This window comes from Podarcis tiliguerta, assembly GCF_965153285.1.
Source record: "Podarcis tiliguerta genome assembly, chromosome: 2".
Classification (NCBI taxonomy): Eukaryota; Metazoa; Chordata; class Lepidosauria; order Squamata; family Lacertidae; genus Podarcis; species Podarcis tiliguerta.
Genome location: NC_139535.1, coordinates 29,270,409 through 29,337,252, shown reverse-complemented (window position 1 = coordinate 29,337,252; position 66,844 = coordinate 29,270,409). Strand labels below are relative to the sequence as shown.

Here is a 66,844-nt window from a genome sequence, read left to right as displayed (position 1 = left end):
GTTGCTGCTGCTGTCCACAGTCATCCGCCATCCGTGAGCATCCTGACAGATCGCTGGGCGAGCCACAACACCTGCGGTAGAGAAGCACGTAAAATTAAAAGACACCTGAGTTCTAGACTGGCTGTGTGACCATTGAACACCAGGGCTGGGCCCCACGATGATAGGAAGTTCTAGCCGCATCAGAATTCATAAAATCATAGAATTGCAAGAGTTGGAAGGGAACCTTGGGGTCCTCTAGTCCAACCCCTTGCAATGCAGGAATATGCAACTATCCCATATGGGGATTGAACCTGCAATCTTGGCATTACCTAGAACCCTTGGGAGGGGTTGGCTGTGTACCCACTGTGCGTTTAAAGTGTGTTTCCCGGCCCACAAGAATCCCGGAGACTACAATTCCCAGCACTTTTAAACTATAGTTCCCATGATTCTTTTCTTGAGGAGGGGGGAGGAGGTGCTTTAAATGTTTCCTAAAAGGATGGTGTGTATGCAGTGGCTTTGGCGTGAACGAATACTTCATGGGCCCCATTCCCCACATCTTCTCTGCAGAAATATCTCTTACCCAGGAACCTTCATCTCAACATTCCTCCCTATTGCCAGCAAACAAAATCTATGAAAGAGAATGGCCTAAGCATGCACACTCTACCTGGTTGGCAAATTTAGCACCTGGGTATGTGTTCCATCCATCATAATGTCAGAAACAGCCCTGTGAAGGCAGGCTCCAACATCAGAAGTCGGAAACTCCCCTGAAGGTCGGTAGACAAGGCAAACACCCAGGGAAGCAAGAACAGCTGGCTGCCTGTCTCTGTTTGTCACTCCTTGTTTATCTTGTCTCTCTCTTTTCAAGGTTTAATCATCCCTGTTTCTCTCCCTCTCAACCCCTAGGCATAATTAGCCCCTCTAGAAGAGATGATAAGCTGAGATAAATGGGTTGTTTGGGATCCCCTCCAGCCTTCTCTGCCTGTTTAGAGAAGGGCAGAGGCTTCAGAAATCTCAGCAGCCAGAGCCCATATCCATGTACGGAGCAGCTTTTGACATGATGAGCCTGACATTCAGCCAGGATCTCAAATTCCTGATGGTCACCGTAAATCCCCGCTTTAGCGTGTGAAAACGGAACCGCCAGAGCCCCATATTCTCATGCCTTGGCTTGCTCCTCTTGGCCCCTGTTTAAAAGGCAGGATTCATCACCCATGTTCTCAGGGACAGAGGTAAAAATGTTTCCTTTTGCAGCTAAAAGGGGGGGAAATGACCCCTCACCTAATGCTCACTAATCCCCAGATTAATGCCATGGCATTTTGACCAGTCCGCAGTCAGCGCAATTGAAGGCAGTGGCACACAGCTGGCGGCAGATTATAGGCCTCTCAGCATAATATGGAAAGGGGCTATATGCAAAGTAATTTACAGGGCCAGATTTTAACAGTTGCAGGTTATTTCTGTAGGACTGCACATTTATTTCACTAAGAAGAGCTGGCTGGTTTTGATCATTGACAGGCATTTACCAGTATGACCATATTGCACATATATTCAGTGAGCTACAGTGTTGGTTTCCAGGTACAATGGAAAGTGCTGGTTTTTACCTCCATGAGCGAGCACACGATGCTCTGGGACACGAAAGGTCCAAGGCTCAGAAAGATTCCTCAGATAGCAGTTGCCAGCCAGTGTACACAATACGGATGCACTTTGAGCAGTAGTTGCTTGCTTCCTATGTTCCAGAATGGTCTGGGATGAAGGTAGCCAAAGAGCCACCTGCTACTGTGCTGAGTGGTGATAAGACCGGTTTTGGAGACCCTCCGATGATCATTTCAGCTGCTTGACAGATTCAAACCATTATACAGTGGCTGATGTTTTAATACAGCCTTTCTCAACCTGTGGGTCCCCAGATGTTCTTGAACTACAACTCCCATCACCCCTAGCTAGCAAGGCCAGAGCTCAGGGGTGATGGGAGTCCAACAACATCTGGGGACCCACAGGTTGAGAACCACTGTTTTAATGGGATCTTGTTAAGGCTCCTTGGTTGCCATCAGCGATGTACTTTGGTCATCTGAGACTGTCTGCTTACAGGGGGCAGACAGCCTTGCCCAACCTGGTTCCCTCAAGATATTGGTGACTGCAGCTCCCATGCTGGCCAGGGCTGATGGGAGTTGTAGTCCAAAGCAGCTGGAAGTCAGTAGGTTAGTGAAGGCTGCTTTAAATGGCAATGTACATTACTTCAGTCATTTCAAAATGTGGTAAGCCATGCCTGCTGCTAATTCTGCTGGCTCTCTTTGGACCTCTGCCCAATAATTCAGCCCTGACAGCACTAGATACCATTAGGCACAAAAATGGCAAACAAATAACAAACAAGCTTTGTGGGACTTCCTTCCAGCTGAGGTCAGACAGCTCCCTACTGAACTTCCAGTATCTACTGAAGATTTTTATTCCAGCAGGCATTTTAATTGAAATTTGATTTTATATTTCTAACTGATTTATTTTTATACTGTATCTTTGTAAGCTGCTTAGAGACTTTTGTAGTGAAGGGTTATGAGATATATAATATTTTGTGTGTGTGTGTGTGTTTTCTCCAAATCAGAGTCTATTATTTCTCCAAGCCAGCTTCTGAAAAGGGTATTTGCGAGAGAACTTCTTTTTTAAAAAAATACTTTTTATTAGCTTTTTCAAGTAAACACAAAAGAGAAATAAAAGACAAATACAAAAACAGACAAAATAATAAAAAATTAAAAAATACAATAAAACCATCTTTACAATCATTTTTGGTATCATCAACTTATTTACACTGCGTTAAGTCACGCCTCGACTTCCTTGCTTCCCAGTTGCGGATTTCTTGGTATGCCTCTTCTCTTACAGATTCTTTCCCCTATGTATATGGAAGAGGACTTCTTGAATAGTAAATGAACAGTTCATATTTACTCAGTCCTGAACATGAGATAAAACAATTTTAAACAGATAAAAATTATTCAGATATTGTTATGAAAATAAAAAGGTACTAAAAGCTGTGCACAATTCAGTAGATCATTCTGCCTGTTCCTCAGTTCCAACACTGTTTTTTGTATGCCAGAAGGCCAAAGTCTCCTTCACTTTACACCACTGCAAATGTGATATGACGCCATGAAACGGTTATATTTTACATAACTGACTCAGACTGCAGCCTGAAGACTCATCCAGGGCAATTTAGGCTAATTTGTCATGTATCCTAAATAGGTTTCATTGACCCATGGCTTTGTTCCCTTTGCAGCTTTTGACATTGCCCTGGTAGCAAAATAAGAGATAATTGAATTTGGGGGTTTTGCTTACCACTAGCACATACAAGCTGGTTTGACTTGCTAGGTTTCTCATCTGCATGCAGTACATTGCCAATGGGTTGGTTAGTGTTTGTGCAGCTTTTGAGACATTTCACACATTTTTATAGAGAGTACATGGACACCATCTCTCTAGGCTGAAGAATTATTCACCCAAAGGCTCCCTGTGAAGTCAGCAGCAATATATTTGAGAAGGTAGCTAACAGCAGTGATATAAACAGTGTAGGAGAAACTATTGTGGTCCCATTGGATGGTCTGTTGTTAAGGCTGCAACTGGGAGGCCTGAGTTCAAAGCCCCAGTTTGCCGGCAGTAAAGCACCATTGCTTAGCCTTAAGTTCCCTATCTGGAAAACAGAGACAATAGCCTCCCAGATAAGGAATTTTGATGGCAAAGCAATGCTGCAGATCCTTTGAACAAGGTCTGTGCAAGCAGTGTTGTTCCTATTGCCTGTTAAGAAATCCAAATGTGTCACAAAGTGAGACCATGCTGTTTGCCAAGACGACTCAGATATTGGGCCCAGAATGAAATATATGTATCAAAATGCAAAATAGCCTGGCACTCACACTGACTGAGCTACAGTTCCACAGAGGAGTCTTTAAGTGCTGGGTTGTGTTACTGAGACGTGATGGATGGAGCTAGGAAGGCTGAGAGAATTAGGTATGCTATGGGCTAGGATGCTATTTATTTATTTATTTAGAATACTTGCACCTCACTTTATAGTCCCAAGAGGGTCTCAAATCAACCTCTCTCTCTCTCTCTCTCTCTCTCTCTCTCTCACACACACACACACACACACTGTGTGTGTGTGGTATCAGAAACAAACATGTGACAGGATGGCATTTCATAGAATCATAGAATCATAGAGTTGGAATAGACCACAAGGGCCATCGAGTCCAACCCCCTGCCAAGCAGGAAACACCATCAGAGCACTTCTGACATATGGTTGTCACGCCTCTGCTTAAAGACCTCCAAAGAAGGAGACTCCACCACGCTCCTTGGCAGCAAATTCCACTGTCGAACAGCTCTTACTGTCAGGAAGTTCTTCCTAATGTTTAGGTGGAATCTTCTTTCTTGTAGTTTGGATCCATTGCTCCGTGTCCGCTTCTCTGGAGCAGCAGAAAACAACCTTTCTACCTCCTCTATGTGACATCCTTTTATATATTTGAACATGGCTATCATATCACCCCTTAACCTCCTCTTCTCCAGGCTAAACATGCCCAGCTCCCTTAGCCATTTGCTGTCTATATTGTTGGCCTCCCCTTATGTTGACTTGCCTCCACCTTCTAAGCAGCAGAACCCAAGGAAAGGGGGCTGAGAAGCTAGAATTCACTCAGCCCACAATGGAGGCAAGTCTTTCCTTGCTGGTGGTTGCCAGGCAACAGCTCCCACAAAGGTTGTCTGAGGGAAAAGCAGCTAAGGTGGTGGTTCTGGTTCAGAATATGATGGAGCCAAATCACGAGGAAACTACAAATGCCCTATCATGAGCCACACTTTTGTCAGCTGTGGTGACTTTGCAAGAAGGCTGCTCAGATGTCAGTTAGGAATTGTTAAGGCACTGCACTCAATAGGAGTGGACATAGGGGGCACAATTCAAATAATGAGTCCTGTCAGCTGGAACCCTGCACGAGGGCTTTCATTTGTGCAACAATGCTTCCCACCCCCCAAATGGCTCAGGAGATCTCCCAAAATAGCATTCGGGGGGGAGGACCATCATTGCCCTGATGGAATGATCACCTTGGCACAATGTCCGATTCCTGCCAGCGGCAAAACATGCCACAAGATTAGTAGATACCAAGAGGTCAATTCATACTTAGCCAAGGCAAAGATCCATGAACAAACAGGCAACTGTTTTGGAGGACCATTCTAGGTTTGAAAAGACATAATTCAGGGTTCAAGTCTGAGAAAGTCAAGCATGGGTAGGTAATACAACCAGGGCCACAAGTATTCTGAAATCCAAAAAGCAAGCCATGTCAGGATAATGAAACCAGGTGGTTCTTCAGTCTGTTATGCTGAGGAGCTAGTTGCAAATGAGAGCCACTTTCAGGGCTTGTGATCTAAAAGGATGGTCCTTGTTTGTCACCCGAATTCCACTGCTTGGCATCACTTCAATACCAGGAAAACCAAGCCAGTTGCTCTGTGTGTAGATGTAATTCTGCAATAACTTTTTGTGAGCTCTTTACCCAGTGGAGGCTGGCATGCTTTCGAACTGCTAGGTTGGCAGGAGCTGGGACTCAGCAATGGGAGCTCACCCCATCATGTGGATTCAAACTGCTGACCCTCCAATCCCCAAGCCCAACTAGCCTAGGGGATAACCCTGGCTGCGTGGTTCCTGCTCAAGTCTCTGTGTTGCCCTTGAAGAACACAGCAGGAGCAAGGATGGGGGCAAAGCTTGAATGTGTCGATTCTGCTTGCCATTGGTTCTGGCTCCACCTACTGTTGGCCTTTTTGCCTTCTGCCCTTCCATTCTCAATGGGCACCAGTTACCACTGTATTTCTCTCTATGCCACAACAGTGGGCAGTGGCGTAGCGTGGGGGGTGCAGGGGGGGCCGGCCACACCGGGCGCAACATCGGGGGGGGGGGCGCTCGCAGTCGCAGCTCTCTGCCCCTACCTGGCTCACTCACTCTCTCTCACTGCAGTGCTGGCTGTGCGAATCCGATCCGAGCCACCGTGTCGCCGCCCACTGTGGAGGGGAGGGTGCCAGGCGTGCGGTGCGGTGCGGAGAGAGAGTGAGGGACTATCTGGGGGAGGGACAGTGCAGCGGGGGGGGGCGCAAATTACTTGCCTTGCCCCGGGTTAGGGGGCGCAAATTACTTGCCTTGCCCCGGGTGCTGACAACCCATGCTACTGACAGTGGGTAGCTGTTTTATGAACTGGTGACTGATATATGACCTATAGCTGATCAATCTAGTGAGCACCCCTGTCAAAGGATTCCATTTCATCCGGGATCCTGTTTTCCTAATGGGTGGCTTTGTTCCCAGTTACACTCTTAAAATAGTTGCTGAGTAAGTTCCACTCTGCCCGCAAACCACCTCTGCTACAAGAACATCTCCTCTTCGTTTTCTCCATCTGACTGTGAGTCAGGCAGGGTTGGCATCTCTATTCTTCTCCATAATTGAGTGGGAGATTATTTTGACTGGAAACAACCAGACGTGAGTAGCACGCCTATGAATACCTCTCCATCTATTCCATTTGCTTAGAGGGTTTTTTTTTATTTACCCATGTAGGATCCTAAAAAGGCTGGCTCAAAGGAGGGGGGGAGAGAGAATAAGTCGATATTCAGTTTCATCCCTGCCTTTTGTAAGTCGGATGCCTGTGTGCCACAGGCAACATACCGCTCTTTGGAGACCCAGCTTTTGTGGAACAGCTCCCCTGTGACAACGGGACACAACCAAAGCAGGAGCCATGAGGGAGGATGTATCATCCAGTAAGCATGCATTCACTTTGTTCAATATGAGTCTTTGATTGCTGCCGCTGCCAAATGCTGTGCAGGCTGAAATGTGTTGGATGGAGGTTTGCTTTCCAGACATTTGGTGTAGAGGGTTGGGTGCAACCCAGCCAGTAGGCTCTTTGATCCGGCAGTGGTTTCCTCCACCAGCAGAATCAGGAGGGAAAGCAGTTTTTCAAAGATTCCTCGTGCCCCTCTACAGATCCCCATGCATGCACACCCAAAATGTGCTAGAGAGAGCTGGAGGATAATTTTGGAATAGCAGGGGAAGTGGTGTGGGGCAGAGGCTGCAGGAGAAATGAGGGAATCAGAAAAGAATATCCTGCCCTCTTCTCTTGTTTTGCTGACCAAAATCTCTGTGGAGTTAAAAAGACTTCCATCAGCATGAGGGAATACAATCCAATGCTTTTAGCTACTAATTTAATTTTTTTAATAATAAAAAAATATGACATGCCTTCTTTATGAAAATATAAACTCAGAATTTCTTATAGCAAAAAATTCCTATCAAAACACATGAATTGTAAAAATACATTAAAACTACTAAAATCCATTACATGCCATAAAACTGAGAGTAGGGTAAAACAATTCTGGCATAAAACCAGGACAAACATTGATGTTTCCCACGAAGGGGGGCAATTCATGCTTCCCAGATTACTGCAAAGTAACAAATCTAGTGTTCTTAACTACACTGCACTTTAAAACAAAACAAAACAAAACCCTACAAAAATTCTGTGTTTTGCATAAAACCAATAAAAATAAAACAATGAACAACATTCAGTAAAGATTCCTAAGAACAAAGAGGAAAATGAGGCACATTCAAAACACTACCTTACATCACAAATTAAACTGAGTGATGTACAAAACAAGAATTAAGAATCAGAGTTCAGGAAAGCTTGGGTAGACGTAACTAACATCTTTTTTTTTTTTAAGGGGCCACTTAATGGTCATTATTGTCTCCACCTCACTAATTACTCAAGGGAGGGCATTCCAAAGGGTAGGAGCTGTCACAGTGAATGCCCTCTTCCACTCTGACATTAAGTGAAGATCCACTGGACATGAAATGGCCAGCCAGATATCTTCAGAAAATCTTGAAGGTCAGCTTGGTCTGTACTGGGGAGGCGGTCTGCTAGGTATGCTGGTCCCAAGTTGTTTGGGGCTTCAAATAACACAAAACGTGGACACTAATAGGCAGCTAGTGTTGATCTTTCAAACTGGTGTACCAGACCATGGCTGTAGGACAGATGGAAGAGGTCTCATGCCGATGCCAACTGAGCATGGGCTAGATCACATGACTGTACCCACCAGGTGGTAGTGGGTAGCGAGGACAGTAAAGAAAACATACCCTGCTGCCTCCATTGCATCCTCTCGCTGCCAGCTAGGGAAGCTCTTCTGCATGGTTCAGAGGTTGCCCAATAATAGCAGGTGACCCTCTGTTACTCCCAAAGAACCTCTGTAGTCTTTTGGCAAAGTACTTAGAGGATCAAGTCATTTGCTAATGGACCAAATTTGACAAGGTGAGGGGTATTAAATACCACTGGGGACAAAATAATGGCCTGCACTCAGGAATAGCTGGGGGGGGGGGCACTGGGTGCCACACCATGGGGAGCGGCACTTAACTGCAGGGCCTGCAGCACGCCCAAGCCATGAGTCTCTCCTGGGAGTGACGCGCGTGGCTTGGGCACTTGCAGATACTGATCCTGCAGTATCAAACCCTTCTGGGAGATTTGAGAGAATCGGCAGGGCCACACTCCCCATCCCTCTCATAAGAACAACTTGCTTGATCAGGCTGATGGCCCATCTAGTCCAGAGTCCTGTTCTCACTGTAGCCAACCAGATGCCTGTGGGAAGCCTGCAAACTGGACATGAGCGCAACAGCCCTCCCATCTCTTGTGGGTTTTCAGCATCTGGTATTCAGAAGTATTACTGCCTCCAACTGTGGAGAAAGAGCGTAGCCATCGATAGGCTTCTCCTCCATGAATTTGTCTAATCCTCTTTCAAAGCCACCTGAGTTTGTGTCTCCGACTTCCCCCTATGAGAGTGAGTTACATAGTTTAACTATGTGCTGCGTGAATAAGTGCTTTCTTTAATATCTCCCTAAGAAGGTCATCCACCAGGGCAACCAAGGCCAATTGTCATGGTCTGGTCTATGGGCAATCAAAGTCCCGGCTGAGGACGTTGGGGCCTGGGGCAAGATGGCAGGGTGGGAGCAGGAACAAGAGTCCAGAAGCCAGGAGTCAGCAAGTCAAGAGCCTGAGGGTCAGAGAGCCAGGAGTCAAGAAGCCAGGGGTCCAAGGGCAGGAAGCAAGCAGTCATGAAGTCAAGGGTCCGGGGATCAAGAAGCTGGAAGCCAAATGGCAAAGAGCTGAAGGGAAATGCTGACCTTATATCCCTTCCCGGCTCTTGCCACCAGGTGCTGTGAGTTACCAATCGGCCTCTCCTATGTGGCCACGCCTCGCCTCTTCAGAAAAAACTTAGGAATGCCCCAGTCCTGCAAAGTCCTACTGGTCAAGGGCCTGGCTCCTGCATGCACTCCTGATACCAATTGTGTTCCTAGAGGAGTCCTGAACCCCAACTGGAATAGGTCAAGATAGTCAGTTTCTCCCAAGAAGCTGAACCACCACTGCATGATAACGCAGACTGGCCAGGAGCCTGAGAAGTGTCCCCTTATCTCCATCGCTCTATTTCTTTTACTATCCACTAGTACTGAAATGGCAATTGTTAATCGTATCATGGCTCGCAAGTGAATGTTATGCCTCACCTCTATATCCCCCTGAAGCACTTTAGCTTGGCAAGTGGCTATCTTGACATGAGGTAGAAGTTCAGTGTCATTTTTTTGTGAGAAAGTGTAGGCAGCTCGGCTTGAAACCAGCCTGTGTTCCTGTCATCACACAGTGGGTGTTTTGTCAGTGTGAATTAAGGCAATCGTTTTTGAAGCTACACTTCATTCATATGCTTAAGTTGCAGAAGTTATGTCAGGTGGGCACAGGGAAGTCAGCGAGACCCTAGGTGTTGCAGTGGGGAAGAGACAAAGAGAGGAGTGGCATGATATAAAAAGGGGGGGGAAATTAAACCACACTAAAGAGTGTCCCTCAGCTACGTTCTGCAATGGGAACTGAGATGCATACGGTTATGGTTGGAGAAATTTGTAAAGTGTTTGTCCCACCCGGGGCTCCCAAACAGAATGCCAGCTGGCTTTAAGTGAAAAATTAGGCCTTTATTAGTACAAATGTACATAGGATCAGCCCCTAAAAAGTCATAGGGAGGCTTTTATACATGCCCAATTACTAGGTGATGACCGCTTAACCAGACAATTACCGCAATCCTTCCCATCACAAGAACACACTTACAAGACACTGTTGTTGCTCTTTGGCTCTTCAGACTAGCCCACCCCAACCTTCTTATTGAATACATGAAACCATCTTTCCGTGTCTTTTGTCTTTGTCTTCTGAGTAATTGCTCTGTGTATTAGTGGTCTATCAATGTCTGCTTTTGGTTATCTGTGCTGATATTTTTGTTTTCTTCCGTGCTCTAGGACTTATGGTGGATCTAGACACAGGAATAACATACACTATGACTAAGTCAGAAATTAGATCATTATAATGAAAGAAAGAAAAAATCGCCATTGAAAACAGCCTTTTAAAATTTCCTGCTCTCTGGTGCCATCTGGTGTTGCATGTTTATAGTGCATTCAAATTGCTTTTTCTTTACTAATGTAGCTGAGTCCTTAGTGTCATTACTATGCTTGGCCGATCTCCTAGTGTTTCGTTCTCCATACATCCCATTCCTTTCAATTGTACTAGGAACTGCAAGAGAACACAGGCTCGCACCCACTTCAAAACAGCTTGTTTGTTTTGATAGGAAAGCTCATGCGCAGATTTCAAACTGCAAAGCTCTAACTACACAAAATGGATTCAGGGATGAATTAAAATGGGGAGATTCTTCTACGTTACCGTTTTCCTGTTTCAACCTTGCTGCAATTCTTACTGCCACTATTTACAGGAACTCCATTGGGACACAGGAGACAGATCTCTGGAGATTTACTAAAGTATATGCTGTCCTTTAAATAAGAAAAGAAGGTTTTTCAAGTGAAATAAATAAATTAAGGTCTTATGTATATAATAAAGGTTCATAAATGTACCAAGCAAACACATACATAGCTATATAGGCCATATGTTTGAAGCTGCACAGGAGAGCAGCCATGGAGCCATTTTTACTCTCAGGCTGACCAGGTGTTTTCTCTGCAAGGTCAAATGGAGGAGCCTCCCCATTGTCTTCTCCTTCACAAATTCTGTCTTAAGGGTATGTCTGTGTATGAATAGGGTGAGCTTGTGACTTGGCTCAGCAACTAAGTACTTATCATTACAAAAGACTGGCCAGGCTCCCCAGGGTATCAATCCAGTAAACATTAATAGGTAACTTGCCAGACAGTAGGTAAACAACCCACTCAGATTTCTGCTTTAGCCCGCTCTTTCTCTGATGTAGGTATGATATATCTGGGGTGGTGGTCCTGAGCTACACCCCTTCTGTGATGTAGGTATGATGTTTCTGGGGGTGGTCTTAGACTCCAAGGTGGGCAATTTAAAATGTCTATACAGTGGTACCTCTGGTTACGTACTTACGGTAATTCGTTCCGGAGGTCTGTTCTTAACCTGAAACTGTTCTTAACCTGAAGCATCACTTTAGCTAATGGGGCCTCCTGCTGCCTCTGCGCTGCCGCTGCACGATTTCTGTTCTCATCCTGAAGCAAAGTTCTTAACCTGAGGTAATATTTCTGGGTTAGCGGAGTCTGTAACCTGAGGCATCTGTAACCTGAAGCGTCTGTAACCTGAGATACCACTATATAAGGGCGGACACACCTTGGTTCTGGGTCCTCATCCTTCTCCTGCCTGTGAAGGGGACACCCTGTTGCAACAGTTCAATAAAGATCAGGCTTACAAGTTGCTTTGCTTCTCAATATTCTCTGGTTGGCCTCTGTTTTTTCCTCCTACCGATGGAGAACCAACAAAGGACTCTATAAGGGCTCTTGTGTCCCCCATAAGGGAATAAGGGCAGATTTTCGTTTATTACACAAGAAAGCAATGGCTTGAAGCCTTGGTTTCAGATTCCACCATTATCCTAAGAGAGAGTTAGAAATGAATGATTATTGTGGATCCATAAATATCACAACACAAACCCATCATCTGAAACAACAACAACAACAATGTTGCAGGTTTGTAGGGGGAAAGGTGCCCCTTTAGCAGTGGCGTCCTGAGCAAATCAGATCCAGGAGGGCTTGCAGTGTTCCTAGGACAACATTTGTGTCCTAGATGACCAATGGAGATGACTTTATATTATTACATTTCTCCGCTGGCCTCCTTTGATCCTCACAACAACCCTGTGAGGTAGGTTGGTATGAAAGACAGACAACCCCAAGGTCACCTAGTGAGGCTGAGTGGGGATTTGAACCCTGTAACCCAGGAGTCCCAAAAGTTTTGGGCCTTGGGACACATTTAGAAATCTAAGAAATGGTTGTGGGTGACCTTGGGCCAGTCACTGCCTCTCAGCCTAACCTACCTCGCAGGGTTGTTGTGGGGATTAAATGAGGAAAGGGGAAACGATGTGTGTGGCCCCTGAAGCTCCTTGGATAAAAAGTGGGGCGTAAATGCAAGGTTGCCATATTTCAAAAAAGTAAAGTTCCTATCACCTGTAAAGTTGTTTTTTAGAAAACCTCCCCCCCCCCCAAACTGACGCACATATAGATATAGCTATACAGTGGTACCTCGGGTTACATATGCTTCAGGTTACATACGCTTCAGGTTACAGACTCTGCTAACCCAGAAATAGTGCTTCAGGTTAAGAACTTTCCTTCAGGATGAGAACAGAAATCGTGCTTCGGTGGCACGGCAGCAGCAGGAGGCCCCATTAGCTAAAGTGGTGCTTCAGGTTAAGAACAGTTTCAGGTTAAGTACGGACCTTCGGAACGAATTAAGTACTTAACCCGAGGTACCACTGTAGATCGATATATAGATATAAAATAGGTCTAAATGGTGATGGCCCCCACCAGCTGTTACCATTGGCTGCTAATGACCTATGATGTCATAAAGGAATGGAAGTTCAGTGGATATGAAGGGAGATGCTTTTTTCCAGCAAAAAAAAGCCAGGTCCATGGTTGAGATATCCCACTCACTCTCTGTTTGCCTTCCAAGAATATCTGAGAACTACTAGGTTTTCCAGACACCACCTGCAGAAGGTAATCTAAGCCTACTTTAATCTTTTGTAAATTTATTGTCTGCTCAAAGCTTTGTTATCATTGTTAGTTGATAGGTTACTGTCCCTTTAAGTAAAAGCTCAGTACAAACCTGGGGGAGAGCAAGGAAGTGCAGACTTCTGGGAATACTGAGTCATGTTTTAGGCCTCTCTCAAGCTGCAGGAATAATTCTGCATGGAAATAAAGTTAAGTTTTTCTTCCTTGGTTGGGGTGTAAAAAAGAAAGCAATGAAGAGAACTGTAGAGTTTCAGCAAGGTGAGGACATTTTTTTTATTTTGTTCATTTGAAAACCTTTCCAACCTACTTAATATTTAGAAACCTCTAAGAAGTATGCAGACAAGCAACATAAAGACAGAATAAAACTGCATCATAAAAACAGAGTTATAAAAACCAGGAAAGCAGAATTATAAAAACTGATAAAAATTATCTTATTAAGATATTCATAAATTAATAATCAAATGATACCTTGCACCTGCAGGAGTGAATAAAATCTATCCTAATGCAAGTTGCCATTGCACCGTAATGACTCTGCTGTTGTTTAAAACAGGTAACCGAATTGATCAGCAGCACAGTCTGAAACAAACAGCATTTTTGGTAGTACATTCATTTTCACTACTGAGATTCTACTCATCAGGTATAAGTTCACTCTTCTCCATCTCTGTAAGTCTACTATAACCACATTTCATATTTTCACAGTCATTTTGAAATAACATTGCATTTTTATTCATCAACCAAACCCCCAGATATTTAACCTTCTTTTCAACTTTCAACCCTGTGAGACAGATCCTGTAATGTACTTTTGGATTTTTGATCCATGTTTTCGATCCTGCCACCACTCTAGCAAGCAACTTACCCCCAAAAGGGGGAATTTGTGAGCAAGCAGTAGTTGTTCCTCCTTTCCCTCCCTGGTCCCCTTCCTATTTTCCTTTTGCTCTCACCCAACAGAACACAATGGGCAATAGTTGTGACAGTATCAAACTGAACATTTCCATGGTTTTGTACACGATGGAAACCTCTTTTCCTTGGGTATGCTGTCTGTCATTCAGTGGAGTTAGACCCGCCCCCGAGTTCTTTGATGAGCCACACTGAAATAACTGCTTCACCTTTTTCTCCCATGCAGACCACATGGATGCTACCATGTGAAGGAAGCAAATTGGCAGGTGGAAGGAGGTGATCATCTGGCATCAGGATGCTGTGGAGCAGAAGAGAAGGCAAGTTTGCTTGCAAAAGCCAGTGGATTTGCAGAGTGGGTGGCGAGTTTGTGGTCTGAAGGTGGCTGATATCCATGGCAGAAGCTGGCTGATGTCCAATGACTGACCAACCAGAAACGGGCGAGTAGCCGGAAGGTGGCTTATGTTTGATAGTGGACCAAGCAGAAGCTGGCAGATGTAGGTGGATGGATGCTGGTGGAATTCACATTCAGAAGCTTTTGGACCAGATGGCTTTGGTAGCACTTTTTGTATAGCTTTGCAGTAGCACCATATTTAACTTGTTTAATGTTTTTTGGAGGGGTGGAGCCCTCCCAAACATTTGGTCCCCATTGAAAATAATTGTTTTACCTAAACCAGGTAGAGATCCTAAGGAAGTGGGATCTTACAGATGGATCACGCTGTTCAACCAACTTTTTTTTTACATCAGTCATGGTTGCCAGCAGGGTGATCCATACAATTGTCAATTCAGACCAAACCAGATTTATCCCAGGCAGACACAATGCAGATCACACATGCAGGTTAGTCAATATAATATATGACAGTAATTAAGAAGAAGAATCCCAGCCCTTTGGCACTGGTGTCACTGGACATTTACAAGGCCTTTGACTTTTTAGAATGGAGGTAGTTTTTAAAGTCTTAGAACACTATCAGATGGGCAACGCATTCATGACTACTGTCAGAGTCCTTTGTGCCTCTCACCAGGACGCAGTTAGCACAAATGCTGTGAATTTGAACTCTGTTCATATTGGCAAGTGAGCAAAACAAGGTTGTCCCCTGTCCACATTGCTCTTTGCTGTTTCTCTGGAACCATTGGCAGTTTCATTACTCATGTATCAAGGGCCATCGGGGAAAGGTTGAATAGCATTTATTAAACTTTTATGCTGATGACATGATGTATATGTTACCTAACCCTCAGGAAGCCCTACCAATATTCAAATTAGAATTGGGGAAATTAAAAATAAAATACTGGGTCTTAGAACTAATCTTAAGAAGTTGCTGATAACTTGTTATAACATAGGTCTGATGGAAGAAATCAAGCTTAAACAAATGACTCGAGCTAAATTTTATTATTGTCAGATCCAATAAGAAATGGGTTGACGTGGAAGGTGAAATGATACCAGACACAAAAATATGGGTGCTTCATTTTATTAGGCTCTCCAAAACAACTTTAGATACAATCCATAGCCTATACACATTGAATATGCTACAGGTATGGAAAAGGTGGCAGCGCTGTCAGTCTCCGTTATACTGGCCTCTAATGCCACAGTTTTCACCCTCAAGTCCAGGATTCAGCTTTGCGTAGTACAATCCTTTCATGGGAGCGGGGGCAGGGAAACGCCGTTTACATTCCATGACTTCCATGTTAATGACAAACTGTTATCCAAAGAACAACTTAAAATAAATACAGGAGATCCAGGCCTATCCTGGTTACAAGAAAGATGTATTTACAGAAATTGCACAAATTTTAAAGTCTGAAAATCAGGCAACCCCACAACTTGCATTAAAAAATGTGTGGGATAACAATCTGAAACAGTTTTCTTTAATACAGTTATTAACTTCATGGCTGGCAGTTGCAATACTACCTATAGCACAAAAATGGAAGACTTAACATGATTTTCCTCCTGCATTGTGGTGCAAAATTATTTGGTCTCTTGCTGAAAAATTTAACTTTCAACATTTGGTGCAATCAGAGGCAAAGAACCTGTGGAACATGTACATGTGATTTGGTCGGACTTTATATCTTATGTTCCAACTGACAACTTACAAGACTTCTTACCTGCACCTAAAAAAGAAATATGTATTTCCTGATTAGCATGTATGTATAAATTGAACTATGGTTGTACTTACCCATTTTATGTATGCATCTCTTCAACAACTTTCTGGGTTGGACTTAACTGTTCTTTGTTCTTCTGTAAAGAAAAAGAAAATGTTAGTTTTGTGAAATGCAATAAAAATATATATATAAAAAGAAGCAGGTAGATGTTGCATGGCTGAAGTTGGGTGATTTTTGTAGATGTAAGCCAGCGGAGGTTCTCCCCTGAAGCTGTGAAGAGTGACTGATGGACTGGGTGTTTGCTCTTGCATGTTACTCTGCTGATGTCACCTTGAAGCTCTAAAAGGGGATTAAACAAATTCATGGTGTATATAGCTATCAGTGGCTACTACTCACAGGATCAAAGGTATTACGCCTTTGCATTGGGGAACAGCGTTGAGAGGGTGGTATTGTGATCACATCCTGCTTGTGAGCTTTCCAGAGGCATCTGGTTGCTCAATGAGAGCAGGATGTTCTTAGGACAATTTCTTACAGAAAGCTTAAATAAATGGTAGGCTGCTGGCTCTTCCTTACCATGTCTCCAGAGTTGTATAGAATAACTAGGAACTCCACCCCTGCTCATGTTGCTCACCAGCCCTGCCTACAGCTCCAGCTCCCGGGGGGGGGACAGCCCGGAGCCCCCTACACTTTGCCAACCTTCTCCTAACCCATTCGACGGGGGAACGGAACAAGATGACCTAATTGTGATGTCACATGACTGGCAGAAAGTTATGCGGGTGGAGAAAGTAGGCAGGAAGTTCTGTTTCCCCCCCTCTCGTAATCCTAGAACTTGGGGTTATTCAGTGAAGCTGAATGCTGGGAGCAGAAGGAAGTACCGTATTTTTTGCTCTATATGACTCACTTTTTCCCTCCTAAAAAGTAAGGGGAAATGTGTGTGTGTGTTATGGAGCGCATGCAGGCTGCACAGCTATCCCAGAAGCCAGAACAGCAAGAGGGATTGCTGCTTTCACTGTGCAGCGATCTCTCTTGCTGTTCTGGCTTTTGAGATTCAGAATATTTTTTTTCTTGTTTTCCTCCTCCAAAAACTAGGTGCATCTTGTGGTCTGGTGCGTCTTATAGAGCGAAAAATACGGTATTTATTCACACAGTGTGTAGTTTAACTATGGAATTTGTTATCAGAGAATGTGGCGATTGCAATTTGCCATCAACCTGGATGGCTTTGAAAGGGAATCAGATAAATTCATGGAAGATAAGGCTACTGTCCGTATGACAAACAACTTGTGGGCCCTGTGTGATTTAAGTAATAAGAAAATGCTTCCAAGGACATTTCCCTGGTGTACTTCAATATCGCTGAATCACATGGGTACTGCTTCATACAAGTGAGTTTTCATGTGAATCAAGAACCCACCTGGTTTGACTTTTAAGCAGCAGCGTACAAGTTGCCCATGAATTGCATCTCTATGGTTATGCCAGCTTTGGTTTGGATTTCATAAGACTTTACTCTTCATCCGATTTCTTAAAGGATTACCCAAATCTCTCTAGAATCTTGTTTTGTTTTTTTCATCCCAGCTACCTGATTCCTACAACTATTTCCTTATATATTTGAGCAGGGAGTGCCTGGGAACCTGCCTTAACTGCCTTAAACCACAGCACGGACTACTACAGCAACAAGCTAATGAGCTTGTGGAGATACAATGACTGAATAAGCTCCTTAGTCCATTTATAAGTAGCTTGCAGCATTTAAAAGCTCTGTTACTTCTTTGCTCTAAATCTATTATTCCTCTCAAGTTAAAAAAAGATCCCCTTCCGTGAGAGGCAAGCATTTTGTGGCTTGCAGTTAATTGCTGTTGGCATCTGTCTGTCTCGAGATAATGGAGTGTGCCTCTGGGGGTGAAGTCAAACTGCTGCGTTGTCAGCAGTGACCTTGCAAGGGTGAAAGCCTTGGCAGTCAGTGTGTATAGAGGTCCTGGGCTGTCCAGAAGACAGGGCCTCCCTCTCGACCTTGCTGATGTGCTCCAAAGGAAAGCAGAGCAATATGTTTGGCACCAGCTTGGCTGCAGGATTTGCTGGAAGGAGACGTACAAGGTGCCATCCAGCCGTCTTAGCAGCTCCTCTGGATTTGTGTAGGGTTTAGTCCTTGGCTTTTTATTTTCCTGAAGATACCCCACAAGGCAGCAGAGGTTTAGGATCAGCTTTCCTTCTAGATGGGCTACCTACCTGGGTTGCCAAGCCCCATCTGCCGCTCACCTCCCTCTACAGCACATTCAGAAACCGCCTTCTTGACCACTGGACCAACAATTGGTCTCATCTGTGTGATCCACCAGAGTCTGTCTTCACATGCAGAGGAGAGGCTGTCCCTAACTCACCAAGGGTTTGAGACTCATCGGTTACCCTTGCCTCTTTAGCCAGCCAATTGAAGCAGTTTCTTACTGTGTGGCTGCTGTCACATGCTGACAGCTTCTAGGAGCCACTGGGGAGAGCTGGGTAGTGGGCAAACTACCCCAGAAGGAGCATGAACTGTCCCCCACCAAAGGTACTATCCCTCCCGACACCCCAGCAATTAATTAGGTGCCCAATATAGTTACATGGATGCAGGTGGCGCTGTGGTTTAAACCACTGAGCCTCTTGGGCTTGCCAATCGGAAGGTCGGCGGTTCAAATCCCCGTGAGGGGGTGAGCTCCCATTGCTCTGTCCCAGCTCCTGCCAACCTGGCAGTTCGAAAGCAAGCCAAAAAGTGCAAGTAGATAAATAGGTACTGCTCCGGCAGGAAGGTAAACAGCGTTTCCGTGCACTGCTCTGGTTTCGCCAGAAGCGGCTTAGTCATGCTGGCCACAACTCAGCAAAACTGCAGACGAATGCCACCGCCCTTGGTCTGTAAAGTGAGATGAGCGTTGCAACCGCAGAGTCGTCTGCAACTGGACTTAACTGTCAGGGGTCGTTTACCTTTACCATTTTTAATATAGTTACAGGGGTCGTGGAAGTTGGATTCTAACAACATCCAAAGGGAAATGGGTTAGCTCCCCTAGACATACAGCTAAAATAAAAGATACTGTATTGTGTGGAGAGTTTTCAGGTAGTGAAATGACAGTCCACAATATTGGATTTAGATGTGTATAAACTTTATTTTGCATGTCTCTACAGAAGGGAATGCAGCCCTCAAGTGGAAGGTTCCCCACTTACCCTGGGGTTTAATGGAGGTGTTGTGTAGCCTGGAATAAGGGAGCTTTTTATGTTCCCAATGCTATTAATTGTCCCCTTTGAATGTCAGGGGTGAAGGGTGGGCACCTCAGTGCAGCACAAATAGTCAAGGGCCTCAACTGCGTGAGGTTAATTAGCACTGAGGGCCAATCGGTTGCCAGGCAACCATTTGATCTAACTGTATTGCATGGCTGGCAATAAAAAGGTAAAGGGACCCCTAACCATTAGGTCCAGTCGTGACCGACTCTGGGGTTGCGGCGCTCATCTCGCTTTATTGGCCAAGGGAGCCGGCGTACAGCTTCCGGGTCATGTGGCCAGCATGACTAAGCCGCTTCTGGTGAACCAGAGGAGCACACGGAAACGCCGTTTACCTTCCCTCCGGAGCGGTACCTATTTATCTACTTCCACTTTGACGTGCTTTCGAACTGCTAGGTTGGCAGGAGCAGGGACTGAGCAACGGGAGCTCACCCCGTCGCGGGGATTCAAACCGCCAACCTTCTGATCAGCAAGTCCTAGGCTCTGTGGTTTAACCCACAGCGCCACCCGTGTCCATGGCTGGCAATAGGGCTTGTAATTATGCAAATAGGTGTGAGAAGAGGAGGGAGTAGATTGATTGTTGCCAGTGTCACAAAGGTAAGTCTGCTTCCCCAGGTATTTTCTAAATTTCTCTTGGGAATATGGTCATAAACAGGACTAATGAAGAAACACTTGAAAAATTGGGATTGGATTTTCTAAATAAATAAAAAGGCAGGCCAAACCCAATTAAAGGAGCAGAATGTGGACAGAAAGACTAATTTACAAACACGGATTATAATAAATATTTATCCCCTTTGAATTTTTGCAAAAGATTTAACATTGCTCATATACTATAGAACTTACTGGGAGAATACAGTTTGCACACTTGAGATAGGCATCCATCGAAATAAAGTACTGGTTCTTTTGAGCCTGCTGATTTTTTTGGGAATGAGGTTTCGTGAAGTAAATGCCAGTGTCAGAGGTAGTTTAGTATTCTGAAATCTGATTTATCTACAATGGTCTGCATATGGTTGCTTCAATAAGTATGCAGCCTTGGTGGAAGCACAAGCAAACCAGAAAAGTTGTTTGGTTCCATTCATAAAAAACCATTGAAGCTCCCTCTAATGGCCAGATTATATAATAAATTTTTACAGTATAGTGTTCTGCATTCGCTTTGCTTAGTGGCTCACCAAGGGAGATCTTGTGCCTAGGTTTGTCCCTAGATTAAGCTTTGGGTTAGGCATACCAGAGCAGTTCATGTTAGACAGTGTTGTGGTGCCATGGATTGGAGTGGCCTGAACATTATTTGGGGCCCAGAGCTGCTGAAATCTTGAGGGGGTTTTTTATATACAGGCTACATCTAAATCCATTTCTGTCTGATTCTGGATGCCATGTAGAGTAAATCCTATTCATGTTGAAACAGAAATAAGTCTCAGTGTTCAAACTCCTGAGTATGATTGCAGCCCAAATAATTGATTTCATTGAGCGTAAGCATTGCTAATGTGTGTAGGATGGATCTTAAATAAGAAAGCAGAAACTATTCAGTAAGGAACTAGGAACCAAAAATAAGGTTTTAAGAACTAGGATCTACCGAAAGAGCCATATCCCCGACTAGCTGAAGCAGAAAATGGAGAAATAGCTTGACTTGGTTAAAAAAACCAAAGAGTTATCTGAGCTCCTAAACTTTATCTTTCTCCACAATGCCATAATAGATGTGCCTCAGTTTTATACCAGTTCGGTATAATCTAACCTCTTTCTCAGACTAAACATCTTTAGTCTACTAAAACGGACACACATTTTAGAATTTGAGTGTATATGGTAATAAAAATCAAGGAAGAAACCCAGAGGTTAGATGCTTAATAGGTCAAATTTAACAGGGAAAAAATATCTTGCAGCTCACTTCGGATGCAGCGTAGTTATCTGTTTACCTCTGAATACCTGGTGTCTAGGTCCAGTACAGAGCCTGGAATAGACTTTTTTTGGAACTAAATGGATTTTGCAAGTGGCCATGTGGGTTACTCATTAATATCTAAATCAAAGTCTCCAAATCTCTAAGCCAGGGTTCTGGAATATTAAGCTTGATGGGAAGGGGATCTAAGTCAATTCACTGCTGTAGGCATTTGGTTGCCATTGAAAAAGTCACTATGGATTTGGAAGCCTCACTGTACAGTACTGCTAAATAATTGCTTTGAGGTACATAAAACTCCATTACATAGTTATTGGAGCTAGAAAGGGCTTCAGATTAGCTCGCTCTTGAGAGTCCAATGCACCCTGCACATTACATAACTCTGTTCACCTTTTGTAATAATAGGTTGGGGATATTAGCAGGGCTAAGGTTATGTAAGAGATGTTATTATTAATGAACTCCTACAATTAGAATGCACAAAGAACCTATTTCATAGCACAGCAAGCACCCTACAGTAAAACTCATTCTGTTTCCATGACAACTAGTACTGGAAAAACTCAGGTATGTAATTTTTCCTGGATGGGAAGGCCCTCACCAAAACAAACACTGGCATGCACACACACATGCTCATGCACACACACATACAATACATATGTACGTACACACTCATGTACTTTTTCGTCTTCATCATAATAATGGTTGTAATCTTCAGCATAAGGCATATTGGTTTACAATATCACTCTTAGGCTCTTCTTTTGTTCTGGCTTTGCTTTTGACTGATCGCTTGTTTCCACAAGTCCATATGTACGAATGTCTTTCCACTACACTGCTGGTGCAGTCAATGAGCCATGCATCGTCTCTAGCAGTAATTAATGTTTCAGGTTCCTGCCCTCCCAAAACATGGAAAATGTTGTATTGGGTCAGCTGTACCCATTGATGCCACATGGGCAGGGCTTTGTAGCAGAGGTCCCCAGCCTCAACAGAATGAAGAGAAAGGCCCCCTAAACAGCAAGGCTGGGTTACCATACAGTGGTACCTCAGGTTAAGTATTTAATTCATCCCAGAGGTCCGTTCTTAACCTGAAACTGTTCTTAACCTGAAGCACCAACTTTAGCTAATGGGGCCTCCTGCTGCATGATTTCTGTTCTCATCCTGAAGCAAAGTTCTTAACCTGAAGCACTATTTCTGGGTGAGTGGAGTCTGTAACCTGAAGCGTATGTAACCTGAAGCGTATGTAACCTGAGGTACCACTGAATTCTGAAGTAAGTGAAATATTACGTTCTATCATCTAAAGCAGAGCTTTCCAAACTATGTGTTGTGACACATTAGTGTGTCAGCTGCAGTGTGTAGGTGCCTTATGTGAAAGGGGTTAGTTTAACTTCTGGTTTGCTAGTAAAACTGAATTACTGTGTCATGAAATGATGTGTATTTAAAAAGTGTGTCACTGGCATGAAAAGATTGGAAAGCTCTGGTCTAAGGATTGTGCAGGGTTGTAAGGCCATTCAGTCCAGAGTACAAAAAAGGGCGTATCTTCACCCACTGACTGTATTGGTTAAACAAGTCCTCCTCCCTCAACAGCTAATATCTCCCACAAGGTAGCCATGAAGCTCTCCATGCAGAAAGAAGCTCTGTTGGTGAATACCCTGTGATCCACTTCAGCCATTACTAATGTTAGCCAAACAACCAGCACTGTATGTCCCAGACGGCTATTCATTTTGACCTGTCTCAGAGGGTACATATACAATGATGGCATCAAGTGTTCTGTACATTGAAAGTACAACAGAAATCACAAATGAGAGTATTTCTTATTAGAGGTCACAACTAATTCTGGCCAGTCCAACCTTATAGCAAAAGAAAATGCCATAAATAGGACCACTATCCAAAACAAGCTTATAGTCTCCCTTATATACTACGGTCTATTGTAGGTTAATAGGAGAGAATAGATCACAGAATAGTACCCTAAAAGAGCCACATATTGGAGGGGAAGGCTAAAACAACAACAAAAAGCAGACCACTTTGGGACAGCCCTTCCTTTCTTTTTTGTCATTCAAGTCAATTCTTTCCTTTTGCCCTTTCCGGGAATACAAAACCAATCTAGTTATTTTGACAGAGCACAATATAAAAATTATACCTTTGCATGCCAGACAGCTATCATTGTCAAAGAACAAGGGTCTCACAGGCAGCACAGCAAAATGCAGAAATCAAGATTGTTCCTTGTGACCACAATCTTCTGCCTTCTATCTGAAAATGACTAATTTTTTTTTAAAAAACAGGCACGCGTAATGCCACTGCTGCTCAATATTTTATTCAATTGGGAAGCAATTAAAATTCTCCATTTAAATGATGAGATTATTATTTTGTTTGTTTCCTCTTTCGTAAAATGCTTTGTCTCTTTTATACGCAGTTTGTGACCTTTTGCATCGATTCCCAGATATTGCATAAGGAAACATAGTTTTGTTGATGACTATTTGGAGAAGCAGTGTGCAGAAAATCGTTCAGACCACTCAATATCCTTTCAGCATCTTACATTATTCTTTGTTCCATTACCCAAGAGAGTTTCAGGCACGTTGTGGCCTCACTGAAATGTGCATTCTCAGGTGCACAAGAGTTAGAACACGTGGGATCCTGTTGGCAGTACATATGTAAGGCCAAAATCCACAAACTATGTGCAAAGTATTTTCATGGATAAAGCTAAAGGGATTATTCAACCAGGTGTAGTAAAAGTGAACTCTTACACCTGGAGGAAAGAGAGGCATGCCTCTTCCTACATGCTAGAGCAGCAAATTCAGCTTTTGACTGGCCCAACATCACAGCCAGGAAGCCAACAGAGAGGGCCCTGCCACTGAAAGAAGGAATGAGCTCAGTCTGGATTTGCCTTCATAGCTGTCTCGAACCTGCCTCCACCCCATTCCAATCAGCAGTGTCCACCTTAATGAATAGACATGAGTAGCTATCTTCAAGACACTTTCTGAAGGCACTCAAACAGCAGTCTCTAACAGAACAAACACAAAAAAGATAAGACTGAACATTTTGTCTGGAAAACTGAGACACATCATTGCTAGGTACTGTACTGTTAGTGAAGTTAAAAGCTCTAGATAAATACTATTTGCAGTTATTAGTGATTATTCATACATTAAGTAGGTACTAGAGATTGTCGGATCTTTAAAAAGTCTTGCTGTATCTCCTCTGGAGTAATTGCTGCAAAATCTGAAGAACATACAGTATGCACAAACTGCCTGATATTACAATGGCCCTATGCCAAAAGTAATAATCACATTTATGAATCTACTCTTCCTCTGTGGAACACACTAGCATTTCAGCCATGATAGTCCTGTGAGAGGTTAGGCTGAGCGAAAGTAACAAGCCCATACTTCAAAGTGAACTCTGGTCATTGCTCCACACTGGCTCTGTGTGATTATGTCAGTATATACCTGATGGTCAGGGACGTTTACAGAACAGCCAGAGGACTACTGTAGTAGAAGTTCAAACTTCTCATGTGTTCAGAAGTCCATGCATCACACAGAAAGGATCACAGGAAGCATCCATGTGTAGCTTCTATCTTCAAAATGGAATCATATAACTTGGGGGGGGGGCAGTGGGAAGAGGCTTGTTTTTTCAATCCATGTGGCCATTTATTTTATTTTATTTTTTGCAGAAAGGGATCATGCTCCAACTGAAGTGATGAAAAGTAGCCAGTTAATACAAAATGACTGTGTGTGTGTGTGTGTGTGTACGTATGCAAAAAAACCCAACAAACTCGTGAGGATTCCCCCACACAGCTCATAGTGCGCTGTCCAACCATTTGTGCTTGTTGCTAACTAATGAGGCCACTTCACAATCTGCAAGTGCAATTCATGCACAAAAGAAGCAGAACATGACACTGATTAAAACAAACCACAAATTCTTTATTACATTATGTGTAGAACTTGAATGTGCATGTGGGGAAGCAGAATCACGTCCAATGATTCTGCCTGTGAAAGAGCTTACATGTTTGAACAGGCATATCATTCATAGACTGGTAAAAGAGCCAGTGGAAAGTGTTAAGATGTGTCCAAAGAGGCTTCAAATTCCACCTCAGCCGACTGTGGATGCTCAAAGTACACACTATAATTTTCGGTGCCTCTGCCCATCTAACAAAGCTGGTGTAAATGGGGCAAACCCAATGAAGGCAGATGAGTTTAGGCCGAGGTGGAATCTGAAGCCCAGCTTCTCGAACAAAACCAACACCCATCCAGATTCAATTTTTTAGTTTTAAACTCACTTATGGCCAGTTAAATAGCGGGCAGCGAAGAGAGAGTGTGTGACAAAAATCCACCCCGGGACCTGCTCAAAGGACCAGCTGCGCCTCCCTCCACTGTGACGAGATTGAATGGAGGAGACATGGGTGGGAGAGGAGACTGCAAGCCGCTCGGGGCAGGGGGCCGCCGCTCAGCCAAAGGCGCTATAAATAGGCGAGATCCCCCCAGCCAGCGACAGAGCGAGCGAGGCCTGCCCGCTCGGCGTGCCAGATTTGCAGCGGGCGGGCAGGGCCCCCTGCTGCCCGCCGGCTGTGTACGCAACAAGGCGGGCTTTCGCCGAGTGAGGCGGCGCTGACTCAGCCTGGGCCGAAGGAAGCGCAGGGCAATGGCGCTCAGCCCCCCCGAGAGGCAGCCGGGCCCGCCCGAGCCCCCGAGCCCGGCAGCGGCGGCGGCGGCGCCACAGCAGCACCAGGCGGACGACGAGGCCGACCTCGACCCCGACCCGCAGCAGCAGCTGAGCGGCCTGGAGCCCGACGCCGGCGAGGGGATCCCGCTGCACTCGCCGTGGACCTTCTGGCTCGACAAGTGAGTGCGGGGCCGCCGGCACACCGGATGGGGAAGGCGAGCGGCAGGAGGAGGAGGAGAAGGAGCTCGCGGCGAGAGCGCGCGGCCTGGAGCTCGCCTCTCCCGCGCCGGTAGGGTGGGAAAAGGCGCGCTCGAGGGGGCAGCGGCGGGGGTGGGCGGCGTAGGACCGGCCTTTGTTCGCCGCCGCCGCCTCCTCTCCTGCTCAGCTGGCTCCTTCCCCGTCCCCATGGTGAATTAATTCCCTTCTCCGCCGAGGGCAGCGAAAAGGGGGGGGGGGTCTCTTCTCCAGCCCCACCGATTGCTTCACTTCGCTTAACCCACCCAGAGCTGCTGTTTCTGCCCTTCCTTGGCTCCCCCACCCGCAACCAGCCCTGGGCGCCCTCAGGCTCGCTTTCTCCTCCTCGCTATTTCCAGGGCTCTCAACGCGAGGTTTTGAACTCTTGAGACCTCTTTTTCCAGAGCCCGGGGATCATCCCTTGTTAAGCGTGTTGAAGTGATAGGGGCTCTTAGAGGGAAGTAATAGAGGCTCATTTTTCCTGACTCGGTGGTATCCACACACAATGCAGGCGCGCATCTAGCTTGCAGGCAGAAAAGGCAACAAGTGCAGCTTTACCCCTCCTCAAGGTTTGAGACGCACAAGAGACTTGGCCGGGTGGGAAAAGGGCAACATTACTCGTTGGGTTGCCTTGGGAAAGGCTCGCCTCTTAGGTACCCTAGAAGAACTTGGGGCATGCTAGCTCTTGTGTTTTTATCCCATTGGGTGGCATTTCTGCTCTGCTTCCCTTTGTTGCCAGTTTCGGAACTTCTTTTTAATGCATCCAGCACTTAAGGTGGTTTGTTTATTGATTTAAGCAACCTTCTCTGGATAGTTTTCAGACCAGCTGCTGTCTGGAAATACATCCCCAAGGGCATGGATTCCCTAAGCTAAAGCAAAGCAAAACAAAGTATTTGTTTTGCCCTGGCCTCCTTTGGGAGGAAGGGTGAGATATAAATTTAACAATAATGTTTTTTAATTGCATGAACCATAAAACGGGCCTTGTTGAGAAACGTATTGTCATGTGCACCCGGTTTTCCCCACCAGTGGCAAGAAGTTAAAAGGGGTACTGCTACTTCTTTTGCATCAGTGGACACTGCAGTCCACATCTTTATTAAAAAATAATAATCATAAGGCATAAATTGAGGCAAAGACTTAGCCATTAAAAAGTTAGCCATAATCCTTTACCCAATATTAGAGAGGGGCCGTGCCACCCTCTTACCAGCTAAACAGTTTCTGTCTCCCTGCTTACTTTCGAGACTGCTTACTGTTGTTTTCCCCACTCATTCTTCCTAATCTTCCCCTCAGACCCAACCCCACAGGTAAATTTGACGGGGGCACATCCACACCCATTAAAGAACAGTGGGGCTGCTATCCTATACGCTTTTACCTGGGAGTAAGTCCTACTGAACAAACATGTAGGATTGTGCTGCAAGGTTCTTCTGTGCCACATTACGGAGTCACTTTAGAAGTCATCTTGGCGGGGGAAGCATAGTGGTAATATATGTAATATTCACAATTTAGAAATGACTCTTTTTTTGCCCTTTAAAGGTGTGTATTCCAGGTCACAGTGCAAACAGATGGCTCCTTAATAACCGTTAACCATCCTATTTGGCATTATCTTTCTGTGCATGCCTGTAAGAAACTATGGTGTTGGTGAAGTGGATTATAATGAAAGTTAGGGAACTAGTGGGTGGTAGTTATTCTGGATTAAATGCAGATTATTTACCGTATTTTTTGCTCTATAAGACTCACTTTTTCCCTCCTAAAAAGTAAGGGGAAATGTGTGTGCGTCTTATGGAGCGAATGCAAGCTGTGCAGCTATCCCAGAAGCCAGAACAGCAAGAGGGATCACTGCTTTCACTGCACAGCGATCCCTCTTGCTGTTCTGGCTTCTGAGATTCAGAATATTTTTTTTCTTGTTTTCCTCCTCCAAAAACTAGGTGCGTCTTGTGGTCTGGTGCGTCTTATAGAGCGAAAAATACGGTACTCTTAGGTTTCACACACACACAAAGACACTTACTGAACATATATCAATGGCAAACATTATTTCAACACAAACCTTACAATCCGTGCTTGATTGCCCCCTTCCTTTAAAGTCCTACGATGGGCAGACATTCAACAGGTGAAACTTTTTTACAATTTTGGCAATTTTTACAAAGGATTAACTCTTCCCTTCTCATTAAGTTTTGTGTTGCTATTTTATATCAACCCATATTCTTGAAATATCCTTCTATGGTTGAAACTTTGATCTGCTCTTAACTGTCCATAATTTGTTTTTCATTCACTGCTTTAACCTTGTTTTTCATTCACTGCTTTAAAATAGAGCTGTCTGAGAATCCATCCTTTCCTCCACTCATTATAAAAAACAAACAAACCTTGGTTCCCCTCTCTGTTTTGCTAACAAACCATAATCCTTTCTTAAAATCTCTATCCGGTGTTTATTTTCCACAAGATTCAAAGCCATATAAGACTTGTTCCCAGTGTCTCTCACTCCAGATCCACTCCTCCAGTCATTACAAAATCAGACTGACATGCTTGCTTTCTTATACTGCATCAGACTACAATTGGTTGCTTCTTTAGCCTTGCTTTTTATAACTCCATGGTATCCCAGTACTTGTCAAATGACACACACGCACGCTGTCCATTCGGAGCTTGTCATAGGTGGTTGGCTTGTTTTCCTGTACCAATCTGCTTTTGTAACTTGAGAAAGAAACATGTCCTTGAGGTATAAACAGCTTTCTCTGGCAAGCTACATAAATCCTGAAATGTTCTTATGACCAATTGCATTTTATTAGCACCTTTTACAACCACTGAAGGGTTTGCTGAAATGAAATACTAAGGGACAAGCTACAATGTGACCATGGTAGTTTTGTGTACTTAAAAATGGAACTTTGATATCGTGAAGATAGTGGGAAGTGCATCTGATTTTAACAGCAAAAGGAACACATGGGTGAGATGTGCTGCCCCTTTACCTCTCACAGCCAAAGTCACTTGATGTTTTGTAGCTCAGCAAAAGTACTTGGGAAAGAGGATGCAAGGAGGTAAGGAAGTAGCATTGTTCACTTCTCATCTGAGTCCCCATGTTTGCTGCTAAAATCACATCTCTGCCATCTCATTGTCCACTTAAACTCATCAGGAAATTATCCTTTTTAAATTTTCTCATAGCTTGTAGGCCAAGATTGCTCCTGCTGCCTTTGAATTATAGCCATCTTACATTAGGTGTTTTAACACATGGCAGGGCGTCTTGCTGTAGGATAAAGAACGATCTAAGCTACCTCACCTTACAAACCCCTTCGGTATAATCCACATATTGGTTGTAGAAGCAAGCAAGGTGCCCAAAATGCAATGTGTCTGCAGGCCAGGAATAGTTCAGCAAAACCATTCAAAAGGCCTTGGGTAAGCAAACCAAGCAACAAAAAAAGTGATGAGAAATCTCAAGGGTCGCTATAAGCCAATATTTATATTATTTAATACATTTATATCTCACCTTTCTCCCAAGTTGGGATTCAACAGATGTGGCACTGAAGATGATGTTAGGTGCTTTTCTGTTGTTGCTTTTTTTAAAAAAAGTTCCCCCTCCCCTGGGACTAATCCATAGAATCCAGTTTTCACCAGTTACATGAAGTACCCAAAAAGTTAATATCATTGATTAGATACATATTATTTAGGTGATATATATATACCGTGGTGGGGGTATCAGTGAGTTTTGTACTAGTTTCTTAAGGGCAGGAATTGTGAAGGAGAGATAATATTTAAGCGTGCAGAAGTAGAGGACAGGGAATCAAATCTCTGTCCAGATTGTAATTTACGTCCTAAGTCAGGGGTATAGCCAACATCAGGCATAGGCAAACTCCGGCCCTCCAGATGTTTGGGACTACAATTCCCATCATCTCTGACCACTGGTCCTGTTAGCTAGGGATGATGGGAATTGTAGTCCCAAACTTCTGGAGGGCTGGAGTTTGCCTATGCCTGGCCAACATAGTGACCGCCAGATGTTTGTTGTACTACAGCTCCCACCCCTGACAGTTGATCATTCTGAACGGCACTATGCTGGCAACTACTGCTCAAAGCCGTTAGCAAAAGCTGTTTTGTTCATTAAAACAACAACCCTTCATACTCTTGAGTTTCTATGATTGCTATCATATTATGTGTTGGTTTCATGCATAATTACACTCAGGGAGCCATCTAGATATTTACAACCTTTCATTTCAGTTGTCTGTATCTCATGTTTTTTGAAAAAAATAAAATATTGGGCCTTTGATGATACAAATCCTTCCAAGGTTGTTTAATTACTTGGATGCCAACAGTAAGACATTACAGAAAGGTAACAAACCCAATATCAGCTTGCAGAAATGGCACCAAAGTGAGTGAGGCTCACATAAATGGAATACTCTGAAATTTCTGTACATGCTGGTTAGACTGTTATGTAATATGCCGCACAAGCAGAGAATCCTCCTCTAAAGATATGCCTCCTAATTTGAGGGCTACTTTAGCAGGAAGTCAGCCCACTGCACGTTTTCCATCACAGCCTTGTTTTCAGTAAGGAAACATTTGTAAAAGACTTTTCTTCTGCGGTTACATCAGTGACCTTACCTGACCCCAACCTATTATTAGAAGCCATAGTCTTGAGGACAGAACAGGGCAGCTGGGCACTTGCTGAGGTTTATTATTATTTAGATGATTGGAAATTAGAGTACTGTAATTGGCAGGCTAAGTCTGGAACAGGACTCCTCTTCTGCCTTCAGTTCCACCCCAAGTTAATCTGGCCTTCTCACATGCAGAATAGAATCTTCTGAAATACTTTTTGCAGAGGTGGGGAGGCTGGGGCCCTATGGATGCTGTTGGATTCCAGCTTCCATCAGTCCCAGTCAGCCTCACCACTGGCCAGAGATGGTTATGTGAGTAGTAGTCCAACAATATATGGAAGGCCAGTGTTTCCCTAATCATGTTTTAATGACTGGACTAAAGTGAGGTGGTCACATTTTGCAGTGGTAGCAGTCCATCTGAGGCATGCATAAAAGCTAGGCCAGCTTAAAGGCCCATTTATTCTGCTTAAACAGTGGCCAGCCAGATTCAGGTAAATTGGTTCTCATAATAAATACCAAACACATGCAAATAAACACATGCCAATAGCAAGCACAATGCCTTCTTTGGTTGTACGAAAGAGCAGAAGTCATTGGTTCGTATCTTGGTCGCCCTCCTCTGCACATGTTCCAGCTTCACCTGGTAGGTAGTTTGGCTAGATTACTGGGACCTATGGTCCAGGAGGTAGGATGAATCCCCATTGGGTCAAAGCACATTTGGCGTCTTCCTGCTTGGCAGATTACGACTGCACAGCCTGCAATTGACACAACAGCTCTGTGGATTGAATGTGGTTAGCTTGGTAGCCAAAGTGACAACCTTCAACCTTACAGGCTATTCTACAAAAGTTACCAGTTTATTTACCCAGTCATATGTTAGCTATTCATGGCATTTCGATTTTGTGGAAGAGAAGAACCTGTTCTTCCAACCAAATTACCCCACCTGATTGCCAAGTGGTGAATCTTGCAAGCTGCTGTGTTTGGCTGCTTGAATCATAGAATCTTAAGAGTCGGAAGGGACACCAAGGGTCATCTAGTCCAACCCTCTGCACTGCAGGAATCTCAGCTAAAGCCTGTGGACTTTTAACAAATATTTGTATGCCACTTTTCCAGACAAAACCCATCCAAAGCAACTTAGCAACAATAAAATTACTAAGAGTAACTGACAAAATTGAAACAGACTCAGAACTCCTGCTCCTTAACCGTACTCTAGATTGCAGTCAGTGCTAGTGTAGGCCAAACAAAACAAATGATTATTTAAGGCCTTCTGAAAAGCCTTTGTAATCACATGCTGCCACTCTACTGGGGGTGTTAATAGTGTGGAGCCACCACAGAAAAAGCCCCCACTCTTGTGATCACCCACCTGATAGATCCAGGAGGCTTTCACAGTCCAGGGGATGCCCTCAGATGCTAGGGCCTCACTTACAGGAGGTATAAGCCTCTCACTTAAGTATTCATAAGCAAGGGTAGCATTGCAGATACAGCACAGTCCAAACCAGGGGTTGGCAAAAAAAATTAGCCGCGGGCCGGAGAAGCGGCGCTGGGGGGGGGGGGAGCTGGAAAAAGAGGCGAGGGGGGGCAAGTAGTCCTCCTCCCCAGCTCCAGCCCCAGCCCCACTTACCTTTCCAGGGGCTGCCGTCGCTGCTGCTTCTTGTGGGAAGGCAGAGCGAGCTCATCCGCTCCGCTCTCTGGCCCACAGGAGTACCAGAGCGGTGTGAAAGGGCTGGCTCCGGAGAGGGGCTGTTTAAAATGGCGCCCAGCCAGCTCAGCCCAGCCCCCTTCCTCCTCTAGGCAGGGCGGGGAGAAGCCAGGAGGAGGGAGGGAGGAGGCGCCACCGCCACGGTGTGTGTGTGCGTGTGTGGGGAATGTAAAGGCGCGGGGGGTGGGGAATGGTGCAGCCCGAACGAACAGAATCCCCATGCCGATCCATGGACAGTCCGCGGGCTGGATCCTGAAGGCAATTGGGCCTGATCTGGCCCCCGGTACTTAGTTTGCCAACCCCTGGTCCAAACAAACCAGGATCAAGCATCAAGAATCAGTGTAGGTTCAAATGTGATCTAGGGGGAAAGGCAACAGTCCAAGGGCAGATAGTTCAGGTAAGGCAGAAAAACTAGGAACTAGAGACCTGTGTTATTCCCAGCAAGTGGCAAGCTCGAGATGGAGGCCTTATACTAACTAGCCTTTTAAACCACACCCTGACCACCAGCTGCTAGCTAGTAAGGCCCAGAACAGTTTAGGGGTTGTGGGGTGGAGGGAATAGGGGGAAAGTATCATTGTGTGAGTGGACTTCCTTCCATGCACACATTCCCAACTTAGTGCTACACTGAATTTCATCCACAATCGTAGAAATAAACCTAATGAGAATCTGCATCACTCTGCATAGTACTGTTCTGTATGGTATTGTTATAGTGATCAAAGAGCCTCTGTTCCAGAAAGAGAGAGAAATAAAAGGGAAGAGGTAACTTGGAGAGCTTCGTTTGTACACATCACCACCTACAGGCACACCTGACATTTGCAGCACAGTCATTTGAAGTTTGTTCTGTCACTCCCCTCTGCAGAAGGGGAGAGGAGGGAGGTCATAAGACTTGCAAAACCTGATGCACATCTGGGATTAGCACATACTGGATCACCAGATTTAGAGGTTGTGGTTTCCAGGAGTCCCGGCACCTTTGTTACTGCTAGAAATGTTAGTAGCAACTTGAACCAGAATTTTGCAATCTGATTTTTATCTCTCTGTGCTATTGCACCACATTCTGCTAATTGTGAAACATTAGATTTTACTATGTATTTGTTTAATATTACCGTACACTTTTTGCACATTTTATGATTATAATTTTGCATGAAATGTAAAGTACATGTACGTTTTTAAAGAGCCTGACAAATATTCATGATGTAGACTATAAACATAGAAAATATTTGTTTCACCTAGAATACTTCTCTTACATTTCTCTGGGGTGTGTGGGGGGATTTATGGTGCTGTATGTGTTATGCATGGTTAAAAAGACAGGGTTGTAGTTAACTATCTTTTACTTGGAGTAGATCTATTGAAATTAATTGACCTAAGTGGTCACTAATTTCAGTGTGTGTTCTCTGCATAAAAGTTGACTACAGCCCACTATGAGTGAGTTAAAAGCACTGTAGCCAGATGTTATTTAACCAAAAAAGGTTTAGTTTAACATGTTAAGTAAAGGTTTCTCGTGTTCATTCAGTGACAGGAAATTTAATTGAATTTGTACAAATATTTATATACTGCTTATTCATAAATGATATTGGAGTGGTTTACAACAGTCATACTTAAAACTATACAATACAAATAAGAATATTTTTAAACCAGAGATCAACTGACTATTTCAGAAGTGTATAAATTGCAGCTGTTAAGGGACACATCCTTAACAGACATGCTGTTTAGGCATCATTTGTATATTATCCTCTGCTGTTGCTAGTTCCAGTTTCACTGGAATAGGTTAGTTCTTATTCCACCATGAAATAGGGTGACTGTCAGTGGCCATCTGACATTTGCCCTCTTAATTTCAGGGAAGTGAAAGTAATGAAAGCCTTGTGGAGTAAATTACTGGCCAAAAACAACTTGTTGTCATCACCATAACTATGTTGAGTGTCTTCTGAAAGAGACTGTGTAGGAACCGCTCAACAAAATTTGTTTCAGGCATGCACTGCTGTTTGATTACAGTTACTTAATTTGCACTGAAATACCATTCTCAGCCTGGCAGGCCAAGGTTACCCTTGGAGTGCTTACAGAATGTTTTCACATCAGTATTAAATTGTCCCCTTGGAACTCTTTCATGGACATTTTGATATTGCCAAACTTACTTTGTTGTGCCAAGTCTCTCCCTCTCTTCTTCCAAAACGTATTTTAGTTTGCTGGAGAAAATAGTTTAACGTTTAGGTGGGAATGTCAACCTGGGCCCAGTGCTGGCCTGTATGCCAATCCTCTATAAAGTTAATGATAAATCTTTCATTGACATAACCAGATGTAGACAATGGCAGCCTTTGGAAACATATTTCACCATCTGATATAGCAGGAGAGCTACATTTTGTCTACACTGTGGGGCAGATTCAAAATGAGGATCATTTTGCTTCATGGATTCAGCACTTAGGTCTGTTTCACACCAAGATACATGTATGTATTAAGGTAGTAGTTCTATAAACAGAAGAGCTTCACTTGCAGAAGTAAATTCATACATCAAGGCTGCCAGGCAGACCCTCTTTTGCACCCATCTGCTTGTTTGTGTTTAGTGAGGGTTGGGTAATCCAGGATTTAGTATGCAGCCTGTGTTGGACAGGGCTGCACTCCTCACAAGAAGTGGCCTTACACCAAGCCATGCCCTTAGTTTATCTAGCACTGCTAGGGATGCAGGTGGTGCTGTGGTCTAAACCACTGAGTTTGCCGATCAGAAGGTTGGCGGTTCAAATCCTCGTGATGGAGTGAGCTCCCGTTGCTCTGTCCCAGCTCCTGCCAACCTAGCAGTTCGAAAGCACACCAGTGCAAGCTGATAAATAGGTACGGCTGTGGCGGAAAGGTAAACGGTGTTTCTGTGTGCTCTGGCTTCTGTTGCGCCAGAAGCAGTTTAGTCATGCTGGCCACGTGACCTGGAAAGCTGTCTATGGACAAACAATGGCTCCTTCGGCCTGAAAGTGAGATGAGCACCGCACCCCATAGTCAAGTTTGACTGGACTTAACTGCCCAGGGGTCCTTTACCTTTTATACCTATCTAGCACTCAATTGTTTACACTGACTGGCAGCTCTCCGTGATTTCAGACAGGGGTCTCTCCAGCCTTTCCTGGAGGTGCCAGGGATTAAATATGGGATCCTTCTGCATGCAAAGAGTATCCTTTACTACTGGGGCATTGCCCAGCCACTTTTAGGATGCAGAGTTGTAGTCCATCTGTCTCTGCTTCTAATCACTGCTGCTACCTGATCATCCAGGAGTCCTTTGTCTAGGTTTTGTTGGCTATTTCACAGATTAGTTGGGCTGCAGAAAGCGTGCTGGGGAGACCACACATTCAAGAAACGCAAAAGTAACTTTTGCTTGGTTTAATAACAAATAAAGCGGTACCTCGGGTTAAGAACTTAATTCGTTCTGGAGGTCTGTTCTTAACCTGAAACAGTTCTTAACCTGAAGCACCACTTTAGCTAACGGGGCCTCCCGCTGCCTGCACGATTTCTGTTCTCATCCTGAAGCAAAGTTCTTAACTCAAGGTAATATTTCTGGGTTAGCAGAGTCTGTAACCTGAAGCGTATGTAACCCGAGGTACCACTGTAACAAAAACAAAAAATCATTTTACACTAAATTACATTATATCCATAAGTGTGACCCATCCACCAAGGTACTGAGAGAGCTACATGCTGCTCTTTATATACTATACCCAACAGCTTAATTAACATAACAGCACTTGCTATACTGCTTCACAGCTGTAAAACTAGGTCATGTTATTTGCTCTGGCCCTTAAAGACATACAAATCTTGTGAAACAATAATGAAACCTAAAATTTAAAGAAACCATTCAACAGGTTTGACTATTACACCACCTGTGTTCTTGCTTGGAGATGACTGACCCGGCCACAGTCACACATGCTTTAGTAACCTCTAAACTGGATCCCTGTATTGTGCGTTTGGTGGGACTGCCCTTGAAAAGCATCCTGAAACTATGCTGTTTCTTAGTATTGTCTGAGGCAATCTGCAGTGAATCATATATCTTTTACAATTATTGCCCATTTGGGTATTTCCCCCTCTTTAAAATACAACTTATGAAAGTGTACCAAAGAAGCCTGTGATAGTAATAATTAGTAGATCACTAGTAGGTTCTCGGGAATCTGTTTTGTGTTAGGTGCAGCGGATGGAAGTTAATAGTCTAAAGCAGCTAACTAGAAGCTATCAGTTTGGGGAAAATCTGACTTGAGTGCATGTGCATTTTCTAGTTAAGTTTGTAATAAGATGATTCAGCATCTCTCTTCAGCATACCAAAGGAGAAATCAGTTTTCTCAAGCTGTTGTAAAATGACATGTGGTTCATCGCTATGTGAGGCAAATTACTGGAAAAATCTCTGTTCTACCCGTACTTTAAAAATAGTTAAGATAGCTAAGATGTCTGCCATCTGCAAATGTACTGAGTGCTTCTCCAACCAACAGAAATAGTATTTGGAACTAAAAACAAGAGGCGTGATCCAGAGAGAAGTACAATTAGAAGTGAATTTTGCATGTCTAGCCATTCCAACAGTCAGCCATTGGTTTTGATGTTGTATGTTACCTTCTTTTCAGACAGAATCTAAACCCACTCATTCCCTATATTGTCATGGATTTGGGTTGCTTTTTTAAAATAAAAAGTTGTAATGTAATGATTACCTCTGGCTAGAGCAAACATTACAAGAAGGGATACTTTTTCAGTACATTAAGCATCATATCACTTTCCATCTGTTTATGAAACTGTTAGCAGAAAACACGTAGCTCCAATCACACATTCATTTGGCTCATCTTCTATAACAAAGATAGCATAATCTCTTTGCTATCCTGAGTTTGGTAGTCTCTTTTGAAGGCCCAAAAGATAGCTTGCTTGATAAATTATCCCAATTTGGAGCTTTTCATGGTATAAAAACAGGGGTCAGTTCTTACAGCAAGCCAAGTGTTCCCGTTAAGTAGCTATAAAGGTGCGCCTTGGGTTTCAGTAATTCTGTCGGTGAGCAAAGACCGAATCCAAGCCCAGAGAAAACACTACCCCTTTGCTACAGATACCGCTAATGGGATCTTTTTGCTTGTCCATCTTGCTGCTATGGTTGTCAGCTTATGGTTGTAATTGGTTACTGAACCATATTGGGTGCATATCACTTGCATGAGATTAGATAGATCCTGGTAACTCAGTAGTCCAGGCATAGGCAAACTCGGCCCTCCAGATGTTTTGGGACTACAACTCCCATCATCCTTGACCACTGGTCCTGTTAGCTAGGGATGATGGGAGTTGTAGTCCCAAAACATCTGGAGGGCCAAGTTTGCCTATGCCTGCAATAGTCCATAGGATGCTGTTCAAGTTAGTTTCGCAATGGAGAAGCAACATTATTCCTCCAGAGTTAGTCTCTTATAAAAAGTATTCCAGGGTATCTGTATCCAGTGCTTTTTTGGGGGGGGTACGCATACCCCTAAACATTTTGTGAATCTAAGTTTGGCCTCATTGGGGGGCAGTATTTCAATATGAGTAGGAAAATGAGAGTATCCCCCAAACATTTTTTAGAAGAAAAGCACTGTCTATATGGATAACTTAACCAGAAGTATATTGTACTGTATTTGTACGAAATGTATGCAGGTATATTTAAGACCTCTGCATGGCTCGTTTCATTATGAGAACAGGGTCCCATGATAAAAGAATAAAATAGATAAAAGAATAAAAGAGCTTTTATTCTTGGATTTTACTCACTGTAGACAGGGTCTTGCTAGATTTATAGAATGTGGCCATCTAGTGGCACAGATGTAAAATGAATAGAATAATTTATTAAAACCCCTGTGTTGTGAGAATAATGCTTCTTTAAGCCTTGTGCGATGCAGAATATGTTTAAAATACAGTGGTATCTCTAGTTATGAACTTAATTCATTCCGGAGGTCCGTTCTTAACCTGAAACTGTTCTTAACTAGAGGCGTGCTTTCACTAATGGGGCCTCTTGCTGCTGCTGCGCCACCAGCACACGATTTCCGTTCTCATCCTGGGGCAAAGTTCTCAACTTGAGGTAACTCTTCCAGGTTAGCGGAGTTTGTAATCTGAAGCGTTTGTAACCTGAGGCATTTGTAACTCGAGGTACCACTGTATATCCCTGTGGCCAGTGCTTTTTTTTTCTTAAAAAAAAAGTTTAGGGGTACTCCCATTTTGACTCAAGACAACCACCATTTTACAGTTCAAATCGGGGGAAATAAATACAGTAAATGGACAAAAGTACAGAAATTCACAAAATGTTTAGGGGTGTGGGTACCCCTGCGTACCCCCAGAAAAAAGCACTGCCTGTGGCTAAAATAAGGATTGAAGCTAAAGAACGTCCATGGAGGTTTGGGTGGATATGGGCAGCCCACCCTCCTCAGACAGTATTTCTTCCAATTTGTCAGTGTTCATCATATTTACAAAAAAGTAATTTCCTACTGTATTCAATGGAGGCAAGTGTGTTGCACTATTATGCTTCTTTAACACCCTCTGAATAGGAGATAAACGGCTTAACTGTGCAAGATTGGAACTTTTAATATTTTTATTTAACAAGACAAAATGTGTGCATGTTGCTTTTCTCCCAGTATTATTAATATTTTCTTTTAACAACAACAACGCTTGTGATTATAGTTTAGAAAAAAAAGAGGGAAATTTCTGGATTCAAATAGAATCAAATAGAACACTGTCCAACCATCTCGTCCTCTGTCATCCCCTTCTCCTTGTGCCCTCCATCTTTCCCAACATCAGGGTCTTTTCCAGGGAGTCTTCTCTTCTCATGAGGTGGCCAAAGTATTGGAGCCTCAGCTTCACAATCTGTCCTTCCAGTGAGCACTCAGGGCTAATTTCCTTAAGAACAGATGCGTTTGATCTTCTTGCAGTCCATGGGACTCTCAAGAGTCTCCTCCAGCACCATAATTCAAAAGCATCAATTCTTCGGCGATCAGCCTTCTTTATGGTCCAGCTCTCATAACTTAGTCACGTTCTTTAATTTCAGTGAGTCCACCGTGAGCAGCACTTAGTTGAATACCACCCATAGTCTTTAGTTTGGGGGAGTAAAGGCCAGGTAGGAATATATGCACATGGTTGTCTTGAATATTTTGGACGCCAGGATTCCCCTTACCCAATTTCTTCCAATTTGTCAGTGTTCATCATATTTACAAAAAAGTAATTTCCTACTGTATTCAATGGAGGCAAGTGTGTTGCACTATTATGCTTCTTTAACACCCTCTGAATAGGAGATAAACGGCTTAACTGTGCAAGATTGGAACTTTTAATATTTTTATTTAACAAGACAAAATGTGTGCATGTTGCTTTTCTCCCAGTATTATTAATATTTTCTTTTAACAACAACAACGCTTGTGATTATAGTTTAGAAAAAAAAGAGGGAAATTTCTGGATTCAAATAGAACTTATGCAGAATTACAACGACAAAATGTCTGTAAAATTAAATAAAAACTGCATTCTATTTCAAAATGAATTAACCAAATTGAAAAAGAGGATTGGAAGGAAGGGGGGGGAGAGAGAGAGAAACAAGAAACTATATCATTACCTTCTGACAGTAGATGTAACCACCCTCCCCAAACCTGACTTCAAAACAGAGTAGTTTGTTTTGTTATGACTTCCATTTTTCCTTCCACCCACAAACCCCATGGTATTGGTAATTCTCAAACACACAGCTTCGTTGTGAAACAGAGTTGGCTGATCACACAAATATATTGATTAAAAAAAACCCACCAAAATATATTGATCAGATTCACCATTTTACCATGTCAACTTCCATAATGTAAGTTATGGTACCTGCTCTCATCGTATAAATGTATTTTAAAAGCATGTTTTTGTGTTATTATAATTATTATTACAGTGGTACCTCAGGTTACAAACACCTTGGGTTACAAACACTTTAGGTTACAGACTTCACTAACCCAGAAGTAGTACCTCGGCTTAAGAACTTTACCTCATGATGAGAGCAGAAATTGCACGGCGGCAGCGGGAGGCCCCATTAGCTAAAATGGTACCTCAGGTTAAGAATGGTTTCAGGTTAAGAACTGACCTCCGGAACAAATTAAGTTCATAACCAGAGGTACCACTGCATATCATAGAATCATAGAATCATAGAGTTGGAAGAGACCACAAGGGCCATCGAGTCCAACCCCCTGCCAAGCAGGAAACACCATCAGAGCACTCCTGACATATGGTTGTCAAGCCTCTGCTTAAAGACCTCCAAAGAAGGAGACTCCACCACACTCCTTGGCAGCAAATTCCACTGTCGAACAGCTCTTACTGTCAGGAAGTTCTTCCTAATGTTTAGGTGGAATCTTCTTTCTTGTAGTTTGGATCCATTGCTCCGTGTCCGCTTCTCTGGAGCAGCAGAAAACAACCTTTCTCCCTCCTCCATGTGACATCCCTTCATATCAATGTGTTTCTTTTCATAAATCTGATGAGTACACTTACTATACCGAATCTTTAAATATATGGTTTCTTCCTCTCTCTCTCTTTTTTTCCAGGTCTCTTCCTGGGACAACAGCTGCTGAATGTGCATCAAATTTAAAGAAAATCTACACAGTACAAACTGTACAGGTAACAAAGATGCTGCATATGAGAATTTCATGTTGCAATATAAAATCCCAGATATTAATGATAGACCAAACAGGTTGTTTTTTTTTCCAGAGCTGAGATGTAACTTCTAGTCAGTTTGGTTTATGATAAGGCATTGTATTACGATCAGTAGAAATTAGGGAAAAAATGCTTTTGCAAACACCCTTTACAGGTCTAAAGTCATTGTTATCGCAGGAACAGAAAACTTATTATGTATCACTGAGTTTGCCCCTAATAAAATGATCATTCTTTGTATATTAAATTTAAAAGTATAGGTTTTTTAAAAAAAACAAAAAGCCACACATTTACTCATTTACTTAAAAAAAATTTTTTTTGTCATGAATGGATCTATAAGTTGCTGAACTGTAGGGAATCCAGCATCAGTTTCTGCTAGTTTATGATAAACAGGCAAAAATTTGAAGCTGAGAACAGAAGAATTCCTCAGTGCTATAGTAAAACAAAGAAAATTACTGTGTAGTCTAACTTGGTCTCATCACAGTGTCAAGCAGACACAGAAAGTGCTCATTTTCAGGAAGCGGGGGTTCTGTGAATACTAATTTTGGTGCATGAAACAAAAGGAATTGGAGGCCGTGTGGTGTAAAGGCCTTGTCACCATGTTGCAGTACAGATGTGCAGAATCCCAGGCTGCATTCCTGCTGCCAGTGTCCGCTCCCCATCTTTTGAGGCCTACTCAGGAAGACAGAAATGGACCCACCAATCTGTATAGACCAAACATCAACATGAGAAAGCCCACAAGCAAAAAAGGCGCTGAATAATTCTCCCTTGTGGGAAATTCCAGTGCCGCCTTGGAAGCAGAAATGCAACCTGCTCTTGCATTTGAAAGTTGTGCTGTACTTCTTGTTCTCAGTGTACAGGGATTGTAATGATCTGATTCAAGGTTGTGTCCAACAACGTCATTGCATGAGTGGAACAACGTCTGTTTATGCCTTGGATCGTAGCTCCCCCTCCCCCAGTGTGCACTCCCAACTTGCTCTGGAGAATTGGGGGGTCCCTTAGAGCAGATATTTGTGGGGGGAGAAGTTCTGTTGCACAAGTGGAAGATGCTCCCCCCACACAGTGATTTGGTTAGATGCAACCAGCTGTACATTGTCTTGCATGAAATTCTTCCCTGAGTAGTCTCTTAAGTTTTACTCAGAACAGATCTGCTGAAATCACTGGACATAACATTGTTGTTTAGTCGTTTAGTCGTGTCCGACTCTTCGTGACCCCATGGACCAGAGCACGCCAGGCACTTCTGTCTTCCACTGTCTCCCGCAGTTTGGTCAGACTCATGTTTGTAGCTTCGAGAACACTGTCCAATCATCTCGTCCTCTGTCGTCCCCTCCTCCTTGTGCCCACCATCTTTCCCAACATCAGGGTCTTTTCCAGGGAGTCTTCTCTTCTCATGAGGTGGCCAAAGTATTGGAGCCTCAGCTTCACAATCTGTCCTTCCAGTGAGCACTCAGGGCTAATTTCCTTAAGAATGGATGCATTTGATCTTCTTGCAGTCCATGGGACTCTCAAGAGTCTCCTCCAGCACCATAATTCAAAAGCATCAATTCTTCGGCGATCAGCCTTCTTTATGGTCCAGCTCTCATAACTTAGTCACGTTCTTTAATTTCAGTGAGTCCACCGTGAGCAGCACTTAGTTGAATACCACCCATAGTCTTTAGTTTGGGGGAGTAAAGGCCAGGTAGGAATATATGCACATGGTTGTCTTGAAGATTTTGCACCCCAGGATTCCCCTTACCCAATTTCTTAGTAGCAGCTAGTGGCATAACAGAATTTCTCTTCTCCATGCACTCCTCCCATGCACACTCAAAAATCTGTACACTCAGAAAATAAAAAAAAAACCACAGAGCAGATATGTGGAGGCACATGAAAGGGAAGGTGAAGATTCATTGCCGAAACAGAATTCATTCTGCTTGTTCAATGGCTTCATTGGGTGCAACCCTTTGAATGTTCAATGCAGAACTAGTTAGCTATAGGTATACTGGATAGTTGTCCTTTCAAAAATAATAATTAAAAAGCATGCTTAAAATGTCATGTTTAAAATCATTGTTTAAGATGCTTATTGTTGATTCAATTCCCTTGTTGTTTAGGATGTTGGGGGGTTCCTTGTTTTCTTTATGAAGATAACATTATAGCTACAATTTACTTTAAAATGTGTTAGTTGTTTTGCCGAAAGTTAAGGGCTGCAAGTTTAAGTGGTGACTTACAAACTCATCTGAGAGGGCATTGAATACAGAACTGTTGCATTATTGAAGATTAGTTGTAGGCTAGTGGCTCAGTTTCTACCACGGTGGAAGAAAACCAGCTTCCTTAGGAAACACAACTGGGTCTAGTTCCAATACCTTGCATTTTGCTTGAAACTGTTTCACTTGGTTATTGCTTTTTTAATCACTGTACAGTGGTACCTCGGGTGAAGTACTTAATTCGTTCCGGAGGTCCGTTCTTAACCTAAAACTGTTTTTAACCCGAAGACCACTTTAGCTAATGGGGCCTCCTGCTGCTGCTGCGCTGCCGGCACACGATTTCTGTTCTCATCCTGAAGCAAAGTTCTTAACCTGAAGCACTATTTCTGGGTTAGCGGAGTCTGTAACCTGAAGCGTATGTAACCCGAGGTACCACTGTAATAGTTTTGGACTGTATCTTATAGTAACCCACCCCGGCATATTCTGGTGAAGAGTATATAGGAAATCAGAAAGTCTTGGTGCAGCTAGCCTTCAGGTTAGGGAAGCATGTGGAAAAAACAAGAGCAACACCCTGTTCCCTATTTCTGAACATGGAGAGCTCTCTTACACCAAGTCAGTTCCTTGGACTGGCAGTGACTCTCTTGCAGGGGGTGGCCTTCCTTATCTGGAGATGCCAGCGACTGAACCTGGCACCTCTTTCAGGCAGAGCATGTGCTGTACCACAGAGCTAAACAAAGCAAGGAAATGCCGTGCTGTTATGTGTGAATTTACGATGTGTAATAATTCTCTTTAGATCTTCTGGAGTGTTTATAACAATATTCCTCCTGTGACAAACCTGCCTCTGAGATGTAGTTATCATTTAATGCGTGGAGAAAGACGGCCGCTGTGGTATGTTTATATTCACATTATTATGGCGCTCTGGGCACAAACTGCATTCATTATTTGTTTATTTACTTGTAAGTTAGAAGAAATGGGGGGGGGAAATAGAAACAAAAGTGGAGAGGCAGGGGCAGGATCAGAAGGTTATTTTTTAAATAAAAAACAACTATGTTTAGTAAACATGATATATTACACTGAAATGGTTTTTGTTTGCCAATGGTGTTTTTTAAACGTTAATATTATGCAATATGATTTTTGCATATAATTGCCTAAAAGTAGGCTTTGCAAAATCAAGTTAAAATATGTTGAAATTTTGGTTATTTGTGGCAAGTGCTGCATAGACAAGGCTGGGCTTCAGGGAGCTATGCAATCAGTTGCCCTCTCTCAGCATAAAGCTTTGGATTTATGTTTCTTGAACAGTAGATCACTTTTTCATGTGGCAGACCACCTTTGAAATGGATACAAATGCAGAGATACAAGTGGAGTTTTGCGGGTGGTGGTGTTGGGGCACATCTTATGCTCACAAAGTGCAGTATCCTGCTGGGAGTGCTCAAGGTCTTGGACATGCCTGAAGTAGCCATGTCCAATGTATTAATAAAGGTAAAGGGCTAAAGGGACTCCTGACCATTAGGTCCAGTCACAAACGACTCTGGGGTTGCGGCGCTCATCTCGCTTCATTGGCCTAGGGAGCCGGCGTACAGCTTCCGGGTCATGTGGCCAGCATGACTAAGCCGCTTCTGGCGAACCAGAGCAGCGCACGGAAATGCCGTTTACCTTCCTGCCGGAATGGTACCTATTTATCTACTTGCACTTTGACGTGCTTTCAAACTGCTAGGTTGACAGGAGCAGGGACCAAGCAACGGGAGCTCACCCCGACGCGGGGATTCAAACCGCCGACCTTCTGATCAGCAAACCCTAGGATCTGTGGTTTAACCCACAGCACCACTCACGTCCCAATGAATGTATTTATAGAGATAACAAAAACAAAACACCCCTGTGGATCTTGCTGACTTGAATCAAACTTCTGCTTACTTGGATGTTGATGCTGACAACTTGCTCTTTTTAAAACCTAAGACCAAAATGCGGTGCACGTTCTTGTTACACGCACAATGTTTTTCCCTTAAAACCATGAGAAGAGTCTACTGAGGAAAGCAAGACAAATACTGTAAATCATAAAACAGTCTGTACAAATGAACGTGGTTTTTTTTAAAAAAAAACGTGGTTTTTTTAAAGGCACTTGCTGCTTAAGCTGCAGTTCTGAAAAAAGGACTGGCCATCAATGGGGAAAGGCAACAAACCATTATGCCAGTCTTGTAGACTCAGGAAGTTAATGTTATGAGGGGCTGCACCAGTCTACAGTAGAGGTGTAAACATGGGCAGATTGCAAAAGTGAGCAACACTTGATAAAATTGCTGCTTTGGTGGGCCTCACCTAGCTTGCTGACAAGTCCCGCCCGCACATGATGCAAAAAGTCATTATACCCAAGATCAAGGTGAGCTGTATGTTTGGGCAAGTGTTTTTGTCTCTTCCGAAATTATTTTAGACTTGCTTATAGGGGATTTGTTCCCTTTTTTTCTATGCTAGAAGGATGCCAAAGGGAAATGAAAGCTGTTCTGTTTCCTTTCATACCTGCACTTGTATTTGAAAGCTGCATCTAAGAGGGGCCATAGTTTGAAGGTCATAATTGAAAAAATATGCTTGTTTCTTCTGAAGTCCCCTTGATCAAAAGTTTTACAGTCACTTTTTTGTAGGGGAAAATTGGTAGCACTAATGTCACAGCTAAGTCATTTCCTTTTAATTATTTTGATAGCGGCCTTGTTTTTGTCTTCTAATTCATGAAATGTGGTTTAATAATCAAGATTATAATAATGTTTGAGGAGTGTATTTATTATATATAATAAACCATAGACTTGCGTGCCTTCCCTGCCTTTTTCACTTATTCCGAAACTTTCACCAGCGGAACTGCCTATCCACAACCCAGATTTTGCTTTAAATGGCACTAGAATGTATACTTGTATCATAACCGTTAGGTTCTGAAGTAGGGTTACCTAAATTGCAGTATATTATTCAACAAAGTTATTCTATTAGTGCAAAGACTTTCACCTGTGCACCAGGTATCCTCTCCCTATGCATCCTTCAATCTGTTCTAGAGGTTCCTCCAGCCCTTTGAAGCATATTGGGCGGGGCGGGGGAGAAAAGTCTCATCACGCAGGAAGATGGCCTTTGCACTATTGGGACAAACTTGTTGGATATGATCCATGATAAATACATGTTTAGGTATGATCAGGCTATGTTCAGAGAAATCTTCTTTTCATGCACCAGCAGATTACTCAGAGTCTGCCTACCATTAGGCAGTGTGAAGTAGTTGTTTCAGGCAGCAGGTGCTGGAGGACAGTAGCACAATAGGTTTCATTTTCCCCTCTAAGTACATCAAGTCCTGCAACTTCTATGAAGTATGAACAAGCTTTCCATTATTATTATTTTGACTGGTTTATTGTGTTGGCTTGGGAAGGGGTGAAGAACTAAAGCAGGCATAGGCAAACTCGGCCCTCCAGATGTTTTGGGACTACAACTCCCTTCATCCCTAGCTAACAGGACCAGTGGTCAGGGATGATGGGAATTGTAGTCTCAAAACATCTGGAGGGCCGAGTTTGCCTATGACTGAACTAAAGCCTGACCTGTTGACCACTAGGCATCCTATTTGGTCCTTTCCTATATTCTGAGAATTCCCTAGGCATTTTCCCCTGCTTCAGAGCTAAAAAACGTGCATTTATTTTTATGTTTAAATGATTTAAGATTCTGGGCTGTTGGAATCTGTGCCTTTGCACTGTACCTAAGTGTAAAAAAATTGCCAGTCTGTGCAGCCAAGCTTTGTTTTTTCCTCACAACTCAGGGAAGAAGAAAGCAATGCCAAGGGAGGTGTGTGGAAAATGAAGGTCCCCAAAGACAATACGGTACGTGCTTAACATTGTATATAGTCGTACCCAGTTGGTTATGGTGATGCAGGTGCGTGTGGTCTACTTATTTAATAGTAAAGGATCATTCACACTAAACTTCAGTTGACCTTTTTTATTTTTTATTTTTTATCATGGATAGCTCAAGACATTTTATGTCTGCCAGTGTGGTGTAGTGGTTAAGAGTGGTGGACTTGTAATCTGGTGAACTGGGTTCGTGGCTCCACTCCTCCACATGCCGCTGCTGGGTGACCTTGGGCTGGTCACACTTTTCTGAAGTCTCTCAGCCCCACTCACCTCACAGAGTGTTGTTGGGGAGGAAGGGAAAGGAGAATGTTAGCCACTTTGAGACTCCTTAGGGTAGTGATAAAGCGGGACATCAAAGCCAAACTCCTCCTCCTCCTCCTCCTCCTCCTCCTCTTCTTCTTCTTCTTCTTCTTCTGCCTCTAATAGCATTCTGAAGTGTGTGTTGTTTTCTGAGCATCAGTCTTCCACTCATGTGGGTGCTGGCTGCTTAAAAGCTGCTGGCACTGTTACTATTTTCTTCAAATGACCGTTGTATATTTATGAGACAGCCAGTATCTTCACTTTTACTTTTGCCCTCTTTCCTGCCTATAGTATCTGGTTTGCTCCAGAACAGATTTGGATGCATGATCATTGAAGTTTTGATTGAAGTTGGTGTGATATCCAACTAAATCATACTCTGAGTAAACCCTATAAAATTAATGGGCAAGTCCACTGGTTTTATGGTTCTGCTTTGAGCATGAATTAGCTGGATATCACCTGTTGAATATGTTCAAGTTAAACATATAGATATAATTTATGTGAAATTGTAATAAAATGCACCAGAATAATGTTGAGGCTGTTGCAGACAGTATAGCTGTTCAAACTGCAAATGGAATACTTACTGAAATGTAACCAGCTTCTTCATTTTCTTGGTTTTTTGCTAGTCTGCAGTTTGGAAAGAGCTGTTGCTTGCTACAATTGGGGAACAGTTTACAGACCGCTGTGCAGGAGGTGAGAAAGTACTTCCTGTTATTGCTTTTGTATTGATTTTTTGAGCACCCCTTGCTTAAGTTTTAAGCATAGAATAGGTGCAGCACAGAAAAGGTTACTCATTGCTAGCTTAATTTACAAATAAAAATCCCCTGCTGACACTTTTCATCCTATCAAAGCGCATTGTCCCTTTGCCTGATTAAGCCTAGGGAGAGGGATTGATTTTCTCCAACTTTGTTCAGGCAACCTCCATAATCCAAGAGAATTATCCAACTGTTTGATCCTTGCCAGGAAAAGAATGTAAATGTCTTTGCTTGCCATCCTACTTTTGACATATCAGCATTGCTCGCTTTTTGTAGAATTTGTGGACAGAGAGTGGGAACAGGACTGCCACAGATCCTACACAAAGTGACTCAAAGGAAGAAGAGAGAACCTAGAGGAAAGAGGTTGCTCTTTCATTGGCTGCCATCACTTTCGGTCATTAACAGTGGAAAGGCATCCTCCTGCTGTATTGGTTAATGATTTGAAAGGAGTATTTCTTGACCAAGTCAAGACAAATAAAGCATAAGAGGGTACTGGTGCTTTGGCAAAAGATTCTGCTTCCATTAGTGCCTGATTATGCACCAACAGAAAGCCCGCACCACGCACTGCAATGAGGGTCCTAGAGGTGTTAGGCGATCCAGCTTCACACACGAGATTCATGAATCATGATGATGTTCTTTGCATCTCTCTAGATTTCCGTGCTCTTATTTGGAAAACAGGCTTACCTTCAACAACAAAATACAAATTTTGTGTTACCAATCGTGCTTAGATTTAGTCTTAGTGATTTTGGGACCTCTTGTTTTATGTTATGTCCACTATATATAGTGATTGGGATGTCTAAATAGTCCCCCCTCCCCAAATAATTAGAGCAGACAGAATTATACTGGTGGTTAGGGCAGCAATCCTGTATACACTTACCTGGGTGAAAGTCCATGGAAATTAACAATTGTCTTCTGAGCCAGGCATTCAGCTACTGCCTGACCATGTTTGGTCTTTTTGTGTATGCATATAATATATAAAAATCAGCTACAGGGCTCAGCTGTTTACATTATCCCCATAATGTGGTTTGTGACCTTTTTACTGGTCTGCACTTTTATCTGTAGTGTCATATTTTCTCACGTAGCACTTCTTGGGATAATGCTAGCAAATAGCATTAGAAATAGGATAGGTACTTTTCTGTGTTAAAATCTGAATTTGCATGATTGCTGTCCCTCCCCGGCTTTGTATACCCAACCATAAATAAATAAATGTCCTTTTATAGGTACAGTTGTTTTACAGCAGGCACCCCCAACCTTCTGCCCTCCAGATGTTTTGGACTACAGTTATCATCATCCCTGACCACTGGTGCTGTTAGCTAGGGATCATGGGCGTTGTAGGCCAAAACATCTGGAGGGCCGCAGGTTGGAGATGCCTGTTTTACAGTGATGAAATAAGTAATATGTGTCAGTGGATAGTAAAATAAAATAATGTTATTATTTGATTGGTTTGGAAAGCCATGCAGGGTTGAATTACTTGCCATCTCCCAGACCCCTGTGGTTCAGTCAAACCAACAAAAACAAGCCAAAAGCACAAACAGGGCAACACATTTCAAAAATCTCTGTGATACGCTTAATACTAAAGTTACCTATTTATAGCTCATAATTATTGAGGTAGAATTTATACCAGTTACATGGGAAAGTTGTACAAAAAGCATGTTTACAGTAAAGTTCCCCCACATAACAACATGTCCTTTAGGACTAATTTGTTGTTTTTTATTCATGGTGTGTTTTGGATTTGGGGTGAAGAGTCCATACTGGCTCCGGTAACAAAGATAGTTTTTAGATGATGATGATGATGATGATGATGCTTTCTCTTGGCAGGTGATGAAGTAATAGGAGTTAGCGTCAGCGTCCGTGATCGGGAAGATGTTGTTCAAGTTTGGAATGTAAACGCATCATTAGCAAGTGAAGCTACAGTTCTAGAAAAGATCTATGAACTTTTGCCCCAAACATCTTTTAAAGCAGTTTTTTATAAACGTAAGTAAAAATTGTGCATGTAGCATGAAGCAGAGTGTGCTGTCCAAATGACTTTAATCAACAAAATGTATTTAATTCTTGCACATTTAATAATTGCGTCATCTTGTCTTTCAGCTCACAAAGAGCACCATGCTTTTGAAGGTGGACGCAGGAGACATTAACACAGGAGACAGTCCTGAACTCAAGTTGTAATTTTTAGTTTTTTGGGGTTTTTTTCGAGATCATCACAGTGGAAAGATGGACAAAAACACTTGCAAAAGCACCACAAAGCCTGGTTATTTTAGATTGTTATATTCCTCGTGAGCTGGTGCTATTCAAAAGCAAGGAGTATTGCTGCCTCAGTTGCTGATTGTGATGTTTCCTTTCATGACTGCTTAACAAAAAAAAGGTCACTTTTACTTAGTATTCCTTTCTTTTTAAGGTAGAAGACTTTACAGTTAAGTAGTTTACTATACCTAGTTCAAATGCAAATATGCACAGGCATGATATGCTGCTCTTTCTAGACTTGCTGTACCTAGAGAAATTAATAGCTTTGTGAACCATGTTTTCCTGTGATACTTTGCTTTGAGACATTCCTATCATGTTAAGAGATACACACAGATTTGTCCCCCAGAGAGGTTGTAATTTGCACTGTCCTAATAGGCAGTGGGAGAAATCCAAGGGGAATCGTGCTCAAGCTCCATTGAAATGAATGGAGCTTGCACAGTACCTGGATTGCTTCCAATGTCCTCTGCTTATGCACTGATAATGCGCATACTGTAAATATATTTTAATGATCACTGAACAGAGCCCATAGACTGAAAATACACTTCTGATGTGACTAATTTTAAACTCTTTAGATACAAGCCCCTTAAAATAAGGGGTTGGTTCTCACTTGGTGATGGCCCATATCTGTCCTGAGAGCACAGGTAGACTTGAAGCTGGTCATTGCTCGGGTTGAAGCATTGTTTGTGATGATGTATCACTGTTGATTTCTGTGATCATAGTCACACTGGAACAGATGCAGTTATGCTGATTGTGGTATGGAAGCTGCCATCAGGTGTGGAGCAGTCAGTTGTTGATTGGCATTTGTTTTTAGCTATTTCAAATACCTATTGGGGGGGGATGAATGAAATTGCAACTCTTTGTTCCAGAGGTGCCTAATATAGTTTGAATTAAAAATAATAATAAGTATAATATTTGTTTTTTAAAACAACAAACACCAAAACTTAAACCCCTCTGCTGTGCTCTCACTTAAAATGGGAACCTTAACAAATTTTCTTTAGCAAACTCTTTATAAAACAGATCTTCCCTTCTTACCCCCCTGCAATCATATCAGATGTGTTCTTCACCCATGAAGGTCAGTATCAAATGCATAGTAATTTTTATTGTAAACATAACTAGTTCAACTGTATCTAGTTGCAAGCTATGATGGCGCCTTAAATACATTTTTCGATAGAGAAGAAAAGTTGATTACACTTTGAAGCATGAATGTGAAAATTCTCAACATTAGTTTGTGTGTGTTTTCCTCCCCGCACTAATTATTGGAGTTTTTGTTCTGCTTTTTATTACAGTACCAAAGATTTATTTAGTTCCTCACAATGAGCTAGAGGAATGTGCATTCTCTTCTAGGCAGCATTACTGGATTAGCATTTAGTATTTTGGAAATCGTTCTGACTGCACTGATAACAACCCATTTAATCCTACAAGAGGCAGCCATTGGAATTCAATGTGTTTCTAAATGAATCAATTTCCCCTTTTTAATTTTTGTACTAGTTCATTTGTATTTATGAATTAAGATTTGTGCATTTTAACTAGCATTATTAAAAGTTTTATAAACTCGTACACATCTATTCAGAACTGCATTTATTATTGGGTTCTCTCTCTCTTTTTAAAAAAAGAAATTTAAGTGTTCTTCAAGGCCACCACCCTGAAATGCTATTTTTATACAGAAGAGCAAACATTTGTCTATATTTTTCAAAGACCTAACAGTACAGTATGTCCACAGTATTTACAGAATCAGGACTGAAGAAGCCATTACTAAAATTTCAAAAAGGGCTCATAAATCGCTTTCGTCTCGTTGAGGAAACATTGGAGAGGCAACTCAGCACTGAACATCACAAGATGCTCTAGTCTAGAACATGGGTAGGCAAACTAAGGCCCAGGGGCCTGCCCCGGCCCAATTGCCTTCTAAATCCGGCCTGCGGATGGTCTGGGAATCAGCGTGTTTTTACATGAGTAGAATGTGCCCTTTTATTTAAAATGCAACTCTGGGTTATTTGTGGGGCATAGGAATTCATTCACTCCCCCCCCCCAGTATAGTCCAGTCCCCCAGAAGGTCTGAGGGACAGTGGACCGGCCCTCCTGAAAAAGTTTGCTGACCCCTGTTCTAGAATATGTCATTGTCATTCTCTAACTTTATTTTATTTGGTTTCCATAGCAACATAGTAATGTCCCTCTTAGACATAGGCATAAACCATGTACAATAAAACCATACCATTTAGCAACCATACCTGCGTTGGTGGGATGTCTTTCCTTTTGGTCTGTTGCCAGCAACGGAGATGACTCAGGAGGTGACAATGAACAACCAGGAACAAGACCTTGGAGTCATAGTGGGTAGCTCAATGATGATGTTGACCCACCAGGGTGCAGCAGCTGTGAAAAAGGCAAATTCCATGCTAGGGATCATTAGCCATGGAATTGAAAATAAAACTGCCAATCTCATCATGTTGCCATACAAATCTATGTTGTGGCCATATTTGGAACACTGTGTGCAGTTCTGGTCATCTTGCCTCAAAGAGGATATTGTAGAATTGGGAAAGGGTTTAGAAAGAGGCAACCAAAACGATGAATGGGGTAAAGTTTGGCACGTCTTAGTTTAGAGAAAAGGTTGGCGTGATAGAAGTCTATAAAATTATGCAAAGCGTGAAAAAAATAAGAGACGTTTTTCTCTCTTTTATAACACTAGCTTCTCCACGCCAGCCACTCTTGGATGGCACTGATGGTATATGAGTACAACTCAGAGTGACTTTTAGCCTGATTGGCACCGAAACAGTCTTGGCTGCCCTGATGAACAATGCGTACTGGCAAAAAGGCAAGGGAGTGCCGTGTTGGCAATTTCCCAGGATTTCTCATTGGTATCTGACACCCATCAGCTACGGTATCCTTCTGGACTCATCCTGGTATCCTTAGGATACCTCGGCTCCCGAACGCCTTGGGAGTCGAATGTTCCGGCTCCCAAACAATCAAAACCCGGAAGTGATTGTTCTGGTTTTTGAATGTTCTTTTGGAAGCCGAGCATCCAACAGGGCTTCCTTGCAGCTGTGCTTTGGAAGTCGAACGTTTTGGGAGTCATATGGACTTCCGGAATGGATTCTGTTCAACTTCCGAGATACGACTGTAATTCTTTTCCTACCTGCCGGATTAACCCCTGAAAGTGGTGCTGGGGAATTCTCACTCTTTGTTTTCTGACACTTGTGCTGTGAAATACTGCAGTGCCGTTTTTGTCCCCCGTGCCATGAAACATACTACAACAACAGCACCAAATGAGGTCATTTGGAGTGAGGTGTTGTAACAGTCATAAATTATATTTCCATTGCTATAGTGGAAGTGTGGAACGGGTACCTCCGTTAGCATTTCCCTCCTCCGTTGCTGATGTGTGACTGTTACATCACATGTCTGTGTTTACTTTCTAGGCTTGGAAAGCCTGAGAACGGAAACTAGCCTTATCTCTTCCGCTCTGTTGTGTTTTTGTACTTTTTACTTTCTGTTCTCTCTCGGAGCTGAAGTGAGAGGACGCCATGATCACTTTGTCCCATATATACTGCTTAATAAAAGCTTAGAATGAGCACACCAATCTCCACTTCGTTTCTGCTAATCTCTGCTGAGTGTGCGTACACATAGGCATATGCGTCGCTGGAGTGCCCAGGGACTGATAATTTGTGGACATCCTGGAGCTGCGCAACATCAGGAAGACGTCCAGAGAGATTTGTCTCATCGCGGGGGCTGTGTATTCTGCCAACCTCATGGTGTAGTTAATGGACTGGATGAAGGTGGACAAACTATAAACCCAGAGTTAATCCTGACAAAATGTAAGTACAGTTAGGGAGGGGGGGTGTCACTGGATCTGGGTGGTGACGTTCCTCTTGGTTTTTGGGTTGCATTCCCCGTTGACAATTCAAGTTTGCAGCTTTGGGATGCCCCTTGATCTAGCCCTTATTTGGTTAGTGTAAGTGGCTTTGTTGACGTGGAGCACCTTTCACCAGTTTAAGCTGGTGCATCTGCTGCAAGGGCCTGGTGACAGCCATGCCCTCGTGGATCTGGAGCTGTCCTTGAAAGACTATTCAAACAGTTATTCTTTTAAAAATAATTAACTAGGTAGCAAGGTTTCTGAGCACAGCTCAATATTACTGCGTATGACCTATAAAACCCTATATAGCTTAGGGCAGGCATAGGCAAACTGGGCCCTCCAGATGTTTTGGGACTACAACTCCCATGATCCCTAGCTAACAGGACCAGTGGTCAGGGATGATGGGAATTGTAGTTCCAAAACATCTGGAGGGCCCAGTTTGCCTATGTCTGGCTTAGGGCCATACGTTCTGAAGGACCACCTGATTCAAAGTAGGTTCTTGGACGCCCTGTACCTCCAGGCTCTGATATAGTGTGGTTTTTAATCTGTAATAAAGCCTCTACTGCAGAGGGGCTCTGGTCACAGAATGCCCTCTACTGGAATTTGGTGTCTACACTTCCTTTTTACCTGGTTTCTAAAAAAATTTGTTTTCGCAAACTTTTAATGAGATGATAATTTTGCGCATTTTGATGGCTTTTTCGCAGTATAGTAGCGCAGAGAGCTTGCTGGGGAGAGCTTGCATTAAAAAGAAGGGACTCAAAAATAACAAACAAGGTTTTAATAAGAAAAACAAAAACTCCTTAAACACGAAATACAAACAAACAAACACGACCCAACCACCAACCCAACCCCAGGGTAAATGGCAGAGCTAGGTGCTGCTCCTTATATACTGTGGCCAATTCCCAACACAGCTTAATCAATGCAACTCAGCAGCACCTGCTATGTCTCACAGCTGCAAGGCTGGATCTCATTAGTTTACTCTGGCCCTTGCTCTGGCCCCTTAAAGGTATACACATTGGGTGAAACAATGATGAACCTTTAGATTTAAAGAAACAGTTCAACATTTCCCCTGCGGTTCATCATTGTGGAACAAAAACATAAAGCATACTTTGTACATGTTTTTCATGTGTAACCTTTGGAAGTGCTTTAGTAAAAATGTCTGCAATTTGATTGTCACCTGGAACATATTTAAATACGACCATTTTATCAGCAATTAGTTTCTTTACAAACTGCAAACGTAATCTTAAGACTCTAGTGCGCTGCGTATTGGTTTCTGAACATAGGATAGCGAGTCCACTCTGGGAATCAAGGTAAACTTTTACTGGTAGTGTTACTTGCATCTGTAGGTCAGCAAATACCTGCATATACCATTCTATATCACGAGTGGCCTGAACGCATGCACATAATTCACTCTCTGTTGTGGAGAGACAAATAATGGTTTGTGTCTGGGACTTCCATTCAAAAGGACAACCGTTATAACAAAACACCATACCAGACACACCCCTGCAATTATTTTGTTCCACTGCATGAGATGCATCGCAGGAAATTTATGCTCTTTTAAAGAAGCTATCTCAGAGTCCATAGCTTTATACCAATTTACAGCTTGGTGCTTAGGTAAATTCTGAACATCATTGTAGCTTTTTGGCTCAAAAACCGCCTTATTGGCATACACAGTATTAAAATGTTCATCTGCAAATCGTTGTGGCTTCTGCCTCTTTCTATCTGAACGTCTCAGTCCGGAAGGAGAGTCAGACTCCTCAGACTTAATAGGACTAAGTGAACCACTAGTTTCAGGTTGTAAACCATCATTGTCAGACTGAAGAGATGCCTGTAGGCTAAGCTCACGGTCAGAAAACTCAAGAGAATCTAACCTGTCCTCGGGTGCCTGTAACTTTAAATCATCAAACAAATTAACAGATTCAACAGGCTTTTTGTCTTCTCCCATCAATTCAGAAGCACCATTTCCTGCTGCTGCTGCTCCTGCTTCCTCTTCTTCCTCAGTTTCATTTATACCATCAGTATCTTGGAAAATAGCAACTCCATTCCAATTTACAGTTTGTATCATGCTTCTGGTAATATGAAATTTGCCAGTTGCTGGTATGTAAATTCTGTACGCCCCCTGCTGGTAGCCCATTAATTTTCCCTGAACACTACGCTCACCCAATTTCTGCTTAGCGGGATAATGCATAATTACATCTGAACCCCAAATGCGTAGGTATTTCAGATTAGGGCGTTTTTTAAACAACTTCTCATAGGGGGTGACATCTAAACCAGAATGGTAACTGCGATTCCTAACATAACAAAACGCATTGAGCGCTTCAGCCCAAAAATCTTTGGGCAGATTAGCATCGTGCAGATAAGTTTTAACCCCTGCCTGCAGGTCACGCTGCACAACTTCAACAAGCCCATTTTGCCAGGGACTTCGGGGGCAAGATAACTCATGAGTAGTCCCCTGCGCTTCCAGGAATTTCTCAAAATCCTCAGAAACAAATTCCCCGCCCCGGTCAGAAAACAGGTTCTTAATTGGTTTGTTAAAGTGCGTTTTTACCCAGTTGCAAAAAACTTTGTACTTCTCAAATGCTTGGGACTTCTCAGCTATTGCATAAGTCCAACAGTATCTACTATACTGGTCTATCAGGGTAAGCCAGTACTTAGAACCTCCTAATGATGGTGGGAGTGGCCCAACTAAATCACAATGTACACGCTCAAATGGCTCAGTTACTTTCCTATCTGAGCACCTACCCTTGCGTGCAACCTTGATCTTATTTTTGCAACAGGATAGACATTGCATAAAGAATTTACATGGTTTTAAGTTGAGGCCATTAACAATATTCTTTGTCTTAATTACATCAGCAAAATTCAGGTGTCCCAGAAGTCTGTGCGCCTCGTGGACACACCCGGAATGTGGCCTTACATTCCTCAACCCCTGGCTTGACTGTGCTGCTCTGCAATTTATAGGCGATTGGGAGTAGGTGCGAAAATACAGTCTATATAAACCATCAGATTCCCAGGCATACAGTAGACGTTTGTTCCCCTCAAAAAACTCACACATTGAATTTAAGAAACGCACAGTTATGCCTTGACGAGCAAAACACCTTACTGATAATAAATTGTCCACTGACGGGCAGTAAATGCAGTTTGCTATCGTAATGTTTAAAGAGTCAAGTTTAACAGTACCTCTGCCAAGCGACTGCAAGACTTGTGAATTGGCTAAATGTACATTACCAATTTCCTCTTCGAAAGAAATAAACAGACTTCGATCGTTGCAAACGTGCTGAGACGCACCTGAGTCCACAACAAAAGACTTCCACTTGGCACCTTTAAGTCTTTTACGATCTGCTGTCCGAGCATGAAAAGCTCGCGGCTCATTTCTGTCTTTACGGTACAATGTCGGCTGCTGGGCTGACGACAGTGACTGACGAACAGAAACAGACTTGGGAGTACCTTGCTTTCTTTTGGCTCTGCAGTCCTTTGCAAAATGTCCCTGCTTATTGCAGAACCAACAACGCTTTGCAGCTTTAAACGCAGTCGTATCACCACAAGTTTGCATGTGGCGTTCCTCATTACTTCTGGAAATAGGAGTGCTTATGGCACAAGCCTCCCTTCTGTCCAGCTCGCCCATTAATCTTGCCGTTACCCCTTCCACAGTTAATTGTGCTGGTGGAACGGCAGATATCTGGCTAGCTATACCATCAAAGTCCTCATTAAGGGAACAAAGGATGATGAAAACATACTGAATATCAGGTATCTCCATGTCCCTTCGAATTAATTCGCAGCGTATTGCCTCCAGACGTCTCAAGTGTGCTGCCAAATCACCACCAGGCTGCAACTTCGTCTGGTACAACTGCTTGAAATACATCAATGCAGACGCTGACTCTTTTCTAACATGCACTGCTGCAAGACTGTCCCACATTTCTTTGGCAGTTTTCTTATTCCTTATATAGACTACTTGCTGGTCACTGACTGCCAAATTAATTATCGCCCTGGCTTTCGCATCTCCTTTCGACCAAGCATTAGTCACAGGGTCAGGAGGGTCATCAGTTACATAGGTCCATACATCTCTAGAGGTCAAAAGTGCCTCCACCCGAAAAGACCATAAACTATAGTTCTCATCTGTTAGCTGTGGGAAGACTAGAGCCTTCTCCGCTTCAGGAACCCGGTCAACCATTCTGGAAACTCTTCCAGACCCACAAAACTACGCTAACAGGAGAAGGAGTTTTCAAACCTTTCTCAGAGTCCAAAAATATGCAGTCATCCACTCAGCAGCTGGGCCCATAACCAAAGATGTTGGCTTTTTCGCAGTATAGTAGCGCAGAGAGCTTGCTGGGGAGAGCTTGCATTAAAAAGAAGGGACTCAAAAATAACAAACAAGGTTTTAATAAGAAAAACAAAAACTCCTTAAACACGAAATACAAACAAACAAACACGACCCAACCACCAACCCAACCCCAGGGTAAATGGCAGAGCTAGGTGCTGCTCCTTATATACTGTGGCCAATTCCCAACACAGCTTAATCAATGCAACTCAGCAGCACCTGCTATGTCTCACAGCTGCAAGGCTGGATCTCATTAGTTTACTCTGGCCCTTGCTCTGGCCCCTTAAAGGTATACACATTGGGTGAAACAATGATGAACCTTTAGATTTAAAGAAACAGTTCAACAGTTCAACAGTTCAAAACAGTTCAAATTTTGCGCATTTGTGTGTTTGCTGGTTTTACTTTGTTGGCAGGCTTGTGCAGTGATTTCTGCTTTTTCCCTCTCTACCATTTTTGCAGGGTGATGGTGGTGGTTTTTTCAATGTTGAAAGGCAAGATTAAAAAAACCAAAACACAATCCATCTTGCAGCCCCTCACCTGCATCAGATGCCCTTGGTGCATGAGGAGGAGCCATGCCAGATTTGGGTGGGGTAATGAAACTAGACCTTTTGAACTGTGTGCCTAGAGAAACAATAATATGTCCCTTGCATGTGCACGCATGTTCAGTAACATACAGAGTGGCTGGATAAGTCCTCCCTTCAATGCTTGCTCACTCCGTTTTCCCTTTTCTTTATTTTTCTTGCTTTTGGGCAAAACTGGTATATCTGGAGATTTTGAGAATGCTTTTTATTTATGCCCAGATATCTATACGAAAGTATGCCATGTTTAAAACCAGTGGGACTTAATTTGTAAATATCCTTAGGAGTGTGCCATTAAGGTGCTCAATAACTCTGCCTCTTGCTCCAGTGCTGCCACAGTACAGCTCAGTTAGTAGTGCGTGAGACTTTTAATCTCAGGGTAGTGGAAGTTCCCTGCATTGCAGGGGGTTGGACTAAACAACCCTCATGGTCCCTTCCAATTCTACGATTCTCTGATTTTGCTCTCATGCGCACAGTGCTTCTGCTTCTGCTCTCGCCTTGGCATAAAAATATGCTTTGGTCCTGTTTAACGCTTCTTCCAAATGAGATGGGCCTCTTCAGTGAAACAGAGGGCTCGATGGCTCCCCGGAGCACAGCTTTGCAGTTAACACAATGCCTTTTAATTGTAAATTCCTCTTAATAAGGATGAAAGGCTGTCCGCTGGGCCAACTAATTAAAGAGGCGTCTACAGCAGTAATTACATAGAATTCTGCTGCACTCACTTCATCTGAAGAAACATTTGAAGATGTCAGAAACCTGAGGTAGGAAAAGTTCATATTTCCCATTACCTCAGTCTCTCTCCTCCCTGTGACCCACATGTCTAGTTTTTTCCCTATCCACCTTATACCATTCATTATTAGCAGATTTTGTTCTCTTTTCCTGATCTGTCATGAAATGCCTGAGGTTTGTTAAGAATAGCTCTCTTTTCTCACTCTTTATTTTCTTGAAATTTGTGGAAAATCTTGTGTGGACCCAATCATCTTGTTCTGACTGATGAGTTTGGCATATCTCTTGGCTGTGGGACCACTACTGAAAAGGCCCTGGGAATGCCCTCCCTGTTGAGGTGTGCCTGCCTCCGTACTTACTAACCTTCAGGAGGAATATGAAAACATTCCTGTTTACTCAGGCATTGGGGTGGCTGATGACATCTGCAAGATCCCTGGATGGAGGAATGTTTTAAATTGTAACTGCTATTAGAGATATTTAACTAGTTTTTGCTAATGTTTTGACTATTTTATAACATTTTTGCTTTGTTTTAAAAATTTGCCGCCCTGGGCTGCATCAGGAGGAAGGTCAGGATATAAATTCAATATGTAATAAATGCTGTAATTGTCGCAATTCAATAAGGCTCAGATGCTTCACAGGGCAAAGCAAGATGGGCCATCTTTGCTAGTCTCAAGCACTTCATGTGAATGTGCAGAACAAATGCATGGAAATGGCTCCAACGAGTTCTACTTCGAAGAAACTTACTCTTTTTGAGAACTGTCTGCATCACAGCAGAGAAAGTTAGCCTTTTGAATCTATATGATCTTACATGCATGTATCCATCATATTTTTTGTGAGATGATTCCTCTTTTTTTTTTTTTTAAGAATAATAATAAGCACTTATTCAACATCTTCAGAAATGCTATGATTTGAAAGCTAAACCGTGTTCTTCAAGTTCACGTCCAGTTAGAGCAATTGACTCTTTTTTTACATCTTCATATTACGCATTGAAAAACATCTGGCTCAAGAATCGCTGACAGCTTAGGAGGATTGAATTGTCCCACTGCGCTAAAGCTGAGGCTGTTACTGTGGATCTCAAAACACTCCTGCCTTGGATAAAAGGATTTAACTGGATGGAAGTAAAACGGGGAGGGGGAACCAGAAGACAGCAACCTGCTACTTGAGAGACAGTACATCAAGGACCTGTATCTGTTACAACTGCCGAGTCTGCCTCACTCATCTCCTGAATTCCATGTCTTACATATTCTTCAAAGGAAAACTCCAAAGAGATCACACACTTCTATCAGTGCCAATTAATTAAATGTTGTCCTCCTACATAGTGGGTACAAAGGAGCGACAGCTCCCCAAGGACTGTGTCAATGCATTTTTCTGCCAACTGGAAGATGTACAGAGGAGAATGGTTTGTGTGTGTTCCTCCTGCCATGGGATCAACTTGAAGAGTTACGAACCAGGAGTGGGGAGGAGGGAAAGAGACACACAGAGAGACTTGTTATAATGCAAATAACTGAATGCAAGAAAGAGACACAATAACTGACATAGTGAATTACTTGTATAAACATTTTCACATGTACCTAAATGTCAAAATTTATCTTTTTTCTTTAATTAACAAAAAGAAAGTATCATGAGCAGTTTTGAGTGCAGAACAGTTCATCTTCCCCTTGTGGTAATTTCTCATAGGATGCTGGGGGAGTAGGAGGAGAGATGAGGGAAATTAGATAAAAGAAGTAGAGGAAGGATATCCCAAATTTTGATCTAAAAAAATCATCGTCAATCTTAACTACACTTAACTCTGACAGATCTCCTAATTTTCCTAATTTGACAAGTTAATGAAGAATGAAGTTCTGTCGAAAATCTCATGCAACTTGAAACAGACTTAAAATATGTGGTATGCCATTGTGGGTAGCTGACAGGAATTGGATTTAATGTGTGAACAATGGTTCCTAAACTAAAGAACAACGTCTCTGCCAGATTTCAAAAGACTAAAATAAGGGGTTAGACTAGATTACTTTTGAGGTCTTTTCAAACTTTTGTGAGCCCTAAAGCCTTCCCCCCTACAAGAGTATGAAATGATCATTCTGGTGGTCATTCTGTAGGACAAAAATTTACCATCCTTTCTCTCCTCAATTTCAAATTCTCTGCCCTTTACCATATCTCTAAGTCCCACAAATGACATACTGGAGCAGGCTCTCTTGAGGTTCCATCTCTAACATCTCTAGGCATCAAGCAGAATTAAATAGTAAGTGGAGAAAGTAGGTGGATAAATGAAGCTGAATGCTAAGACAATTTGGGACAAACTGAAGAAAGCACTTCTTTGCACAGCACATAGCTAAACTGTGGAAGTTATGGCTGCCAAGTTGGATGGCTTTAAAAGAGGATTATATGCGGAAAAGGAAGCTATCTGTAGCTACCAGCCATGATGTCTATGTACTACCTTCACTTTTGGAGGCAGGCAGTATGCCTTTTAAGTACCAGTTGCTGAAAACTGCAGGTGGAGAGAGGGCTTCTTATGCTCAGGTGCTGCTTGCAGGCTTCCCATAGGCACCTGGCTGTCCACTGAGAACCAATGAAGGGAAAGTCCTCTGGCTGAGACCCTTGATAGCAGCTTCCAGTTAGAATAGAAGAACACACTGGGCTAGATCTGTCTTGTATCCTGTGCAGCTATGTGGCCAAACCACTCACTTCCCCTTTCATGTTATAGTAAACTGCACACAGGAAACCGCAGCATCTGCTTGGCTACTTCAGGGTTAATGTTGTAAAGTTGTAAGACTGCCATTGAGTGGGAAAGCCAGTGCTGTCCTTTTGAAGGTCAGCTTATTTTAGTACATAGAGCTCATTCCTAGAAGAGTTAGGAGAAAGCCAGGCCAGTTTGCAATAGGCAGTCATATTGTAGTTATCATAAAAATCAGATCCATTACATTCATTTTATTTTTATTTTGTTTCATAAAATTTGTACACCGCTTGATTGTAAAAAAAAACAAAAAAAACCCTAAAAACAGTTTGCAAACATTTATGTCTCACCTTTACACCAGGGTTTTCTAGGCAGTGGACAAAATGCTATCTATGTTTAGGTTGGACAGCAACAGCTACAAAACAGAGAAAGCGAAACAAAAATGAGTGGAACAGCAATGAAACTTAGAACAGCAGTATTAACATTTTCTAAAATTGCTGATTGAATAAATATATTAAAAGGTCCATTCCAGAGAATGCATTTTTGCAGGTATTGTTGATACTATTAAAAAAAATAAACATTAGTGTATCACCTTTTTTTTTTTTTTTTTAGGGGCTTCAGAATGATATGCCCAAAGTACTGCAGAAGGTCATGCTTTAGGGAATATATTAAGAAGCACCTGAACACTGAAGAAAGGAAAAAATGCAAACTGGAGTTGTATTATATTATCCTTGGATGAGTCTACGTGTGGATTTCCACAGAGGCTGGGGAAACCCAGCCAGATGGGCGGGGTATAAATACTGTAATAATAATAAAAATAAATAACGGAGGGTTAAAAAAGGTGACACATAAAAAATAGCAAGCCAGACAACTTAAAAGGCCATGATAAAACAATCTTAAATTAGATTCCTGTTATTAGTGGCATGGTACAAAGTAGATATTAAGGTATTTTATGTACTCTGGTGCTTTAACATAAACCTGGAAGCCACTCAGGAAACAGTAACTCTACAAATAAGAGAATGCTGAAAAGTTTGGGTTTGGCATACGCCCTCATGATTCCACTTGCTATATGGAAACTGTATTGTGCTTGGCTGCCAGTTGCTTGCATCTGCTACATAGACAGAGAAGCAGAGGATTCATGTCTTGCAAAAAAAAGAAGAAAAAGTTAATCCTCTAGGAAGGGTAGTTAAGAGCCGAAAATGCACTAACGTCTCTCAAGTGAGCAGTGATCTGTATTCCTCCTGTAGAATTGACACCACAGCCCCTCCGAAGCTGTTCTGCCACAGACAAGCCAGTCAGTGGTATTTCATGGTTTACTGATGCCTAATTTCCTCTATCAAGCCTCCAAACTGTCTGCTTTTAGTATCAGTGTCTATGACACGTTATCTGTGATGGAGAGGGGCTGGGAGAAATGCTTTCCGCTACAGCTGCTGTCAATAAAACTCCATAAATCAGCGAGCCAAGGCAGGCTGAAGGCAAAGACCAATACATGAACCATCCATCACATCCTCAAGTAGCACGGAACCTGCTTCAGCAAAAGCCTAGAGAGGAAAACATGAATTTGATTGTAATTGAGGACAGGAGTGATGAGTTTATAACATCATGATTTTGTGCGAGGAAACCCATTAGGTTATTTTTATCTATATAGTTCATTGCAGTTCTGTTCTTTTAACTTCCTGTAATGGACATTGGACTGTGTTAACAAAGCCAAGGACAGTGTGTGTGTGTGTGTGTGTGTGTGTGTGTGTGTAAAGCAGCTAAAGCCCATTCCATGCACAATACTGTCCCAGTTAATGCATATGAAAGGACTAGGTCAGGGGTCTGCAACCCGCGGCTCCGGAGCCGCATGTGGCTCTTTTACACCTTTGCCGCGGCTCCGGGGCAGATACTAGCGAGGGGAGGAGGCGCATTGTGCACCCCGACACTCCCCACTGTGGCGTCCTAGCTGTGACGTCACGTGGGGCGGTGCATGCGTTAGTCAAGCACCGTCCCGATGTCACCTTCCCGCCCGCCCGCTACATTGTAAGGGGCATGTACGCTGGTCACTGCATTGAAAGGGGGCATGTACGCTGGTCACTGTTTTGAAGGGGAGTGAAGAGCACACACACAAAAAAAGGTAACTTGTTAATTTAACGTTTATTTCTATGAGGAGGAGTAATACTGTGGGGTCAAACAAAGAAATAATTTAAAAAAGTGACAAAAAAGTTATTTTTATAATGATGAGTTTTGCGGCTCCCAGTTTTTTTTTTCTTCGGAAACGGGTCCAAGTGGCTCTTTTTGTCTTAAAGGTTGCAGACCCCTGGACTAGGTCATAACTGCAGCCTGGGCCCTCAGTAAAGCTAAGCCTAAGGTCATCTGAACCAACATTTTCTCATGTCCCATTTCTTGCTTCCCTTGCCTCTGCTCATTTCCATGGGTTTCTTCCCTTCTTCTCTGTTGAAAGGAGGCTAGAATGGAACGTTGAGCAGAGTTAGGCCACATTCCCACTACTGTATACATTTAAAGCACTATGGTGCCACTTTGAACAGTCCCGCTTTCCAGCAAAGAATTATGGGAGCTGTAGTTTGTTAAGGGTGCTAGGAGTTGTTAGAAGACCCCCTATTCCCCTCCCAGAGCTGCAATTCTCAGAGGAGTTTAACCAATCAATCTCTCTTCCCAGGGAATTCTGGGAAATGTAGTTATTTACTGGGACCCTTTGGCCTGAGCTTTTGCTACACGGATCCTCTGGTAGGCAGTTCGAATTAATTATTTGCTTCCATTCTTCTGCGTAGGAGACAGCTGTGTCTGGTAAGTGTGGGCTTTTGGAGAAAGAGGGGGTGGGAGAATTGACTGAATGCACAATGTGAAGGATTGTTTGTTTGTTTGCTTTTGTGGGAGGGGGGACTATTCAAAACCTCTGGTATCACACCAGCTTAAAACGGGCTCTTTTTCAAGGTAACATTGCCACACACTAAATTGCCACTAGGAGGATAATCTCTGATTATAGCTCTTTGAGGCTCAAAACACAGAAGAATATTTTGCTTGTGAGCTTTCCAGAAGCCTATGGTTGACCACCCTGAGGAATATGATCTGGCAGAGCTCTCCTCATTTATCCCCAAGTAATACATTTGCTTTCTTGGTGAAAAGAGTGGAGGTGAAGAGACAAATAAGAGAACTTATTTTAAGCAGAGCTCTAAAGATGGGCTTCAGGGATGGCTGGTCTGTTTGCAAAGCTGAATAAGGATCAGTCTGTAGGGAACGGCATTGTAACAGGCCTGAAAATAAAATATTATTATAAAAAAAAAAAAGTAACAGGCCTGAAACAGCTAGCGGCATTAGGAGAGGTGGCTAGAGGCCCAGACCTGTCTGCTTTGTAGTAAACCATTTTTTTAAAAATAAATACAGGCAATTTGTGATGAATATAACTATAAGCTGATCAAAACTTACTATCATTATCATTAATTATATTTGTATACTGCCCTCCATCCAAAGATCATAGGGTGGTTCAAAAAAATGCAAAAAATACAAAACTTAGTAACAGGATCTTATCCACAATCAGGAAAAACCTGGAAATGGATTCATTTTCTTTCCTTCTAAGTCAAAGTGTCTGGAGCAGCTTAAATCTAAGGGTTTTATCTTGTCTGGGAGTTATCTGCCTAAAGCGTGTTTTGAGATCATTATATGTAGCCATTTATCACAGTGGGGATTAATCATTCCTTCTACACAAGAAGATTTAGGAGCACCAACGAAGAGTGCTCTCTGTCCATACAACCCAAGGTAAGACAGTGGTGTGAAGCTCTCTAAAAGAAGTTGATGAACATTAATCCAGGGAGTACAGTGGTACCTCGGGTTACATATGCTTCAGGTTACATACACTTCAGGTTACAGACTCTGCTAACCCAGAAATAGTACCTCGGGTTAAGAACTTTGCTTCAGGATGAGAACAGCAGCAGCAGTGGGAGGCCCCATTAGCTAAAGTGGTGCTTCAGGTTAAGAACAGTTTCAGGTTAAGAACGGACCTCCGGAACCAATTAAGTACGTAACGAGTGGTACCACTGTACACACATTTCAGTGGAGGCACATATGCTCTCTACATATGCTCTCCCAGCATTCCTTCAATCTCTGTTTTAAAATGGGAGCAAGAACATTTTCTGACATTGGAAGGATGCAAGGGGGCTTGCAGCTTTTTTTTTTTTAAATTACAGCAGGGGTGGAAAAATTGTGGCTGTTGGACTCCCATTAGCCCAGCCGGCATGGCGAGTGGTTAGAGATAATGGGATGTGTCACCCAACCAGAATTTCCTCCTCCTTGCTTGATAGTACAGTCGTACCTTGGAAGTCAAACAGCTTAGTTCCTGAACGTTTTGGCTCCTGAGCGTCACAAACCCGGAAGTGACTGTTCCGGTTTGCAAAATATTTTTGGAAGCTGAACATCCGACTGGGCTTCCGGGGCTTGAGATAGGCTGCAGGAGCTTCTTGCAGCCCATCAGAAGCCGTGCTTTGGTTTTTGAACCTCTTGGAAGTCTAACAGACTTCCGGAATGGATCCCGTTCGACTTCCAAGGTAT

The 66,844-nt window shown here is 42.9% G+C and overlaps 1 protein-coding gene and 2 long non-coding RNA genes across 8 annotated transcripts; 1 reads left to right on the top strand and 2 right to left on the bottom strand.

Moving 5' to 3' along the window:
• Positions 1-9,934: 9,934 nt before the first annotated feature.
• On the bottom strand, positions 9,935-25,333 carry LOC310671059. Of its 5 annotated transcripts, none has more exons than XR_014507729.1 (5): positions 16,586-16,621; positions 16,048-16,109; positions 13,454-13,561; positions 10,692-10,798; positions 9,935-10,544 (listed from the first exon to the last, which is right to left on the bottom strand). It is a non-coding gene; the product is annotated as an uncharacterized lncRNA (long non-coding RNA). The 5 variants fall into 5 exon arrangements; XR_014507730.1 differs by having other exon boundaries at positions 9,935-10,287; XR_014507726.1 differs by lacking the exon at positions 16,586-16,621 and adding an exon at positions 24,524-25,333 and having other exon boundaries at positions 9,935-10,798.
• EIF4E3 (eukaryotic translation initiation factor 4E family member 3) lies at positions 13,095-51,728 on the top strand. 2 transcript variants are annotated; one of them, XM_083426737.1, is made up of 8 exons: positions 13,095-13,243; positions 14,109-14,199; positions 40,733-40,805; positions 43,812-43,906; positions 46,791-46,851; positions 47,802-47,868; positions 49,749-49,904; positions 50,019-51,728. In XM_083426737.1, exons 4-8 carry the CDS (start codon positions 43,881-43,883, stop codon positions 50,063-50,065), a joined length of 357 nt encoding a protein of 118 aa, XP_083282863.1. In that variant the 5' UTR covers positions 13,095-13,243; positions 14,109-14,199; positions 40,733-40,805; positions 43,812-43,880; the 3' UTR covers positions 50,066-51,728. The 2 variants fall into 2 exon arrangements, with proteins under 2 accessions (XP_083282863.1, XP_083282862.1); XM_083426736.1 differs by lacking the exons at positions 13,095-13,243; positions 14,109-14,199 and adding an exon at positions 25,551-25,915.
• Positions 50,885-62,794, bottom strand: LOC310671181. The gene is made up of 2 exons (XR_014507869.1): positions 62,650-62,794; positions 50,885-52,538 (listed from the first exon to the last, which is right to left on the bottom strand). It is a non-coding gene; the product is annotated as an uncharacterized lncRNA (long non-coding RNA).
• Between the last annotated feature and the right edge of the window lie 4,050 nt (positions 62,795-66,844).

Excerpts from the sequence above, each read along its gene's own strand:
- EIF4E3 (XM_083426736.1), top strand. The coding sequence starts at position 25,716 with ATGGCGCTCAGCCCCCCCGAGAGGCAGCCGGGCCCGCCCGAGCCCCCG. Across the intron at positions 25,916-40,732 it reads TGGACCTTCTGGCTCGACAA|GTCTCTTCCTGGGACAACAG; the intron begins GTGAGTGCGGGG and ends CTTTTTTTCCAG. Across the intron at positions 47,869-49,748 it reads TACAGACCGCTGTGCAGGAG|GTGATGAAGTAATAGGAGTT; the intron begins GTGAGAAAGTAC and ends TTCTCTTGGCAG.